The sequence below is a fragment of the Rhinopithecus roxellana genome, chromosome 1 (assembly GCF_007565055.1).
Source record: "Rhinopithecus roxellana isolate Shanxi Qingling chromosome 1, ASM756505v1, whole genome shotgun sequence".
Classification (NCBI taxonomy): Eukaryota; Metazoa; Chordata; class Mammalia; order Primates; family Cercopithecidae; genus Rhinopithecus; species Rhinopithecus roxellana.
The window spans coordinates 25,131,244-25,203,332 of NC_044549.1; the positions used below are offsets into that span (position 1 = coordinate 25,131,244).

Here is a 72,089-nt window from a genome sequence, read left to right on the forward strand (position 1 = left end):
TGCCTGATTGCCCTTGCCAGAACTTCCAATACCATGTTGAATAGGAGTGGTGAGAGAGGGCATCCTTATCTTGTGCCAGTTTTCAAAGGGAATGCTTCCAGTTTTTGTGCATTCAGTATTATATTTTCTATGGGATTGTCATAAATAGCTCTTATTATTTTTAGATATGTTCCATCAATACCTAGTTTATTGAGAGTTTTTAGCATGAAGGGCTGTTGAATTTTGTTGAAGGCCTTTCCTGCCTCTATTGAGATAATCATGTGGTTCTTGTCATTCATTCTGTTTATGTGATGGATTAGGTTTATTGGTTTTTGTAAGTTGAACCAGCCTTGCATCCCAGGGATGAAGCCAACTTGATAGTGGTGGATAAGCTTTTTTGTGTGCTGCTGGATCCAGTTTGCCAGTATTTTACTGAGGATTTTTGCATCGATGTTCATCAGGGATATTGGCCTGAAATTTTTTATACTGTGCCTCTGACAGGCTTTGGTATCAGGATGATGTTGGCCTTATAAAATAGATAGGGAGGATTTCCTCATTTTTTATTGATTGGAATAATTTCAGGAGTAATGGTACCAGCTCCTCTTTGTAGCTCTGGTAGAATTCAGCTGTGAATCTGTCTGGTCTTGGACATTTTTTGGTTGGTAGGCTATTAATTATTGTCTCAATTTCAGAACTGTTATTGGTCTATTCAGAGATTCAACTTCTTCCTGGTTTAGTCTTGGGAGGGTGTATGTGTCCAGGAATTTATCCATTTCTTCTAAATTTTCTAGTTTATTTGCATAGAGGTGTTTATAGTATTCCCTGATGGTAGTTTGTATTTCTATGGGATCAGTGGTGATAGCCCCTTTATCATTTTTAATTGCATCTATTTGATTCTTCTCTCTTATCTTCTTTATTAGTCTTGATATTAGTCTATCTGTTTTGTTGATCATTTCAAAAAACCAGCTCCTGGACTCATTGATTTTTTGAAGTGTTTTTCGTGTCTCAATCTCCTTCAGTTCTGCTCTGATCTTAGTTATTTCTTGCCTTCTGCTAGCTTTTGAATTTGTTTGCTCTTGCTTCTCTAGCTTTTTTAATTGTGATGTTAAATTGTCAATTTTAGATCTTTCCTGCTTTCTCCTGTGGGCATTTAGTGCTATAAATTTCCCTCTACATACTGTTTTACCTGTGTCCCAGATATTTTGGTACATTGTGTCTTTGTTCTCATTGGTTTCGAAGAACATCTTTATTTCTGCCTTCATTTTGTTATTTACCCAGTAGTCATTCAGGAGCAGATTGTTTGGTTTCCATGTAGTTGTGTGGTTTTGAGTGAGTTTCTTAATCCTGAGATCTAAATTGATTGCACTGTGGTCTGAGAGGCAGTTTGTTGTGATTTCTGTTATTTTACATTTGATGAGGAATGTTTTACTTCCAATTATGTGGTCAATTTAGAATAACTGTGATGTGGTGCTGTAAAGAATGTATATTCTCTTGATGTGGAGTGGAGAATTCTGTAGATGTCTATTAGGTTTGCTTTGGGCAGAGCTGAGCTCAAGTCCTGGATATCCTTATTAAACTTCTGTCTCGTTCATTTGTCTAATATTGGCAGTGGGGTGTTAAAATCTCTCATTATTATTGTGTGGGAGACTAAGTCTCTTTGCAAGTCTCTAAGAACTTTCTCTATGAATCTGGGTGCTCCTGTATTGGGTGCATATATATTTAGGACAGTTAGCTCTTCTTGTTGAATTGATCCTTTTACCATTATGTAATGGCCTTCTTTGTCTCTTTTGATCTTTGTTGGTTTAAAGTCTGTTTTATTGGAGACCAGGATTGTAACCTCTGCTAAATTTGCTTTCCATTTGCTTGGTAGATCTACCTCCATCCCTTTATTTAGAGCCTATGTGTGTGGGATGTGTCTCCTGAATACAGCATACCGATGGGTCTTGACTCTTTATCCAATTTGCCAATCTATGTCTTTTAATTGGGGCATTCAGCCCATTTACATTTAAGGTTAATATTATTATGTGTAAATTTTATCCTGTCATGATGCTAGCTGGTTATTTTGCCCGTTAATTGATGCAGTTTCTTTATAGTATCAATGGTCTTTACACTTTGGCATGTTTTTGCAGTGGCTGCTACCGTTTGTTCCTTTCTATGTTTAGTGCTTCCCTTAGGAGCTCTTCTAGGACAGGCCCGGTGGTGACAAAATCTCTCAGCATTTGCTTGTCTGTAAAAGATTTTATTTCTCCTTCACTTATGAAACTTAGTTTGGCTGGATATGAAATTCTGGGTTGAAACTCTTTTCTTTTTCTTTTTCTTTTTTTCTTTTCCTTTTTTTTTTTTTTTGAGATGGAATCTCGCTCTGCTGCCCAGGCTGGAGTGCAGTGGCCGGATCTCAGCTCACTTCAGCTCACTGCAAGCTCCACCTCCCGGGTTCATGCCATTCTCCTGCCTCAGCCTCCCGAGTAGCTGGGACTACAGGCGCCTGCCACCACACCCAGCTAGTTTTTTGTATTTTTTAGTAGAGACGGGGTTTCACCGTGTTAGCCAGGATAGTCTCGATCTCCTGACCTCGTGATCCACCCATCTCGGCCTCCCAAAGTGCTGGGATTACAGGCTTGAGCCACCGCGCCCGGCCGAAAACTCTTTTCTTTAAGAATGTTGAATATTGGTCCCCACTCTCTTCTGGGTTGTAAGGTTTCTGCCAAGAGAGCAGCTGTTAGTCTGATGGGCTTCCCTTTGTGGGTAACCCGACCTTTCTCTCTGACTCTCCTTAAAATCTTTTCCTTCATTTCAACTTTGGTGAATCTGACAATTATGTGTCTTGGGGTTGTTCTTCTCAAGGAGTATCTTTGTGGTGTTCTCTATATTTCCTGAATTTGAATGTTGGCCTGCCTTGCTAGGTTGGGGAAGTTCTCCTGGATAATATCCTGAAGAGTGTTTTCTAACTTGGTTCCATGCTCCCTGTTACTTTCTGGTACACCAGTCAAACATAGATTTGGTCTTTCCACATAGTCCCATATTTATTTGAGGCTTTGTTCATTTCTTCTTACTCTTTTTTCTCTAATCTTGTCTTCTCACTTTATTTTGTCAATTTGATCTTCAATCACTGATATCTTTTCTTCTGCTTGATTGAATCAGGTATTGAAGCTTGTGTATCCTTCAGAAAGTTCTCATACTATGGTTTTCAGCTCCATCAGGTCATTTAATCTCCTCTTTACACCGGTTACTCTAGTTAGCCATTCGTCTAACCTTTCTTCAAGGTTTTCAGCTTCTTGCCATTGGTTAGAGTATGCTTCTTTAGCTAGGAAAGTTTGCTATTACCAACATTCTGAAGCCTACTCCTGTCAACTCATCAAACTCATTCTCTGTCCAGTTTTGTTCCCTTGCTGGTGAGGAGTTGTGTTCCTGTGGAGGAGAAGAGGTGTTCTGATTTTTGGAATTTTCAGGCTTTCTTCTCTGGTTTTTCCCCATCTTTGTGGTTTTATCTACCTTTGGTCTTTGATGTTGGTGACATATGGATGGGGTTTTGGTGTGGATGTCCTTTTTGTTGATGTTGATGCTGTTTCTTTCCTTTTGTTAATTTTCCTCCTGACAGGCCCCTCAGCTACAGGTCTGTTGGAGTTTGCTGGAGGTCCACTCCAGACCCTGTTTGACTAGGTATCACCAGCAGAGGCTGAAGAACAGCAAATATTGCTGCGAAAACCTTCCTCTGGATGATTCATCCCAGTGGAACACCTGCCTGTGTGAGGTGTATGTCAGCCCCTAATGGAAGGTGTCTCCCAGTCAGGCTACACAGGAGTCAGGGACCTACTTGAGGAGGCAGTCTGTCCATTATTGAGCTCAAACCCTGTTCTGGGAAAACCACTGCTCTCTTCAGAGCTGTCAGGCAGGGACGTTTTAGTCAGCACAAGCCATCTGCTGCCTTTGTTCAGAAACTCCCTGCCCCCAGAGGTGGCATCTAGAGAGGCAGTAGACCTTGCTGAGCAGTGATGCACTCTGCCCAGTTTGAGCTTTCCTGCTGTATTGCTTACACTGTGAGCATAGGACTGCCTACTCAAGCCTCAACAATGGCGGACGTCCCTCCCCCCACCAAGCTCCAGCATCCCAGGTCAATCTCAGACTGCTATGCTAGCAGCAAGCAAGGCTCTGTGGGCATGGGACCTGCTGAGCCAGGCACAGGAGGGAATCTCCTGATCTGCCGGTTGTGAAGATCATGGGAAATTCGCAGTATTTGGGCAGGAGTCTACCATTCCTCCAGGTACAGTCACTTATGGCTTCCCTTGGCTAGGAAAGGGAAATCCCCTAACCCCTTGCACTTCACAGATGAGACAAAGCCCCACCCCACCTCAGTTTACCCTCCATGGACTGCACCCACTGTCCAACCAGTCCCAACGAGATGAACCAAGTACCTCAGTTGGAAATGCAGAAATCACCCATTTTCTGCATCAGTCTTGCTGGGAGCTGTAGACTGGAGCTGTTCCTATAGGCCGTCTTGGAAGTGATACTACACAACCTATTCTTATGGAACACTCCCTGCATTCCAGTTATGTTTCTACCCAGTGTGGTTACTCTATGCAAAAAAGCAGACAAAAATCTCACCTTTGAAAAGCAAATATTATTAAAGGATGACAGACACGGAACCATAGTAAGTTGTATAGTCCATTAGTAGACATTAATTGCTACTAAAATAAACAAAGAAAGAGAGAAAACAGCATGTAAGAGGAATTTAGAGTATGGTGTTGGGGAAAAATGTTACTATTATGAATAGTTAACTTTCTTAAAAGGATGCCTCATGAAGAAGTTATCTTTGAACAGGCTTGACATTAGTGAATAAAGGAGCTATCTGGATATATGAAGGAAGAGCATTTCAAAGAGAAGCAGCAGCTAATGGAAAGGCCCTGAGGTTGGTGTATCCCCAGCATTTCTCAACATGACACAAGAAACCAATATACAAAGTGTACCAGAGAAGAATAATAGGTCAGAAAGAAAATGTTTAGGACAGGGACTAGAAATGGGAGTCAAGCAGATCTCTTAATGTCTCAAATCTGTAATACAGACTTCCATTTTTATTCTAATTTGATTCTGGAACTATTGGACGGTTCTGGGTAAAGTTGTGATGTTATCTGACTTGTTTTTTAAAGCCCATTTTGACTGCTGCATTAAGAAACTATTTTAAAAACCTAAGTAAGAGATAATGGTGGTTTTGACCAGGAGGAAAGTGGTTAAAAGTAATGCAATTCTGCATATATTTTGAAAGTAGAGCAAAAAGAATTTACTTTGAAAAATGATATCTGTCGGCAAACAAAAGATATTTTATTTCTAATACTAAAATATATTTCAGGTTATTCTATTCCACATCCATAAGATACCTATCACAGGAGCATCCAGGCACTTTGCAGAGGAACTAAAGATAAAACACAGATAATTCCCATTATATCACCAAGTGACAGAATCTGGGATGATACTACTATCAAAACCAATATTCTTATAAGATAAATATATGTGCATTACCTATCTTGCAAGCGTAGACTAAAAATTTTTAGTTGGGTTAAATTTTATAAGTGATTTGAACATATATAGACAAAAACATCTCACATATTTTATAGATATACATGAATCTATAAATAAAGAAATGAAAGAAATACACAGCACCCAGATCTGTTACAGCAGAAAGGAAAAGAAGGGTCCATTAAATTTTTGCTGTGAGGTATGCAGTGGTAATAACTCATCTGCTCCCTGTGGTAATAACAGCTCTGTTGCCAACATTCAAGATTTTTTAAAAATACTATTTGTTGAAAATGAATTGTCTGAGTGTTAACCACCAGTATTTTTCAAATAGTAGTGTTTTATTTCCAGTTAAATTATCTTATTAGTTTTTCCTATCAGCATAGCAGAGCAGTGGCTACTACTATTCTTTCCCAAATTGGAAAAATGAATAACCAAGATACTCTTTTAAAAATATTCATTTCAATGTGTTTGCAGTATTGAAATAAAATTTAAAAATGCAAGTGACTCCAGATGACTGAAAATTTCTTCAATATATGTAAACAATTCACTTTATTAGGAAAATTATCTTCAGTGTACAGAAACACACTCATGCATATTCATATTCTATGTTTAATTTAACATTTAAATTCTAATGTGTATTATATAGACATCTAACACATTTATTTTGTTTTCCTTTTATTTCACTCTCTCTGTTTCTCTCTCTTACCCATTTTATTTTTGTTTGTTTCTATTATCTGCTCTTCTAAAAATTTTAAGTGAAACAGAATATTATCTCAATATTTAAGTTGAGACCATTGTGCACCTGATATCATGCAGTCATTTTTATTAAGATCACTAATATAGATGGATCTTGGTTGTTCTTTGGGTTATAGTAATAATTCTGTCAGTGAAATCAAAACAACTATGAAGCAGTCTATGCACAATTTAGAATTTACTCTTTCAATATAATTTTAAAATACAGAAAAGTCAACCATACTTGATATAATTTTAAGCATCTAATCCTAGAAAATTAGCAAAATAATATACAAAAATTCAGAAAGAATTGATTTATATTTACCATTGCAAAATATGAAATTAATATATGGCTTTTTCTTTTTTTATTTCTGATTAAATTATAGCTGAATTTTTATATTCCACACAAATGGATAAAAATAATAAGTGAAAAGGGAATTTGCTGATAGTGTAAACACCTTATCTCAAGATTTAACTCTTGCTGCTGGTTCTTCATCTTTTCATGTAGGTACATTATTTACCATGTAACACTGAAGTTCCTTCCACAGTTTCAGAGGACACTGTTCTCTATCTGGTTTTAGGTTTAGCCAAGTGATTTGATTTGCCAAATGGGGTGGGTGTGACATAAGGAGAACCTTAAGATGTGCTTGTGCAATGGGATTTTTCTTTTGTGCTTTTAACATAACCATGAGAAGAGATTTTCTCTGCTATCAGTTGCATCTTCAGCTTGGGCCTAAGAATAATTTCTTAGGCACATAGCCTAAAGAGGCTGAAGAAAAAAAAATAAATAAATAAATAGAAAACCTGAATAGAACTACAAGGAATAAAGATATTGGATACATAATTAAATACCTATCAAAAAATAAAATGCCAAGGCTAGATGGTTTCACTGGAAAATTCCACCAAACATTTAAAGAAAGATTAATACCTATTCATCTCAAATTCTTCCAAGAAATAGAAGAGAAGGGAATACTAGTTAACTTATTCTATGAGGCTAGTATTACAAGGACACCAGGATAAGACACCTGCTTTCACCGCTTTCACTTAACATAATACTAACAGTGCTGCTTAAAATATGACAAGAAAAAAAAAATCCAAAGACAAAAGGAAAAAGGAATGGCATTTTCTAGATAACATGAGTCTATACATAGACCATATTAAAGAATCCAGACATACCCAAAAACTGTTGGAGGTAATAAGTGAAGTATCAAAGTTGAATTCAAGACAAAAAAATTTCTCAAAGCCATAAAATTGATGAAACAATCTGCTCCTAAATAATGTCTTTTGGGTAATAAATAATTTAACGCAGAAATCAAGAATTTCTTTGAAACCAATGAGAATGAAGACACAATATATCAGAGTCTCTGGGACACAGTTTAGGCAATGTTAAGAGGGAAATTTATAGCAGTAAATACCCATATCAAAAACTTAGAAAGATCTCAAATTTACAACTTAAGATCACAACTGAAAGAATGAGAAAAACAAGAGCAAACCAACCCCAAACCTAGCAGAATACAAGAAATAACCAACATCATCATTGACTTTAAGGAGATTGAGAAGCACAAAATCAACCAAAAGATCAATGAACCCAGGAGCAGTTTTTGAAAGAAAAAAAAAAAAAAAAAAAAGTAGTAAGATACATACCAACTAGCTACACTAATAAAAAGAAAGAGAGATGATCCAAACAAACACAATCAGAAACAGTAAAAGGAATATTATCACTGTCCACAGAGAAATACAATTAACTATCAGAGAATATTATGAACACCTCAATGCACACAAACTAGAAAATCTAAAAGAAATGGATAAATTCCTAGACACACACACCTTCCCAAGACAGAATCAGGAAGAAATTGAATCCTTGAACAGACCAACAATGAGTTCTGAAATTAAATCAGTAATGAACAGCCCACCAACCAAACAGCCCTATGTCTGATGGATTCACAACCAAATTCACAATCAAATCAAAGAGTTGATACCATTCCCACTAAAAGTACTCCAAAACATTGAGTAGGAGGAACTCCTCCCCAACATATTTTATGAGGCCAGCATCATCCTGTTACAAAAATCTGGCAGAGAAACAACAAGAAAAAGAAAATGTCAGGCTAATATTCTTGGTAAATATTGATGTGAAAATCCTCAATTAAATACTAGCAAACAGAATCCAGCACCACATGAAAAAAGCTAATTCATCACAATCAAGTAGGCTTTATCCCTGGGATGCAAGATTGGTTCAACATACACAAATCCATAAATATAATTCATCATATAAACAGAACTAGACAAAAACCACGTGATTATCTCAATAGATTCAGGAAAGACTTTCAATAAAATTAAACACCCTTCATGTTAAAAACTCTCAGTAAACTAGGTGTTGAAGGAACATACCTCAATATAATAAGAGTCATCTATGACGAACCCACAGCCAACATCATACTGAATAGGCAAAAGCTGGAAGCATTCCCCTTGAAAACCAGTGCAAGACCAGGATACCCTCTCTCTTCACTTCTATTCAACATAGTATTGGAAGTTCTGTCAAGGGAAATTAGGCAAAAGAAATAAATAAAAGGAATTCAAACAGGAAGAGAGGAAGTCAAACTATCCCTATTTGCAAATGACATGATTCCATAACTAGAAAGCCTTATAGTCTCAGCCAAAAAGCTCCTTCAGCTGATAAACAACTTCAGCAAAGTTTCAAGATACAAAATTAACGTACAAAAATTACTAGCATTCTATATGCCAACAACAGCCAAGACGAGAGCCAAAACAGGAATGCAATCTCATTCACAGTTGCCACAAAAAGAATTAATATGCCTAGGAATACCAGCTAACCAAGGAGGTGAATACTATCTACAATGAGAATTACAAAACAGTGCTCAAAAAAATCAGAGATGATACAATTCAAAAGACATTATTCAGAATATTGAAATGGCCATACTGCCCAAAGCAATTTACAAATCCAATGATATTTCTATCAAACTACCAACAACATTTTCACAAAACTAGAAAAAAAAAATAACTTATCTGAGACTGAAAAAGAGCCCAAATAGCAAAGATAATCCTAAACAAAAAGAACAAAGCTGGAGGTATCATGCTACCAGACTTCAAACTATACTACAGGGATATAGTAACCAAAACAGCTTGGTACCGGTACAAAAACAGACACGTAAACAAAGGGAATAGAATTGAGATCCCGGAAATAAGGCCACAACGTACATCCATCTGATCTTCAACAAAGCTGACAAAAGCTGGCAATGGGGAAAAAAAATCTCTATTCAATAAATAAATGGTGCTGGGATAACTGGCTAGACGTATGCAGAAGATTGAAACTGGACTCCTTTCTTACACCATATACAAAATTCAAGTCAAGATGGATGTATTAGTCAGGATTCTTTAGAGGAACAGAACTAATAAGCATATGAATATATAAAGGGGAGTTTGTTAAGGAGTATTGATTCACATAATCACAAGATGAGGTTCCACAACAGGCTGTCTGCAAGCTGAGGAGCAAGGAGGCCAGTCTGAGTCCCAAAGCTGAAGAACTTGGAGTCCAATGTTTGAGGGCAGAAAGCATCCAGCATGGGAGAAAGATGCAAACTGAGAGACTAATATAATCTAGCCTTTTCACATTCTTCTGTTTGGTTTTATTCTGGCTAAGCTGGCAGCTGATTAATTTGTGCCCACCCAGATTGAAAATGGGTCTGCCCTTCCCAGTCCACTGACTCAAATGTTAATCTCCTTAGGCAACACACTCACAGACATATCCAGGAACAGTACTTTTGCATCTTTAAATCCAATCAAATTTATGTTTAATATTAACCATCACAATGGATTAAAGAATTAAATGTAAAACCCATAACTATAAAAATCATGGAAGAAAACCTAGGCAATACTATTCAGGAAATAGGCAAGGGCAAATGTTTCATGACAAAGATGCCAAAATCAATAGCAACAAAAGCAAAAATTGGCCAATGGAATCTAATTAAATTAAAAAGCTTCTGCACAGCAAAAGAACTATAAACAGAGTAAACAGAAAACATACAGAATGGGAGAAAATATATGCAAACGATGCATCTGACAAAGATCTGACATCTAGCATCTATAAGGAACTTAAACAAATTTACCAGAAAAAAATATTAAAAAGGTGGCAAAGGACATGAAAAGACACTTTTCAAAAAAAGACATATATACTGCCAGCAAGCATATAACAAAAATAAAAGCTGCATATCACTAGTCACTGGAGAATGCAAATCAAAACCACAATAAGATATTATCTCATACAAATCAGAATGGCTATTTGCTGGCAAGAATGCAGAGAAAAGGAGGACATGTTTTTGGTGAGAGTGTAAATTAGTTCAACCATTGTGGAAAACAGTATGGCGATTCCTCAAAGAGCTAAAAACAGAACTACAGTTCAACTCAGCAGTTTCATTATCGAGTATATACCTAAAGGAATATAAAATATTCTATCATGAAGACACATATGTACTCACGCTCATTGTGGCACTACTCACAATTGCAAAGAATGGAATCAACCTAAATGTCCATCAGTGGAAGTCTGGATAAAGAAAATGTAGTACATATACAACATGGAGTACTATGCAGCTGTAAAAAGTATGAGATCATGTCTTGCAGGAATATGAATGGATCAAGAGGCCATTATCCTTTTCAAAGTAAAGCAAGAACACAAAACCAAACACTATATGTTCTCGCTTATAACTGAGAGCTAAATGGTAAGAACATTTGGACACAAAGAAGAGAACTGGAGCCTCCCAGAGGGTGTAGGGTGGGAGAAGGGAGAAGAGCAGAAAAAACAATTGAGTACTAGGTTTAGTACCTGAGTGATGAAATAATATGTACATCAAACCCCCCGGCATGAGTTTACCTACATAACAAACCTTCATATGTACATCTGAACTTAAAATAAAAGTTATAGATAAAAAATAGTAAATTAATTAAAAAAGATCATAAAATATTTTGGCTTAACAGGGCACTTAGTCAGCCAAGAGCTCTGAAGCCCTGATGGAGACGTTCAAGGAGATTAATATTTTCATGCCTTCTAACACAACATTCATCCTGCAGTCATGAATTAAGAAGTAATTTCAACTTTCAAGTCTTATTATATAAGAAATATACTTTGTAAGGCTATAGCTGGCACAGAGAGTGATTTCTTTGATGGTTCTAAGTAAAATAAATGGAAAACCTCTGAAAAGGGTTCACTATTACACATGCCATTAATAACATTTATGATTCATGGGAGGAGGCCAAAATTTCACCATTAACAAGAGTTTGGAAGAAGTTGATTTCAACCCTTGTGAATGACATTGAGGGGTTCAAGACTTAAAGTGGAGGAAGTAAATGCAGATGTGGTGGAACTAGAGGTGGAACCTGAAGTTGTGACTGAATTCCTGCAATCTCATTCTAAACTTAAATGAGTAAGGAGTTGCTTCTTATGCATGCTCAAAGAAAGTGGTTTATTGAGATCAAATCTACTCCTGGTAAAGATGCTGTGAACATTGTTGAAATTACAATAAAAGAGTTTGAAAATTACATAAATTAAATTGGCAAAGCAGTGGCAGGGTTTGAGAGGATTGATACTAATTTTACCAATTTACTATACTTATTAAATATCATCGCATACTGCAGACTAGTATTCCACAGAAGAAAAAATCAATTGATGTGGCAAACTTCTTTTTTGTCTTATTATAAAGAATGGACACAATGATCCCAATCTTCAGCAACCACCACCCTGATTAGTCAACAGCCATCAATATCAAGGCAGATCTTCTACCAGCAAAAGGATTGTATATGACTCACTCATGGCTCAGATAATTGCTAGCATTTTTGGTAACAAAATATCTTAAAGTTATATATTTATTGTTTTTTAGCCATAATACTGTTGCAAACTTATACTACAGAATAGTGTAAATATAACTCTTGTGTGCACTGGTGAACCAAAAAAATTGTATGACTCGCTTTTTTGTTGTGGTCTGGAATCATATCTCTGAGATATGCTTTGTAGACAACCAAGACTTCTACCCCTCATATACACAGAAACTTACAAGTATCTTTCTACCATTTTTCTTATTTCAGTTTTTCTCTAGCATTACTGCACTTTACCCTAGTGTACCTTGTTAAGGGCTCCTGCTGAATCTTGTGCTTTATGAAATGCCTCATTCAAGAAATTTTATTTCTTTTACATCAAGACTCATTTGCCTTATAGTGCCTGATACTTTGGCCCTTTGGAAGGAATTTTATAAGCCAACTAATGGAAATACATGTGATCGAAAAAAATCAAGTGACATAATTCAGTAAACCCTTAACAGGTAGATTGTCTATAGCAAAAGTTCAAGTTTGGTTGGGATTATCAATTAGGTTTATAAGAGATGCTATTTTAAAAAAATAATAACCTGATGAAATAGGAAACACATATTATGCCAGACAGAATTTAATATATCACTCTAAATAATAATAATAGTATAGTACATTTATTAAGTACTCACTTTGTTCCAAACACAGTGCTTAACTTTTTAATTCATTGTTATTGTATCTTCAAAATGATCTAATTAATTAGGTACTAATAGTATCTAATTTATACAGATGGGAAAACTTGAAGTCAGAGACTTTACAGGGTTTTCTCAAAATGATATTTATTAAATGAGAAAGATGAAATTTGAACCCAGATATAGCAGGCATTAAAGAGTGCTCTCCATTGAAACCATTAGATTGTCTTACTCTGCCTATTTCATTATGGGTGCATATAGAAATCACAGATAGTTATTATTTCATTTTCTTCCTTTTTAATTGCAATCCAAATTGTATTTTTAAACCTCAATTTTATTATACTAGTTAGAGGATATAGGCTCAGCCAATTCAAGATGTTCTCTCTCTGTTTCCGAGGGTTGTTTCTGAGTTCAATTCAGTTTCAAGAAGGGTATATGTGTGATGCAAAATATATTAGGTGTTTAATCAGAGTTTTCATCTATTCATTCTACCAGTGACTTTTCTATCATTATTCGATTCTAGTTTAACCTATGGTCCACTACTGGATTCTAGTTTAACCTATAGTCCACACAGCTGCCTGCTGTTTTGTCTGTTTATCTTATCCAGGAGTTTCCTTGGATCCAGCACCTCTCTTTCAGGTCCTTAAGAGTCCGCTCTTCAAGCCGTAGAAATCTTAAATATCTGATTAGCACTATTTTTACTTAATGTTTTAAAAATAATATTCCACCAGATAATAAATGAATATTTCTATATCTTTAGCAACTCTATGCTTTTTGTATGTCTTCAGCAACTCTGTTAAACAAATGAACAAGCAGTTTTATACCCATTCTGCACAAGACAAAATTGAGGCTGTATACATTATCTAACTTTCTGAATGCTTTGTGACTAAAATCTGGTAGAATGAGAAAAATAATCCAAATATTATATATTCCCAATTTAGAGCTTTGAAAGTAAAACAAAAGTGCTGCATAAATCAATTGAAGGAAGTGATTATGTGTGGTCAGAAGGCTGAAGTACATAGGGAATAGAAGTATTGAACAAGATTAGAAGCGGCTTCATGACAAAAAGTGTCATTTTAAGTAGATAAAGAAATAAGCAAATACCACATGCTCTCGCTTATAAGTGGGAGCTAAATATTGGGTACACACAGACATAAATATGGGAACAGAAGGCACTGGGGACTCCAAAAGAGGGGAGGCAGTGAGGGAGGAAGGTTTAAAAAACTGCCTATGGAGTATTTTGTTCACTATTAGGGTGATGGGATCAATAGAAGCCCAAACCTCAGTATCATGCTATATAACCATGTAACAAACTTGTACATGTACCCCTGAATCTAAATGTTTTCTAAAACACAATATATCTTAAAAATCTCTCAAAATTCATTAATAGAAACCAAACTCCTATTTTTATTACATAGAATTATATTATATTGGTGTATAATAATTAATTGTATCAATTCCCTTTGAGGAACATTTGTTTTTCTCCTAATCTTTGGTTACAAACATTGCTACAATAAGTAAAATTATTTTACTTGTAATCAAGTACACATGAGGACCAATTCTGTAAAGAGGAATTGCTGGGTTGACAGAAGTAGGCTTCAGAAGGTGGGTAATAACAAAGTCCTTCGAGCTAAAGGATGTCTGAGCAAGTACATTTGCAATTTTGATAGATACTAACAAATTGGAGGGCTAATTATTTAATATCCATTATGTATTTTAGGATGCTCATTAAGAGTGGTATTGTAAAAATAAGCCACAACAGAAAATTTTAGTTACCTAATAGTGACCATTCCTATTGAATTTGTATCTATAAGGACTGTCAAAACATTGTCTTGGGTTTCTCAGAAGTCATACCTGATGCTTTGAAGTGGTAATATCTTCCACAAAGCAAGTGATCACTTTTTATACTAGTATATCATTTCATGTTCACTCTGTAAAGAATTATAACTTAAGACATATAAATTTACTCCACACACACACAAAAATAACATCAAATGATTTGGAATGGGTAAGTGGGTGGAAGAGAAGAAGGTGGCTGCAAAATAAGAATAAGAGTAATGGGGGTGGCTGGCAAGAGGGTCAAATAGGAACAGCTCCAGTCTGCAGCTCCCAGCGAGATCAACACAGAAGGCAGGTGATTTCTGCATTTTCCAAATGAGGTACCGGGCTCATCTCACTGGGACTGGTTAAATAGTGGTTGTGGCCCACAGAGGGTGAGTAAAAGCAGGGTGGGGCATCATCTCAACAAGGAAGCACAAGGAATCAGAGAACTCCCTCCCCTAGCCAAGGGAAGCCAGGAGGGACTGTGTCATGAGAAACTGTGCATTCTGATTGAGACACTATGCTTTTCCCATGGTCTTGGCAACCCACAGACCAGCAGATTCCCTCAGGTGCCTATAACACCAAGTCCCTGGGTTTCAAGCACAAAACTGGGCAGCCATCTGGGCAGACACCGAGCTAGCTGTAGGATTTTTTTTTTTTTTCCCTACCACAGTGGCACCGGGAATGCCAGTGAGACAGAACAGTTCAATCTCCTGGAAAAGGGGATGAAGCCAGGAGGCAAGTGGTCTAGCTCAGCAGATCCCACCACCATGGAGTCCAGCAAGCTAAAATCCACTGGCTTGAAATTCTCACTGCCAGCACAGCAGTCTAAAGTTGACCTGGGATGCTCAAGCTTGGTGAGGGGAAGAGCGTCCGCCATTACTGAGGCTTGAGTAGGCACTTTTCCCCTCACAGTGTAAACAAAGCCACTAGGAAATTCACACTGGGAGGAGCACACCACAGCTTGGCAAAGCTGCTGTAACCAGACTGCCTCTCTAGCTTCCTCCTCTCTGGGCAGGGCATCACTGAAAGAAACGCAGCAGTCCCAGTCAGGGGCCATAGATAAAACTCCCATGTCCCTGGTACAGAGCACCTGGAGGAAGGGGTGTCTGTGGGCTCAGCTTCAGCAGACTTAAACATTCCTGTCTGCCAGCTCTGAAGAGAGCAGCAGATCTCCCAGCACAGCTCTAATAAGGGACAGACTGTCTCCTCAATTGAGTGCCTGACCCCTTACCTCCTGACAGGGAGACACCTCCCAACAGGGGTCGACAGACACCTCATAAAGGAGAGCTATGGCTGGCATCTGGCGGGTGCCTCTCTGGGGCAAAGTTTCCAGAGGAAGGAACAGGCAGCAATCTTTGCTGTTCTGCAGCCTCTGCTGGGCATACTCAGGCAAACAGGGTCTGGAGTGGACCTCCAGCAAACTCCAACACCTGCAACAGAAAGGCCTGGTCTAGCTCAGCAGATCCCACTGATGTGGATCCCTGGATGTTAGAAGGAAAAATAACAAACAGCAAAGAACAGCATCAACATCAATAAAAAGGATGTCTACACAAAATCCCATCCAAAAGTCACCAACATCAAAGACCAAAGGTAGATAAATCCACAAGATGAGGAAAAAACAGTGAAAAAAGGCTGGAAATTCCAAATACCAGAACGCCTCTTCTCCTCCAAAGGATCACAACTCCTCACCAGCAAGAGAATAAAACTGGATGGAGAATGAGTTTGACAAGTTGACAGAGGTAGGCTTTAGAAGGTAGGTAATAACAAACTTCTTCAAGCTAAAAGAGCGTGTTCTAACCCAAAGCAAGGAAGCTAAGAATCTTGAAAATAGGGTAGAGAAATTGATAACTAGAATAACCAGTTGGCACAGTGCTACTGCCAAATATATATATATTTAAGTATTTTCTTCAATTCTGTGGCTTGTGTTTACATTTTCTGAAGTGTGTTTTGAAGAATAGAAGTTTCTAATTTGGTGACACGTGTAAACTGTAATAGAAAGCTTAATTTAATTTTTATGTTTGTGGACAGCTTTCATGCCCAACACATATCACTTTGCGTTGTGCCTCACTTCTATGAAAGCTGTGAAGAAATTTCAGGTACTCCGCCGGGTGCGGTGGCTCACGCCTGGAATCTCAGCACTTTGGGAGGCCAAAGTGGGCAGATCACGAGGTCAGGAGATTGACACCATCCCAGCTAACACGGTGAAACCCCGTCTCTACTAAAAATACAAAAAAACTAGCCAGGTGAGGTGGCAGGCGCCTGTAATCCCAGGTGCTCAGGAGGCTGAGGCAGGAGAATGGCGTGAACCTGGGAGGCGGAGCTTGCAGTGAGCTGAGATCGCGCCACTGCACTCCAGCCAGGGCGACAGAGCAAGACTTGGTCTCAAAAAAAAAAAAAAAAAAAAAAAAAAAAAAAAAAAAAAAAAAAAAAAAAGAAGAAGAAGAAAGAAAGAAAGAAAAAAGAAAAAAAAGGGGAAAGAAAAAAGAAAATTCAGGTGCTTGACTTCCTTATTTGGTGTTGGCAGGAAGTTCAAATCAAGCAAGCCCCAGCTCATGCAAGAAAACCCTAGCTCCACCTCATAATCAGAATAAAACACCAAAGCCAATCACTTCTTGCTGTCTTAACTTTTGAACCTGCTTAGAAGCTTATGTTGATTTTCCCAGAAAGCCTCAATTATGAGAGCTGAGGCGGGAGGAGCCCAGGAATTTGAGACCAGCCTGGGTAAAATAGCAAGAACCTGTCTCGAAATAATAATAATAATAATAATAATAATAATAATAATAATAATAAAGAAATTAGCCTATTTCTGTCCTCTTGGTGCATGTGTGACATCATCAGTCTTAATATTTGTATCAGTTGTCTATTGATACTGTAACAAATTACCGAACAAGTAAACTGACTTTAAATAGCACAAAGTAATTGTCTTATGTGTTCTATGTTTTAGAAGTTTCACTAGACGAAAATTCATGTAGTGGCAAGATTAATGAACTTTATGGAGTCTCTGGGAAATAATTAATTGTTTTGCTTTTTCCAGCTTTTAGATATCGCTTGCAATCCTTATACGACAGCTTCTTTCTGCATCTTCAAATCCCCAGTATTGCATCTTCAAATGTCTTTCTGACACTCACCCCTCTCCTTCCATATTCTACTTTATTCTTACATCAAGTCCACGCAAATAATCTGGATTATTTTCCCATTTTGAGGTCCGCTGCTTAGCGACCTTAATTCCATTTCCACCTTAATTTTCCTTTATTCCATAAATTAACATATCTGCAGGTTATTAATCCGCAGATTAGATATTCCTTTTTGCCTAGATGTCCGTAGGATTTTTAAACGGCACGATACTTCACACTTCGCTTTTAATTACTCGCTAAAAGTACAGGCTTTTTTTTTTTTTTCTTTTTGCTTTGATGGTTTCTACCTCTTTTTATATTTTCTGCCAAAGTTGAAACATTTGATGTGTCTAAGTCTCTCCTCAGAGGTGTTTGGTACTCTCCGAAATTCAGTCCCTCTGGCCGCCCTGCAAGCTTAGCTCTTAGATAAGCTCAAAAGTATAGTTTTGTAGATTATTCTGCTTTTTCTGGTTTTTATTGTATGGCATTTACTTACAGTGTTTTAAATTTTATGTTCTTTTTTCTTTCTTTTCTCTCTCTCTCTCTTTTTTTTTTTTTTTTTTTTTTTGTATTTTCACTAGAAATGGGGTTTCACCATGCTGGCCAGGCTGGTCTCAAACTCCTGATCTCAGGTGATCCACCCACCTCAACCTCTCAAAATGCTGGGGTTACAGGTGTGAGCCACTGTGCCAGCCTTTTCACATTTTAAGTCAAAATGCAACCTATTTACTCCTTAAAATTCCTTTCAATGTTAACATTTGGATCCACATGCAGAATGATCATGTAAATCAAAGTATTTACAGAGTATGACCTCATTCTATGACTAAAACTATGTTTTCTTCTCAAGTAATAATAACACACATTTATTGAAAAATTAGAAGAGCCGTGAACAGTGCTGTTTTATATGCATTATTCTCATGTAATCAGCAAATCAACCCTTTGAGGAAGTTGCCTTATGATCCCCATTTATATAAGAATATCTTGAAGTGCCCATAGGCACACAGCTAGATAGAATGTGGCACAAAAAAAAAAAAAAAAAATCCAGGTTTTTAAATTTCATACCTATACCCTTAATTATTAAGTAATAAAGTCCCCATTTAATAACATATTCTTATGGACAAGTCACAAATGTCTGCCTCATTTTATAAGTCATGACAAAGCCTAAAGTCAGATATCTGAAATATGTAATCACACAAGATCTTTCAACAAAGGCTCCATAAATGTGTGAAATATAGTCCCAATCTTCAGTTATGAAAATCAGCCTTGCTTATGTTTTTGTATTCCTCTTTTTAATGGGACCCCTGTCACAAGTTTCAGGTTTATGCCAGATGGTTGTAAATGGAAAAACAAATAAAAGGGGAAATAAAATATCCTTTTGCTTCTGCTCCCTGGCCACATATATCCAATAAAAACAGTAGAGAGCAGATTAGTTTTGATAATTAATTGACTTTTAGCAAAGAGTATGTTACCTTAAGAAAAAATCTGACAAAAAAGTTTTATGGGACACTAGGGAATGAGTGTCCTTTTAACAAAGTCAGAGAAAAGGAACTCTAAACAAAGGTAAAGCTTATAATATATATGTCTAGAAATAAAGAGCTCAAATCAGTGAAGTTCTAAGTCTCTCATGGTACTGGAAGTTGGCTGGAAGTGGTGATAGTGGAAGAGAAATTTTACTGAACCATAAAAATATGTCAAATGATTGAGCTCTCTTTTTGAACTATTCTTCAGTCTTGTCAGACTACTTTCTTTTATTATATTTAAGAATTCAACAGCCAAAAAGAAGAATCTATTTCCAAAAAAGCCAGAGGAAAATGGGAGTGTCTTCATTCCTTTTGCAAATATTCTCCCTTTTTATGAGAAAAGAAAGCCATTCTGACAGAAAAAGTGAAGAATGTGCTCGCTGAATCTCTTTTATTGTACAATCCCATCTCTCTTCCTTTGTCTACCTTGTCATGTTTCATAGTCGTTTCTTCACTTTTTATCATCAAGCTTTTTTTACCTTTTTCTGATCTTTCCCATTCTTCTTAACAGTACCTTTTCTTCATCTCCCTTCACAAAATACACCATATTTCATCTTCACGCAATATATACTTTCTTTTTTCTTCACTGTTACATTAATTCCTTACTTCTAAATGGGGTAATAGGAAATTGAATCACTACCAATTTCCTTCTGGTCTAAGTGGAATAGCAAAAAATCAATAACTGGGAATAGGTCAACCAAAGGTCTTATAGAACCCCATTAATCAATGAAATAACATCTAGTTGTGTGTGTGTGTGTGTGTGTGTGTGTGTGTGTGTGAGTGTATGTGTGTGTGTGTAGATGTGGTACTTTTTCTCTGTGTGTTTTCATGTATGTATGCCTATGTGTGGTATAGATATGCTTGTGTATATGTGCATATATGGTGTTTATGTGTACATGTTTCTGTGTGTGCTGTGGGTGTATGCTGGCAAAAATATCCAATATGTAGGTAACTCATGTCAGATCTTGCAAAAAATGTTAAGTCTTAAATATATTTTAAATAGGTTTATGGTGAGTTCAGAAACTCTATTTGTCTTCATTTAAAGTCTGATGTGGAAAAAAGTCAAGAAAAATATACTTGCAAAAGTAATTCCCTAAGAAAGGAAGTGGAAGGAAGTTTATGCTGCTTGCATTTTATAATTTAAAAAGTAGTTGTACTAGTTATATAAATTAAATATCCAAATATCTAGTGTTTTTCATTGTATACAGAAAAAGGTAACATCTGCTCACAAAGGTAAATAATTTGTTACAGAATCATTTTCTTCCACAGTTTGCTCATTTTGATACCAATGAGGCTTCTACAAATCCAATCCAATTAATTCATTAATATAGTTACAGGGAAAATTTTCCAGTGATAATAATGTCCTTATTGTATTGACTTAAGTGAAGTTCCACTGATATTTTCTGAAGGGTTATTATAATCAGGAGTCAAATACTTGCCTAGTAGATTCATCTGGTATACACAAGTAGCCATGGCTTCAGTGTAGGTCTTAAAAATATGTTTTAAATTTCATTTCTGTAGTATATTAATATGTAAGCAACAATACACTGAAAGTGCCATTTTCTGGACTAATGCTGAAAAGATGAAAATACCTATTCCAATAAATTTTGCAATACAAATGAGTAAATAGTATTTCACTTGAAAACTGAAAGTAAATATCAAGCAAAATGTTGTTCTTAATACAAAATCCCTCATTAATGTTTCTAGTCTCCAATCTTATTTTCAACACCCTTAGTGAACCATATGTTCCTTCTAAGAGATAGTTTGATAAATTTGTCTTTCTCGGGAAAAGCAAGCATGCGAGGAGTAAGATGAACCATGATGGTGTTTTCTGTTGTTATTAGTCTTGGTAGAAATCATGAAGAGCCTAATGTAGTTGAACTAAGTAAGCCATATGGAAACAAAAAGAAGTCATATTCCTTATTGGATGCCACATAAATAAATTCTACATGTAAAAAGAACTACAATAGAATCGTAAATGATTCCCTCTGTTAAAGAAATACTGATGGAAACATTTCAGAATAATACAAATAAGATAAATAAGAACATATAAAACTGAAACTTAATGGTATAATAAGTTTTATCCTATTGCAGTGATTTTTAGGTAAAACTAAATGCTAGAATGTGTTTTTGTGTTTTAAGATTTTCATCAAGCATCACAAATGAGTGAAACCAACATACGCAATCAGAAAATAAATTACACTGTTCTAACAACTATTTTTCCTAGATAACTTTGTATTAAATATAAAACTGAAACAAATGTTGACATCAAATAATCCAGAAAGGTTTAAGAAAATTACTACTTTTAAAAAATAACGCCAGGCGTGGTGGCTCAAGCCTGTAATCCTAGCACTTTGGGATCACGAGGTCAGGAGATCGAGACCATCCTGGCTAACCCGGTGAAACCCCCTCTCTACTAAAAATACAAATCTAGCCGGGCGAGGTGGCGGGCGCCTGTAGCCCCAGCTACTCCGGAGGCTGAGGCAGGAGAATGGCGTAAACCCGGGAGCCGGAGCTTGCAGTGAGCTGAGATCCGGCCACTGCACTCCAGCCCGGGCGACAGAGCAAGACTCCAACACTTGTGTTAGAAAGTTAGCAGTATTACAGATTGCAGAATAGATAGGAAAGTGAAAAAAAAAAAAAAAATACATAGATTCCCTGTGTCTATAATTGCTGAGAAATTATCTGAATGCAACAAATTCCATAATTTTTAAATGTCAACCTTAAAGTATTGGAAAAATCTTCTATTTGTGCTGGTTATGAAAAACAGCTAAATGAAACAAAAATCTTAGAATGAATATTGTTATATTCCTGTAAAATGATCTCCATATAGAAAAACACTATCGATCTCCAGGCACAGTGGCTCATGCCTGTAATCCCAGCACTTTGGGAGGCCGAGATGGGTGGATCATGAGGTCAGGAGATTGAGACCATCCTGGCTAACACGGTGAAATCCCGTCTCTACTAAAAATACAAAAAATTAGCTGGGCGTGGTGGCGGGCACCTGTAATCCCAGCTACTCAGAGGCTGAGGCAGGAGAATGGCGTGAACTCAAGACGCGGAGCTTACAGTGAGCAGAGATCACGCCACTGCACTCCAGCCTGGGCAACAGAGCGAGACTCCCTCTCAAAAAAAGAAGAAGAAAAAAGAGAGAAAAAGAAAAACACTATCGATCAATGCATGATCTAGGAAATTATTTGAGTCCTATCTTCAAAATATGGAAGTCCATCTTCTCCTATTTTTTCTTCTTTATCATGTATCTTAGTGAATTTCAGCAAAATTGCACTTTATAAATAGTTGTGTTGACATCCTTGAGGGCAATGAATCTGGAAAGAAATCATTAGGAGTCTTTTGAAATATTTACTGGAGAGGAATAGTAATTCTAGAAATATTTTGAAGGTAGAATCAATATGGTTTGGTCAACAATGGAATGTGTAAAGGTAATTAGAAGGGGCTTATTTCTCATTTCACTTATTTTTCATTTCATGTATGATAAAGGTATCATACATTTATTTTAAAACAAAAATAATTTTAAAAATTAGATAAGCCGGCCGGACGCGGTGGCTCAAGCCTGTAATCCCAGCACTTTGGGAGGCCGAGACGGGTGGATCACGAGGTCAGGAGATCGAGACCATCCTGGCTAACCCGGTGAAACCCCGTCTCTACTAAAAATACAAAAAAACTAGCCCGGCGAGGTGGCGGGCCCCTGTAGTCCCAGCTACTCGGGAGGCTGAGGCGGGAGAATGGCGGGAACCCGGGAGGCGGAGCTTGCAGTGAGCTGAGATCAGGCCACTGCACTCCAGCCTGGGCGACAGAGCGAGACTCCGTCTCAAAAAAAAAAAAAAAAAAAAAATCAGATAAGCCACTCATCTGTGTGTGAGTATGTGTGTGTGTGTGTGTATGTGTCATGAGATGTGACTCATGTTATGGGTGACATTATAATACTCAGTCAATAAATTAATGTATAAGCTAATTTTTATAGTAATTAATTATACTATCCAAACAAGTTTTATATCCTTGAAATTTTATTACAATGTATATATACCCTGTACATGCTTCTTTACCATTAATTATTCTCCTATAACATTATTTAAATAGGTATATATGTTGGTAAAATATAACATAAATTATTTAACCAATCCACTATTTTTAGAAGTGTAAATGGTTTGCAGCATTTTACTATTAGAAGCATTGCTGCAGTATACAATAATTTATGATACATTTTCAGAAATGAAATTAAAGGGTATGTTTTGTAAAACTTGATAAATATTCCTAAATGTTATAACCTTCTAAATAAATAAAATTCATATTAAAATTGTTAATTTTTTTCTTAGATGGCAACTCTGAAATCTGCATGTGGCAAAGTGTTCTCTGTCTGGATTCAACTCTAATTATTAATAATGTGATGTAGAGTTGTATTTAAGGATTTTTAAAATAATTACCTGACAAGGCAAAATTATTATCCATTGTTCTAATACTTGAATCCCTGTTTAAATTTCTCTAATCTTGTACTTAGTCACTTTTTACATGAGCCAATATATTGGTACAAATTATATTACCTCCCAGGTACGCCACTTGAGAATGGAAAATTCTCTCACCAAATTCTTCTTTGCATTGATATTATTCTTTGTCTAGTCCTTGTGTATTGCTCTGGGGGCAAGCAAAAAAAGTTTAGTTTATCTTCTTTTTAACATATACATATATTTAATAGGGTTTTGTTTCCACCTACTTACCACCTTCTTCTTCTTCTTCTTCTTCCTCTTCTGGGTTTTTTTTTTTTTTTTTTTTTTTGTCAACTTCATATGACATGATTTGAACTTCTGCCAGAGACTAGCCACTTTTTGCTTTACCCCCTGCTTACTTTTTTATTGTGGTACCTAGACCTAAAAGGAATCTCCCAGTTATCTTTTGAATAATAAAGAATAAAATTAAGCTTATCATTGCTAATTGATTATCATGCAACATGTATTTACATTCCATTTATTGGCATGAACACCTGTTAGATCAAATTAAGATTTATTTCAACTAAAATTCTTCCCTTTATTTACCGTGATATTTAAAAGTCTATATATTTCTATTTTTATTCTGTGCCTATGTAGCTTCTCTCTATCTATATCCCGCATGCACCATGTTTCTTTGAGGCATGAATTAAAACATCCGGCGAATAGGGATACAAAAGCAATCGTTCAATGCAGGATAGTCTAGCTTTTAAAATGTTATTTTTTGGCCACTTTATGGGATATGAAACCATCATTTTTTGTGCTATTTCCCATAATTTGGAGAAAATGCTACATATCCAAATATTATGAATAAATATTAAATTATTTAATAGCCTAACTAATCATATGACTTTTAATATAGCAACAAATAATACATGTAAAATGAAAAATTTTATCTGTAAATACACCTGGACATTTTTACTCTTGTAGAAAATTGTTGCTGGACTATGTTTCATACTGCCTCATTTTCATTTTCAGATTTGAAATTTTTTCAGCTCATTTATTTATTCAATAAATGTTTACCTCAGTAAAACAACTTTGTGACAGCAGTTTTCCAGGTACTGAGAATAAATCTGTAAATAAAACAACTCAATATTCCTATGCACATGGAGCGTACAAACTAGTAAGGAGAAACAGGCAATAAACAAACAATTTAAATCTATAGCCTGTCATATGATGATAAAGATTATGGAAAAATTCTAGCAGGGAAGAACAGTAAAGAGGGCAAAGGCCAGGGTACTATTGTTAATAGGATGCTCAAACAAGATCTCACTAACAAAGTGCCATTTGTGTGAAAATCTGAAGGAGAAATAAAATAAATGAATCATGCAGAGATTTGGCTAAAGAGCATTTGAGATTTAGAAAATGAGCCAGACAGAATCCATGAGACAGGCACATGCCTGGCAAGGAAGCCAGTATGATTTGGGAGGGAATAGGATGTGAGGTTAGAGGAAAAAGAGAGGGCCAAAGAATGAAAATTCTTGTAGGTGACTTCTTGTAAATTCCTTGGCTTTTATTCTCGCAAAGATGAGAAACTGTGAGGAGTTTGAGAAGAATGAGATTATTTGTCTTATATTTTTAACGGATCACTCTGACAGTGTTCGTTTGAGAATAGACTCTAGTGGGCTAAGAGTAGAAGCTGACACAGTGATAAAGTCTGGTGCTTTATTTTTGCAGCTTATATATGCTGGAATTTTATCTTGCCAAGTATTGCCTTATGTTGCTACTTATTTACAGCTGCATAAAATCCTTTTCCACAATGGCATCACCTGATGTTCTGTGGTTTTCTTCTATATTACAACGGATAAAAGATATGGCTCCCTTGAGGAAAGATAAATGACAAAGGTGAGTGGCAAGGTAATTACAGAAAGGTTCTCTCTATGTTTTATAAGCTTTAATTAAGTCCTACAATATCCTTCTCTAATGCACAAATACTGTGAAACCAATTTTGTAGAGGGTGAAATTGAGGCAAGCTGAAAAGTAACCAATCAAAAAAGTTCCAAGATCGGAATAGTTTTTCTCTATGGAAAATATGTGCATCCTTTTTTTAAGGATGAAAACCTTGTTTCTATCTCCATCAGTTTTTCTTACTATTTTCTTGATGCTTTGTTTTTGGCTGACAGACTTTCTTTTCCAGGAGATAATTAGGAAGTAGAGTCATGTGAGAAGCTGAACTGAGCTCTAGTGGTCATAACATGGTAGGTAAACTGTTGGAGATTAATTGCTTGCTGACACTGTCACTGCTGAGCACTCAGAATGTCTTAGCTTTACTGGTTTCATTAAATGTGCAGTAAGAAAATTGTTTGGGCTATTGAAAAATTATTCATGTAGCTGAAGGAAAAGTAAGGATGTGAAGAAGCAAAGTTAGTGGCAAATCCCAGATATTTTAAGGTGTTTCATCGTGAGAGGCAGTTTAAATAATATAAAAGACATGTAAAGAATACTGACTATTGATTTTTTCCAGATTTTGATTCATTTTATAAAAATATTTTGAGGAACATGTCTTTTTTGTTGAGATCTGTGTTGTGCACATGGGAGATAAGAACGTAAACTAAGGTCATAGTTCAGAGCAGAAGCAAACAAGTCAACTACCTTGTATTTAAATGTAGCTTCTACCACTCAATGTTTGTAATACCTTGTAAACACTACTAGACCTCTTTGTGTCTCATCTGTTCATCTATGAAATAATAATAATTATTAACATCTTACTGAGTTTTGTAAGACAGAAATAGATAATATATATTCTTAGAACAAATATAATAAGAGCTCAATAAGTGTTATACGATTGGTATTATTGTCATATTCATATAAGGCATGTCCCTGCCTCAAGAAGTTTGTATTCTATCCTGAACTATAAAAATAAGGCCTTTCAAAGAAAATGTGACGTATGTGATAAAGCAGGTGGTTCTACAGAAGTTCAAATAGGAAAGGATGAGTAATCTGGTACAATGGCCAGAGAATGATGTAGAAGGCTTTAGTTGTGAGCCAAGCCTTGAAAAAAATGTATTAGAACTGTGGTTCCAACAGATACAGTTCAAGGAGAATGGCAGCTCAGAGGACAGAAGGAACCTGTGTAAAACTGAAAAAGCTGCAGTGAGTTTTCACATTTTATAAGAGAGAGGTAAAATAAGATCCTATGTTAAGGTATGACTCGACTATGGAGAACACAAAAGGCCACATAGGTGACTTAGAACATTGGAAGCTTTTGAGGAGATCTCACTTTATTTAAGAAGTGCTTACAAAATAAAATGGCAGCAGAGGCCAGGAGAGATGCCTAGTTGCAGTCTGAGTGAGCCAGTATGGGGTTGATTCAATAAAAACCTTCCAATTGTGAGCAGCCAAAGCTACAATGAAGGCAGTGGGACAAAAACAATTGTTTAAGTTTTCCTAAAAATTACTAAAGACTATAATAACAGATTAGATATAGGGGAAGACACCGAGGAAGCCTGGGATGAGTGACAGTGGCTCCAAAATTTTAGATAAACTGGAAAATGTTGACAGAGACTGGGAAAATATCAGGAGTCACGGGAAGAAGGGGGTGAGCTGGACAGGTTGGTCAGTTAAAATTTGGAAATGTTAAGATTACTATGACGTTGGAGATTCAAGTGGAAATTGACATCCATTGGACTGGAGTTCAGGAAAAGTAAGATAGATATACAAAATAATATGAAAAAGATATAGAGTTTCTATCATGTATTCAAAGTAAAATAGTTTCAACATGTTTCCAGATAGATTTGTTTTATTATAACATTCAGAAAAGGATGGAAAAACCAGTTAAGTCTAATTATAACCTATGAACATGGGAAAAATTCATTGTTACATTAAGCAAGAAGTCAAAAAATAACAAATACTTAACCAAAAGTTCTCTACTGTAAACCCACTTTTCTTCTTTCTTAACCTAACATCTATGTATAAACTAAATCAAGCAGCTGAATGGGAGGATCTCTTGAGCCCAGGAGTTCCAGGCTGCAGTGAGCTATAATCGTTATAATCATGTCACTGCACTCCAGCCTGGACAACAGACAAAGACCCATCTCTTAAAAAAAAAAAAAAAAAAAAAAAAAGGATAGAACTTTTATTTTTAATTCAGAACCAACCATTCTTTCATCTCTTAAGAACTTAAATTCTATTAAGTAGCTGGGACTGGAAGAATAAATTGCATAAATCTATTTGGAGAAGTAACATGGAAAATTACAGTGTCACAGCCATTATTTCCTTACATTTTATTGGTTGCGATCTCCACAGAGGATTTAAATAATTGAATTCTTTACTTTTTTAAAATTTGTATTTATTTATTTTGGGATGGAGCTTTGCCTTGTTGCCTAGGCTTGAATGCAATGGCGCGATCTTGGCTCACTGCAACCTCCACCTCCTGGGTTCAAGCGATTCTCCTGCCTCAGTCTCCAGGTGCTGGCCACCATGACCAGCTAATTTTTGTCTTTTTTGTAGCAGCGGGGTTTCACCCTGTTGACCATGCTGGTCTCAAACTCCTGACCTCAGATGACCCACCTGCCTCGGCTTCCCAAAGTGCTGGGATTACAGGCATGAGTCACCATGCCCAGCTGAATTTGTTACATTTTAAGAAAGTAGTTCTGCCCTATGAGACTTTGAAGCAGAGGTGCAGGTGAATGGAGGAGATACAGTGCTTTACACTAAATGGATCCAGCCAGCTATGGTTTCCAAGCTCTTGAGCCTGCTCTTTACGGTTTCCTTTAAAATGGTTATGTCTGCTCTGGGAAGGTAATGCCAATAATCAAGTTTATTAGATGTGTACATAATTAAAGTTAATAGTCCTTGAGAAGTGTCTTGAGGGCCCTTCAATGAGGAAAGGACATGAGATTTCAAGGCATGGGCTTCATAAAATCTCCTTTGGTTACTCAGATACATCCTGTAGTTTCTTTTTGTTTCAGGGTGAATTTGAGGGTACTTAGACAATTAGAACGTTACTGTGAATACATCCCTAAATTTATTGTTTATTATCATGTAATATACCTTATTAAAATCTCCTTGCAAATTTTCAAATTATTTCTAATGCACATAGAAAATATGGCGGATTTTTAAATATTTGGGATACCAAATTGATTAAGAATGTTAAATTCAATATTGACAAATAATATGAATTAAAATATGTAAAATTTAAAGACTGTTTCAAACATGCCCTAAGCATTAAAATTTTCCTAAACTTTTTGTGAATCCCATTTTAAAAGTTGAGAATGAAGGAATTCTATTTTATGCTGATAAAAATCGATTGGAGTTCTCATACAAAGGTGGTCCCTCCCTTCACAAATTTAGTTGGGAAATTTCAAACACCATTCTGTGAGGATGCCAGGAATTATTAACTTCAAACTTTTCAGTCCCATCTCACACACATATCTTCACACAAAAAACTAAAGCACACAGTTACAGCAGATGTCACATAGCTAACAGCTGTGATCCTGGGATGTAAAATGTGACTTATATTAAAGGCTCTTTAAATATGCCCTTTGGTTTTGTCATCATTTGAAATTTTTTACTGGTTAACTTTTTCCAAAGTGGCAGGTTCTTTCTATGGGTTTACTGTGAACTCTCTCATGATTCTCTATCCACCTCTTTAACTCTCTTCTCTTCTCACTACTGTACATTTTTATTGATTACTTACATGGAGTATTTAGCTGTCTTTTTGTGTTTTGATCATCCTCTGTATATCAGAGATTAAGCTCACACTCAATAGTACTTACAAATTTATTTCCGATTATAAAATGATTTCCTGCCAATGATGAATTCTGGCATTATGTATTAAAATAGCAATTCGTATTTTTCTTTTCCCTACAAAATGTTTAAGTATAACGTCATTCACATTACTTTATTAGGAATCTGGCTAAATATATTGCTTTACATTAGTGCAGTACAGCTCTGGACAAACTGTTTTTTCTCTTTTTAACTTCCTGGAATTTGGGGAAATATGGTTGCTCACACAATGAGTCTGGTCTTTTGTTTTCTAAATGTCCAATATGCTCAAAAATGCACTGAAATCATTTAATGTAATATTTAAGCCCATTTATACTGACATTGCCTGAATGAATATGAAAATTATTTGCATTTCAGCTGAATATCCTCACAGTTTTAGTCTACAAATTCTAAGACCCGTATAGTATTAAAATTTTCCCATGTGATAAAGCAAGAAAAAATAGCTGTAAGTGAGAATTATAAAATGCAAGTATGTGGTACTGTCTTGGTCCATTTGTGTTGTTGTAAAAGAACACTTGAGGATAGGTAATTTATAAAGAAAATATATTTATTTGACTCACAGTCCTGCAGGCTGTAAAAGAAAAATGGCACTAACATCTGCTTCCAGTGAGGGCTTCAGACTGCTCTCACTCATGCTGGAAAGCCAAGAGGAACCAGCATGTGCAGAGATCACATGAGAAAAGCAGAGAGATGGGGAGAAAAGTGCTAGACTCTTTTAAACAACCAGCTCTCACAGGAACTAGCTGAGCTAAAATTCACTCAACACTCCACCTCCCAGAAAATTTTTCAATGGATACTAGTAATTGAGTTTCTACACTGAGATAAAAAAAAGGAACAGTTTGTTATACCAGAGTATTTCAAAGTAAATAGCACAGAAATATATGTGATTGTTTCTAGATGCTAAGTAGTAAGTACTTTTGATCACGAAATGAAAAACCAGGTGGCAAAAAACACCCTACAAGGGATTATGAGAAACCAGACCAATACAAGAAATTGAGAAAAATCTGGATCTATGCTTAATATTTCATATATATGTTTTTAAATTAATGAATAATATTTCCACATTTTATGGGGTACATGAAATATTTTGTTAATTGCATAGAATGTGTAATAATCGTCAGGATATTTAGGTTATCTATCACCTCAAGTGTTTATCATTTCTGTGTTGAGAACATTTCAAGTTCTCTCTCCTAGCTCTTTTGAAAAAAAGCATTATTATTAACTATAGCCACCATACTCTGATATCAAACATTAGAACTTATTTCTTCTATTTAACTATATATTTGTACCCATTAACTAAGGAAGAGCTGGAGAGACAAGTGGTGGATCAGGTAAAGAGCCAGGAGCAGCTGGCTGCGGAGCTTGCAGAGTACACCACGAAGATCGCACTCCTGGAAGAGGCACAGAGGCGCAAGGAGCACGGGGGCGCATGGAGGATGAAGTTGAAGAGTGGCAGCACAGAGCCAGAGTAGCCCAGGATAACCTGGTGAAGACCAAGGAGGAGCTGCACCTGGTGATGACGGCACCCCCGCCCCCGCCGCCCCTCGTATAGAAGACAGTGAGCTACCATGTCCAAGACCTCTTGCAGGACGAGAGCTCGGAGCCCACTGACTACACAGAGCGGAGCTGTCTAGCGAGGGCATCCGGGATAACCGAAACGAGGAGAAACACATCACCAAAGCGGAGAACGAGCGCGTGCAGCGGCCTCTGCTGATGCTGAGCGGCGAGCTGTCCCAGGCCCAAAGTGAGAATAAGAGGACTCATAATTACATCATCCACAATGAGAACATGAGGCAAGGTCGGGACAAGTACAAGACGTTGCTGCAGATCCGGCAGGGCAACACCAAGCAGTGCATCGACCAGTTCGAGGCCATGTAATGGCCAGGCCAGGACCGAGGGCAGAGAGACGCTCTGCTGCGGGCGCTGCCGCCCTCACCGCCAGCCTCCTCACGCTTGTGTCTTTAGTGCTCCAAGTCTAGGAACCTCCTCATCAGATCTCAGTTCCTTTTAAAAGCAGTTACCCAAGAGAAACGTCCTGGTCTGAGAAGCAGTGGAGGCGTCCTGGTTTGTTTTCCCCGATTGTATCACGGTTCCAAGCAGGCCAGATTCTGGCTATTATTCTCCAATCACCTCCTGTGTTGTGCTGGGAGCCGGACTGATTGAATTAAGGAAAATGCCTGTAAAGTCTGAGTAACAAACTTCATGCTGGCCAGTATGATACAAGATTCAATATCATTAAAGGAAACCATGTCGTGGCTTACACCTGTGCCATACTTTTTCTGTATTTGAAATAAGCGCAAATTGATGGATTTTTTGTTTTTAATTTATATGAAGGATCCATCTTTGTATATTTACGTGCTTTTAGGGGTAAAATTTTTGGAAATTGAGTCTGAGGCACTCTTGAACACACACAATGATTCTTTCCTCCCGTCACTCCACGCAGCTGGCAGAGATCGCAGTGGTCACCAGCGTAAGCGGCCTAGGACACTCGGATAAATTTGAAAATATATATATATATATATTTTGTTGTTGCTGAACAGTTAGAAGAATACATTGTTGGACTTATACACCTAATTAATGATCAGCTATATAGTATTTATATGCAAGTGATAATACAGATTTGTAAAACATTAATTTTAAACAGGGAAAGTTTTGTTCTGTATATTTTGTTACCTTCACAAAATAAAAGAATTACATGTTAAAAACCAAAAAAAAAAAAAGGAAAAGATGTCAAAATGACAGAAGTTTTTACCTATCTATAACAAACTTGAACGTAAACAATTTAAATTTCACAATTAAAAATTGACTGGCTGAATGGATTAAGGAAAAAAAAAAAAAAAAAACAAGACCCAATTACATGCTGCCCACAGAGCTTCTTTCCACCTGTGAAGACACACATCGACTAAAAGTGGAGAAATGAAAAAAAAAAAAAAAAAAAAATCCACAAAAACGGAAATGAAAAGCATCTGAGAATAGCTATACTTAATATAACAAAATTTAAACCTAAAGGTACAAAAAGAGACAAAGAATGTCATTATACAGATTTAAAAAGTCAATTCAGCAAATAATATAATAATGGTAAATATATATGCACTTAAAACTAGAGCACCCAGGTATATAAGCACGTATTATTAAAGCTAAAGAAAGAAATCGTCTCTAACACAATAATAGTTGTGGACTACAACATCCTGTTTTTAGCATTGGACAGACAATGTAAACAGAAAATCAACAAAGAATTATTGGACCTAATCTGCATTTTAGGCCAAATGGACCTAAAATATATTAACACAACATTTCATCCAACAGCTCCAAAATATGCCTTCTTCTCGAAAGCACATAGAACATTCTCCAGGATAGATCATATATTAGGCCATGAAAAAAGTCTCAACAATTTTTTAAAATAGAAATTACATCAAATATATTGTCAGACCACATAGACTAGAACTAGAAATAATAACTAGACAATTTTAGGAACTGTACAAATACCTGGAAATTAAACAATATGCTCCTGAATGACCAATGGGTCAAGGAAGAAATTAAGAAATAAATTTTATCGGACATGGTGGTGTGCAACTGTAACCCCAGCTACTCCAGAGATTGAGGCAGGAGAATCACTTCAACCTGGGTGGCAGAGGTTGCAGTGAGCTGAGATCGCGCGCCACTGCACACTCCAGCTTGGGCTAAGGAGCAAGACTCCATCTCAAAAAAAAAAAAAAAAAAAAAAAAAGAAAAGAAATTTTAAAAATTCTTGAAAATAATGAAATATACCCAAACCTATAAGATATAGGAAATGTAGTGCTGAGGGAGTTTTATAGCAATATTGGCCTATGTTAACAGTTAGAAAGATTTCAATTAAATTATCTAACAATGCACTTCAAGATACAATAAAAGAAAGAATAATCCAATCCCAAGTTTACGAGACAAAAAGAAATATAAAGACTTAGAGTGGAACTAAGTGAAGTGGAGACTATAAAATAGTACAAATAATCAATAAAATAATTTTTGAAAAGATGAACAAAATTGACAAATTAGTATTAAAATCACAACAAAAAAGAGAGAAGACTCAAATAAATAAAATTAGAAATTAAAAAAAGAGACATCATTACTGATCATACAGAAATAAAAAGGATTATTAGAAACTATTATGAATAATCATATGTTAACAAATTCAGAAACCTAGAGGAAATGGAAAAACTCCTAGACACATATAACCTACCAGGACTGAACTAGGAAGAAACATAAAATAAAAAGACTAATAATAAGTAACAAGATTGAATCAGTAATAAAAGATTAACAGAGAAAAGCCCAGGACTGAATAGCTTTAATGCTGAATCCTACCAAAAATTTAAAGAACTAACACCAATATTTCTTAAACTCTTCCAGAAAATTGAGTAGGAGGGAATTCTGCATAACTTATTTACCTTGCCAGTATTATCCTGATACCAAAACCAGGTAAGGACACAACAAAAATGGCAAACTACAGGCCAATATTTCTGACAAACATAGATGCAAAAATCCTCAATGAAATAATAGAAAACTAAGTCTAGCAACATACCAAAAATTTAATACATCATGGTGAACTGCTGTTTATCCCAGGGCTGCAAAAATAGTTTTAACATATGAAAATCAAGAAATGTGGACATCATATGAACAGAATGAAGGACAAAAGCCATAGGTTTATCTCAATAGATGTAAAAAGCAAACAAACAAACAAACAAACAAACAAACAAAAACAGCACTTGAGAAAATTCAACGCACCTTTATGATAAAAACTCTCAACAAATTAGTCCTATTTTTAGTTTTTTGACAGATCTCCATGTTGTTTTTCAAAATAGCTGTACTAATTTATATTCCCACTAACAGGGTATAAGAGTTCTCTTTTCTTTTTTTTTTTTTCTTTTTTTTTTTTTTTTATTATACTTTAAGTTCTAGGGTACATGTGCATAACGTGCAGGTTTGTTACATATGTATACTTATGCCATGTTGGTGTGCTGCACCCATCAACTCGTCAGCACCCATCAATTCATCATTTATATCATGTATAACTCCCCAATGCAATCCCTCCCTCCTCCCCCCTCCCCCCTCCCCATGATAGACCCCAGTGTGTGATGTTCCCCTTCCCGAGTCCAAGTGATCTCATTGTTCAGTTCCCACCTATGAGTGAGAACATGCGGTGTTTGGTTTTCTCTTCTTGTGATAGTTTGCTAAGAATGATGGTTTCCAGCTGCATCCATGTCCCTACAAAGGACACAAACTCATCCTTTTTTATGGCTGCATAGTATTTTTTCTTCACATCCTTGCCAGCATTTGTAACTTTTTGTCTTTTTGATAATAGCCATTTTAATGGGTGAGATGATATCTCATTGTGGTTTTGATTTCCATTTCCCTAATGATTGATGATGTCGAGCATTTTTTTATATACCTATTGGCCACTTGTTTTTATTTTTTTGAGAAAATTATTTCTCATTTTTTTAATGTGCACCTGTTGGTATTAACCACATAATTACTGCATGAGATTATGACTAATTTGACAGTTTCCCCATTCACCTGCACAATCCCATTCTCAATTCTTTCAGATAACATAGGTTAATAAATTAGTGGGTATCCTTCCTTAATCTACCCCCATGTTCATACTATATGGATAAGATGTAGATATAGACTTATTATACACATGTATACTGTAATAGGTTGTGTCATAATTGTTCTTTTCAAACCAGAGTTATACTTTACACACAGTTTTGCATTTTGCTTTTCTTTTTAAGATTTTGCAAAATCTGACCTACCCCCATGCCCAGTCTGTTGACTTGTTGAGTCCTAATTCATTCTTGTTAATAGTTATATATTATTCCATGGTAGATATGTAATATACAATGTATTTAATTACTTCTCATCACTAATCATCCAGTTTATTTCAGTTATTTTGCCATAATAGGCAAAAATCCTTGAATATATAACCGTTTCAACTGGGGCATTTATTTCTAAAGCATAGGTTTCCCTGAGTGAGATTTTTGTGTTAAAGAAATAAGTATTGTTTTTTTCTTAAAAAAGTTTTGCAAGAATGCTTTCATAAAGAAGTATAAAATTGTAGCTTCTATTAAGGGTATATGATAGTGCATTTTCCCCTACATTATTAACTACATTCATTTTAAACTTTTTTCTAAGATAGAAGATACAAGGAAATATCTCATTATTAATTTCAATTCCATCTTTTAAAATTCTAATGATTTTATGCATCTATTTATGTTTCTTAACCAGTTGCTTCTCTGTGATTTGCCCATCTTTGCACTGGTTTATATATCTGTGTATAGATTATAGATTATCACTTTTATTATAAATATAGCACACTTATTAGATATTGTCATTGCACGTGTTTAAATATCTAGTCTTTTTACTCACTACGTATGGTGTGTTTTGCCACACAAAGGCTTTTCATGTCTACATGGTGAAATGTTCATTATTCTTTTATGAATTTTGTGCAATTAGCATTCCCTACTGTGGAGTATGCCTCACTGATTTTTATTTCCTGTTTTGATGTTTCTGGAACTGATTTTGTAACTGGTTTAAATGCTGCTCCAATTTTATGGTATTTCAGATGGATAACCTATATTATTTTATTTCTAAATAAACTATTTTTTTTGCCATATATTAGAAACTACATTTCCTATATATTAGAATCTTATTTTAGGGGATCTATTTCTGGATTGCATAGTCAGTTCCCCAGGCCACTAGCTTTTCAGATCTGTGTTCTGATAGCTGAAAAGGACACTAACCATTCATCATTTTATTTCTTCACATATTCCTTTCTATTTGCCAGCATTTATCCTTCCATATAACTTTAAAGACAAATGAATGTTGTTTTTAAAAGACTGAACTTTGATTAGAATTGTTTTAAATTTATACAGTATATTCAAATTTAGTTGAATCACTATAGCAATACTATTTTCTCATACAAGAAAATGGCAAACCACGAATGTGCTTTTCACTTGTTACGATTAGTTTTCCATCAGTTAGTAGAAATTCTAGCTATATTTGTATTGATCCTTGGTCAATATTAAATTTAATCTTTAAAGATTACAAATTTTTCACCATCTTAAAAATAATATCTCCCATTTTAATTTTTTGGTATTCAATTTAGTTTAAAGTTATTATTTTTCTGTGTTTAGCTTGTATGAATCTGCTTTACTAAATTTTTTGATTAATTCAGTCTAGTTGGGCTTCTTTTTCTAACTAGAACCTCCTCTTTGTTTTTCTACATTACATGGCTTCAGAGTTGATTCCATGTAGCCATTTTAAAATGGCTATCCAGTTAAATAACTCATGTTTATTAAAAAGTCTAACTTTTCTACTTACTTATGATGCCTGCCTTGATTTTATATATTACATTTCTAAAATGACTTGGATTTATTTGTAGGCATCCTATCGTGTTCCATTGGTTTATCTCTTCTTCCAGTTAAACTACACTATTTTAACTTTTTAAAATGTAATATATAATTCTGTTAGGACTAACTCTCCCACATTATACTTTTTTCAGTAATTTTTATCAAGATCATGTTAAATTTGTAAATTAACTTAGAGGAAATTGACACATTAACAGTGTTGAATATTTCTATCCATGAATATTTGTTCAAATCTATTTCAATGTCTTTCTAAAGTGTTTTACATATTGCTTAGATAGGTCATACACATTCTTAGGTTTATGACTCTCTCTCTCATATATATATATATATATATATATATATATATGGTTCTATAGGCTATAAAAATGAAGTCTTATTTATTTTGTCATTTGTTAGAAATATTTATATATAGTTATAATATATAGTTACATATAGTTTTATACATTTAGTTAGCATTATATGATATACAAAATTCATTATTATACTTTGTATATTAATTTTATATCCTGCTATTTGCTTAAGCTATTTTACTTTTAAGTAGTTTTTTAAAAATTATTTGTTACATGTTTATATAATTATGTTAAACTGAACAAATAATGCTTATACTTCCTTTCTAATCCTTGTTCTTGAAATACATTTCTCATGCTTATTTTGGTTGCCTTTTATCCCTAACATATATTATTATATAGTTGTGGCAGTAGTAGATATCTTTAACTTGTTTCTTACTACAGCAGGAAATAAACCTGTCTTTACTCCAAGTACATTGATGACTTTCATTATATATTTTTGATATTTAAGAAATATAGTTCTAGGTATGGTAGCGCACCTTTAATCCCAACACTGGGAGGCTGAGACGGGAGGATCGCTTGAGCACAGAAGGCTAAGGCTGCAGCAGTGAATCATGTTAGTGCCACTGCTATACAGCCTAGGTGACAGAGTGAGACAGACCCTTTCTCAAAATAATTGATGTTGAATTCTCTTCAGTGCTTTTTCAACATCTCTAAACATACTTACATTTTTCTCCTTAGATAAATTAACACAACTCACATTGACAAATTTCTCTATGTCAAGTCAGAATTGTTTTTCTGGATGAATTTCGCAGGCTCATGACGAATTGTTTTAAAAAGTATATATTTAATTATTTATTAATAGTTTGAAATTGTTCAATGTTATTCACATAAGATAATTTGTTAAAAAACATTTATTACATTTTTGCCTTAACTTTGATTCACAAAAAATAATTCAATATATTCTCTACTGTTTATGCTCTGAATTTTTTAAGAACATTTAGTCTAGTCGAGCTTCTTTAAAATTTTGGTCAAATTTAACTCTACCAAGGCCTAATGCTTTGTTTTATAGAAACTTATGTAAAACTCTGCTTTTATGACAATTTTCTGTTCTGAGTTTCTAACCTTAGTGGGTCACCTTGGCGAAATTATATTTTCCTAGAAAACCTTACATGTCATCTAAGTTTTCAACTATGTTTGCTTAGCAATGTGCAATGAATACTCTTACTAGTTTTTCAAAATTTAATCCACTTGAAGGGTTATTTCTTCCTTTCCATTTTTATTTCCAGATATCTGTTCTTTCTCTTCTTTCTCTTTAATTAAGTTGAAATAGTTTGTCTTTTTGGTTGATATCTGTGAACCGTATTTAACTTACATATTAGTTTTACATGTTTATTTGTTTTCTAACACAATAATCTTTTTTTTTTTTTTTTTTTTTTTTTTTTTACTTTATGAATTCCTTACTTTGACTATCCTACTTCCAAGAGAAGAACCTCTTTTCTTTCTTTTTTACAATATTTTATTAATTTCTCATTTTGTTGCTGTCATGGGGCAGATAATCATAGATAAATATTGCTAGTAACTCACAATGCACATATAAGGTAGGGTTTACTGGGGGGAAGCATACCAGCAGAGAAGTAGCAGACCACACACAGTTCTGTGAACCTGACATTTCACAGTATAGGCTGAGCATAACTGTGCTGAATGCACTTGGAACAAGGTTCCAACTGCCTGGACATCTAATTGAGAGGCCTCCAAGGTCAACTATGAGCTCCACTCCAAAAAAATGTTTGTGGAGTTTCCTAAAAGGCATTGGGGAATACTTAGCTTCTCTAAGTAACAAAGGACAGATAAAGGAATCTCCAGGCCCAGAAGTGATATAAGGGATTCTGCAAGTCAAGAGCCAAAGTCTTCACACTAAGACCCCGGGGCAGGGGGAACAGCCTTGCATGCCAGCCAGACTGACATTAGCCAAAGATATTGCCTCTGCATAAATATCCTCAGGGCAACTGAAACTGAGCCAACTCTCTTCTGAGCCTCTAAAAGGAGAGAGGAAATGAGCCTCTGATGCTATTCAGATATATATCACAGCGGTTGCACCATGGTCAGAGAACACTGTTTCTAATATTCATAATATTGCCATTGATTCAAGTTTTCTTTGTCTTCTACTATGTGGTCAGATTTCATGCCCTTGTAAAGAAGGTTCTCATATTGGAGTATGGAGTTTGGTATACCCTAATTGTTTATGTCTAGTGTGAGAAAAGTACATTAAAATCTGTTTTTATTCTCTTTGTTTTTCTTTTTGTCCATGTCTATTTTACCTTTCATTACTTAGTGGGTTTTTAAATAACAGATGTTACTAGTTTATTTAGTGCACTGATATTAATAATTGTCACATTCCATTAAGAATTATAACTTTTAGTATTAAAACAAATTTTTGTCTTACGTAATGCATTTGTCCTATTTCAGATTTTTTTACAATTTTGTTTGAAGTGTTTTACTCAATCACTAAGAGAGGGTTCCCTACAAGCAGTGGTGATGGACTAGAGTATCTTTTTTTAAGTTTCTGGGTTTTGCATTTTGTATGACATTGTTGCAGTGAAGAACTCAAACCATGATATCTTTTTGTGACCTCTTCTTTGTCTCCCAGAGATTCAGGAATGCGTTTTCTAACCTCCCGCTCCATGTTTCCTCAAGTCATGTAGCCCTTGTTTTTGAAAACAATTTTCCTACTTTTAGATGTTTATTTTGCTGTACAGTAATATCTGGATTTTCACTCTCCTGGGTATTTTGTATCTTGAAATCTGAACCTATTCTCTTTCTTATCCATAGTGTTTTTGCTTTGCTCAACTTGATACCTTTTCCTATGTCTCCTCTAAATTAAACTCACTCCTTATGGGAGGGAAATTTTTTGGATATTTCTGAAAACCACAGCAGTATTTGATCTTCTATTGTTAAATATTTATGGCTATTTTGTTTCTTTGTCTCTGCCTTTACTTACAACATGGGGCTCATGAAGAAGTATCCCAGATATTTCTGATGTCCAGGGACTCACTCAATCAAGTTTCTTCTTAAAGTTTTGTTGTTGTTGTTTTCCATTTGGGGTTTTAATTTATTTTAATTAATTAATTATTTTGCAATATTAAGGTTCCAGAACTCACAGGGGCAGTTTCCCTTTTATTCCTACTACACATGCCAACAAACTGCTAATTTTTCACTGCTCCTGCTGTTGGTGGTTTGGTCATACAACCCCCATCTGCATATCTTGTGCCTCATAGTGATGCCACATTTCTTAGTTTCTACTTTCTGGAAGATATTTTTTGTGGAATATTTCTTTTGCTGGCCAAGTAGACTTTTGGTTTTTAGGAGGAGTTTGGGGCAAATTCAAAATTATGTAATCAACAGCCACAATAAAAATATTATGTTTTAGTGCGTATAACCATCACAGCCTTACAGTTGCAAAAATACAAGAAATTGTTTTTCTCCACACAAATAGAGAATATTGCTTGATTTTGTGTCATGCAGTAATTTGTGAGCTATACCTCCCTTTAAATTGCTCAGCATCACTAAAAGGAGCTTCAGTACTCATTTTTTATGCCTTTCATATTGTCATATGTTCACAATGTTTCATCAGTGAGGTTTCTTTATTTGAAAGCAAATAAAAGCAACGCAGTTATAAGCAAGATTCAGTTTATTAAAGTGATTGTGAGAAAGCCACTTAATTCTTACAGGCTAGAAAATCAGGATTGGAAGCTATGTGGCCAGGAGCTATGCCCCAAATGATCCAGATTTGTTCAGTAAAGATCTTTCTGCCAAAGCACCTGAGAAGAGTTATTTTAGCTTGCCCTGCTAACATTGCTCACATTGGCACTAGAAGCCACCCCGAGGAACAATGTCTTTGGTACCTCTGAAACTAATTGCATGTGGAAGCACTGCTGTCACTTATTGTCTAAAGAGATCCTCATTCTCTTCTATTCAATTTACAGGATAGGTCATCTCATTGAGGAACCTAAGATATATACATATTTTCTACTTACATTTTTAGTTTCTTTAGTGGGAGATAATTATTACTGCATAAGTTGAGAATATTCTCAATGATAGAAGTGTATACTTATTGAGCAGCAGAGAAGATGGAGTATGTCACTACAATAATAATTTGCCTCGCCATATTATGATTTTTTAAGAGGACATGAACTTTTTATGGTCATTATATGTGGATTGGCTTTGAAAGAAAACTATGCATGTGTGTGTATAAATATATCCATGTATGTGTGTGTACATATATATACTGTCAGAAAGTGAAAATTTTCTCTCTAAAGTCTAAGAGTCTAAGTCAGCTGAAATGAATTGACAATAAATTAATAGAAGAAAATATGAACATATATAAATTTATGAATGGCCACATGGATAGAGGAATTCCACAAATGTTGTTACAGGATTCCTTTGGTGCCACTTCTCCAGCAGGAAATCTCTGCAGCTACCATGACCCTTTTCTGGGGCCTCACTCGGGCTTGCTGGTCTTACTCCAACCACTCAGCCTGGTAGACTGTGCTTGGCTCACAGCTTGCCCTGGATCCCACACTGGAACAGAGACCCCATGCTCAGTCCATGGCTGGACTAGGGGTACCACGAGTGGCTTCCACACTGGGCACCTGTATTTAGACAAGGGGAATGTGGTGGCACTCAAAAACTCGGAGATGCCAGCAACCATGGAGCCCCAGGGGGTGTTATAGCTTTCTCCTGGGGAGTCCTGAAGTCTGAACCTCCAAGAAATGTTTTGGCTTTTGTACTACAGCGAGCCAGCCAGGAGGGAATAGTACTCAGTGGCTTCGCTTCTTCAAGCCCACAGCTAGGCAAATGGGGGCATATTACAGCTCTCTCATTCCCATTGCCCACAGCTCTGTGAACAGGAGGGTTGACACTCATTTGTTCCTGCTGCCTGAAGCTCAGCGAGTTCTGGGTTCTTGTCACAAAACCAAGAGGAATAAGGTGCATGGGCAGCAGAGAATGAGTAAGGCAGATAAGAATTTTAAGTGACAGAAATAAAGTTCTCAAATGTGAGAGGGCACCCTGAAGTCAGGTTGCCCTCAGCTGCAAGAGGGAGCCCAAAAGTGGGTAGCCCTTTTTGTAGCTGAGTCTGGGGTTTTTATGGGCTCATAAAATAGGGGAGTGTGTGCTGATTGGTTCATGAGTGGTCTTAGAAAAAGGACCATTCAATTGGTTAAAAGGCATTGAGGAAGTTCTCACTCCAGTCATGGGCTCTATCTGGAACCAGCAGTGTGGGTTTCAGGTTTCAGGCTGTCTTTGGCTTGAAGACTGGGTTTCACTGGGGACATGTCCCTGTCTGCCTAGGAATTTGTCTGTTTCCTGTCACTATCCATATGAGACTCAAACAAGAGCCAGATAATTGAATTGTTTATATTGTACATAAAGGAATAGAGGCTTGAAATATGGTGGCAGGTCAAGAGTTGGAGAGGGAGGGAAGATGTTATTAGCAAAATGTGTCTTGCTATGCACATGAAGCCTGACAAGTAGCAGCCCTCAGAAAGAACAAATGGTAATCTCCATTAGATCTTTAAAAGTGTCAAACTTTCATTCTCCTTCTCCTGTGAGTTAATCTTTCCTAGATTTGGATAAGGGAAACTCAGAGAAAGCTTCTGCATCTGCTATTGACTAATGTAGATTTTCTCTACAGATGCAAATCTCCCCCACAAGGACAGCTTTTCAGAATTATTTCTGTGTCTGCAGCCCCTCTAAATAGACATTTTAAAATATGCCAAATATATTTTGGGGTGTCATATTTTGGTTTCCTTGAGTCCCCCATTTGAAACTTTATTTTCAGAAAGTTTCACATGTTAAAGTAAAATTGGTAGCTATGGTGATTTCTTTGAATTAGAAAATTTAAGAAAAGAGATTGGCAGAGGGGAAGAAAACATAGATTGGAACAAGCAGAACAGAAAAAAATTGAGTGCACTGTACCACATCTTCTTGAATCAGTATGTTAGTCCTTAGAGTAAGTCAGTTAAGTTAAATAGTTATGTCTTTTTTTCAGGTGGTAACACTGCAGATATACTTTTTCAAGGTGAAGGCTGTATATCAGAGATCCCCAACCCCTGGGCCACAGACCAGTACCCATCCGTGGCCTGTTAGGAACTGGGTCACACAGCAAGAGGTGAGTCACGGGTGAGTGAGCATTACTGTTTGAGCTCAACCACCTGTCAAATCAGTGGCAGCAATAAATTCTTATAGGAGCCTGAACCTTATTGTGAACTGTGCAAGTGAGGGAGCTAGGTTGCATGCTCCTTATGAGAATCTAATACTTGATAACCTGAGGTGGAACATTTTCATCGCAAAACCACACTCCCCCACCATCTATGGAAAAATTATCTCCACAAAAATTGGTCCCTGGTACCAGAAAGGTTGGAGACTACTGCTCTATATGGTGCAAGCATACACATATTTAACAAGAGATTTTTATTTGGAAACAAAAATAAAAACAAAGGTTAATAATGTCTGGAATAATCTTTAAGTTAGTCTCTGAGTCTTGATGGTAGCCAGTGGAGAAGACTTTTGAATCTGGGCTGAAGCAACTTCAGCTGGACCAGGGTAATCAATGGCAATCTGACAGAGTTACCTACTTTGTGGTTTAAATGTCATAAAGGTTGTCTAAACACAGGCCAGTATGGTAGTTTCTCTGGAGTCTGTTTCTCAACTATACCCACTTTAGCTCATAGAACCTCAGGAAAAACAGTTTTAATTATTAGTGAATCCAAGTCAAAAGGGTGAAAAAAATTGTAAATGATGTTTTGGAGATTTATAGCCAGATGCAGGAGGAAATTAAAAGTATTTGGTATTCAGTCCAGATAACAAACAAAAAATAAAGTCTCAAAAGTAATGATCTAAAATCTAATAACAGGTGTACTATAATTTAATTCTAAAACATGATTTTTTTCTCTACATACACTTCCATTTCTACCAAAGATGTCTATGTCAAGACTAATTTGCAAAATAAGGTTAGTCTTTGGTATGATTATCTACATAGATTATTTACATGGTTTAGCAAGAATAGTGATTGGTATTACAGGCTCTTTTTAAAGTCTGCTTTGCTGAAACTTTTTGTAAGAAATCTCAAATTTGACTTCTTTTTAAGGCATCTCAAGGCTAGGAAACCAAGTAAAAGATTTGACCTCAAATTCTCCCTGCAATATCTGTAGTATCTGGACGAATTCCTCTCTGCTCGAGATTCTCAAAACATCCTGACTTTTCAGAAGCTGCTAAGACGTGGCGATCTTCACCTACCTGTAAGACAACCATGTGAATTGTGTATTTAAGGTACCAGACCAGTTTTTCCAAGAGCTTTTTTATTGGTTCCATAAAGTCAATCTTAATGTCTTAAAGCACACTGGACAATTTCAAAGATATGACATTATGCTCAAAACCTTGGTAAAATGACCAGTGTTTCTAATTGTGTTCTGTTATAGAAGAGGACAGATTCTTACTGAACTTATACTAATTACCATACTGCCATAAAATAAGAATACTCACAAATAGTTTCTGAAATCTGGACGGATCAGGCAAAGAGAAAGATAAATGTTTAAATGTTGCTCACAAAAGTATACATTACCAAATTGCTATAAAGCTATAGATAGTTTAAGAAAAAAAAAAAGTTTTCTTAACATTAGAAGACAAAACATAAAAAGAATCAGCAATGCTTCAAACGACAAGAAAAGGCATAAAAATTATTTCAGTACAATGTAACTAATTCTTGTTTTGCTTGGTGTTAGGTTGGGAGTTTTATGAACCCATCAGTTTCTTCGTAAGAGTTCTGGAAATTCTTACACAGTCCAATGACACGATTCTAAAATTACCAGAAATCTATATTCAAGGGCATTTGTTAGGGTCTTTCCCATAATTCTCCTTGAAGAATAAGCAAATTTTAGACTGTAGCTGATTGCAAAGCACTTTTAAAAATAGTATCAGAATAAAACAATTAACTGTGAGCAATGAGACTTAAAGTAGCCATGGCTAAAGGTCTTATGGTAGCTTATTGTCACCCATAGAAGACAAAAAATGTGGTTAGTTCTGTAGAATGTAAAATGTAACATAATATCCAAAAATCGTAACTGATGGCATACTAGATTTTTAGTAATCTCATACAATTTTGGAACACGAACATTTGCAGAACATTTAGCATCACTTACCTGACAATGCTTTCCATATAATTTGAAACATTGAATCTGGTTGATTAGTTTAATATCTGTTCTTTAGGTGTTCAGGAGCCCTCTGGAACTCCAAAAGTTATTTTGGCATCAAAAAGATCAAAGAAGATCCCCAAAATTTGATTTTTGAGAAGTTTATTAAATATCAAATGATTAAAACACTTGATAAAAATAGAATCACAAGGAAATATGAAATGCTAGTAATTCAGGGTAATAAGTAAAATATTTTAGAAGCAAATACAGGAAGTTACTTTTTTTGTAGAAAAACTTATCTTTAATTCAGTTTCCCTAAATAATCAAAAGGCCTAGTAAAGATAACTGAGTCACACATAACATGTTTCTCTCTCCCTACGTTTTTTTTTTTTTTTTTTTTTTTTTTTTTTTTTTTTTTTTTTTTTTTTTTGCCATTTACTCCAAAGGTGAACAAAAATCTTTTATTATCTCTTATTAATACTACATGAATATCTTTGAAAAGCAGTTTCTAGTTTTGTATCAGTGTACTATTAATGTTAGGTCTCAATTTTAAAACCCTTATAATACATTCAGTAAATTTTTATCATTTTAACCACACAATATTTTTTTCATTATCTTTCTTTTCCCAACCTTCTGTATTTATTCAGGTTTAGCTCAGTCATTCTTATCTCCATTTATTTATTTTGAGTCAACCTTTAAATAACCTCTACCTAGACAAAATGATGTCTTTCCTCAACAAAAACACGTTTATACCTTATAATATCTTAATTTGCCTGTACACTTTGTATACAGAATTGTTTCCTTTATTATTACTAGCTTTAATTATATATATTAATATCCAGTGACATAATCCTAATAATCTTAATTTCTAGTGAAAATCTAGGAAGTAAGCAACTTTGAAGTCACATACCAACCCATTTTATGACTATATACTTAATGGCTTCTAGAAGCATAGATTTCCTGATAGAATATATTTTCCAATGTGGAAAAGGACATATTTGCTAACAAACTCAAATATATTTTCTCTTTTTATAAAATATAAGATGCCAAATATAAATAAACTGAAACCTATGTTGAGCAATGAATGTTTCAATCTTTTATCTTCTTTAGAAATGAACTAGATATTCAATGAATAGCCATCATTTAATTTAACTTAGCAAACTTCTAATGACGTAGTTACCAAAGAGATACACCTTTATTTCACTCACATCTATTTGATTTACAGTTTTTTGAACCAACAATATTAAGCTAGTTTTATTTACAAAAAAAATGTATTCAAGTCATATGAATTTGAAAATAATTTGAGTTAGTTTCTATAATTTTAGGAGCCTAAAGTATTTAAGGTATGTATGTTCATTTGTCTTTTAAATCAATTTGAAATTCAATGAAGGGATTTTGTATCATGTGGACACAACAGATATCATAGATGCATATGTGTATAAACATAAACAATCATACAGATGGATACAAAGATCTTATGGATTTTTTTCAAAGGAATGCTATGAAGTCCTAGAGAAGACAGGGTGAGAGATTTATATCTCAAAGGCATAGAGAAAGAATATAAGTTTTCTCAAAGAGTTTTGAGTGCTTTAGGTGAGATAAAGAGGAAGATTTTAAATGAATGCTAAGGTAATAAAAAATTATAAGAATTAGAGGATTTTATAATAAAGTATACATGAAACTGTTTTTGCAAAAATTATGACTGAGACAATTATTATAATGAAAGAGGTTTGACCTAACAAAATCCATCTAGCTTCTAACCTCCAAGCTATCTTTGTTCATTCCTGGGCAGAGGCCAAACTAATTTTGGGAGAAACTTAGTTTATAGTTTAACTTTGAAACAGAGGTGATAACAGCCCTTTCCCCAAACAAGCCCCCTTACTGCCTGGGGGACCAGACTGTCTTTGCAGGACTATCAAATTCTCTAAAAGATTAGGAATTATGGTTTAGGAACCATGCAGCTGGAGGCTGCAAGATTCTAAACATCCCAAATTGTTTCTCGGGATAACATTACTATTGTAAAACCTAAGATCAATGTTTGAGATATTTTGCAGACCCTGCACTTGATGGATCAGCTAGCACTACCCAGATCCAAAAACTGACTCATCTGGTCTTGTGGCCCCCACACAGGAACAGATTCAGCACAAGAGAACAGCTTCAACTCCCTAGGATTTCACCTCTGACCCAACCAATCAGCACTCCCCACTTTCTGACCCTCTACCCACCAAACTGTCTATGAAAACTCTGATCCTCGTGTTTTTGGAAAGATTGATTTGAGTAATAATAAAACTCTGGTCTTCTGTACAGCCAGCTCTGCATAAATGAAACGCTTTCTCTGTTGCAATTTCCCTGTCTTGACAAATCGGTTCTGTTTAGGCAAGGTGAACCTATTGGGCGGTTACATACAGATGAGCCTAAAAGACAATTCAGAAGCCTGTTTAAAATAACTGTCTGATTGTCAGTTGGGTCTGACTTAGTCACGTATCTGAGTCTTTTCTTACCTAAGCATGCAAAGAAATGAAGAAGCTAAAAAGTAAGAATTTGCCTTCTGTAGTAATAACTGGTTGCTGTAACATTGTTAGTTACCTTTAAAATTGTAGCACTTACCAGTGACTTGTCAGTTATAAAGCAAGCCTTAGTACCCCAGCTCCTAACAGCCAGGAGATTAGGGAGCTTCAAATGAAAGACAGTAGAGCCTTGGACCTGAGAGGAACTGACTTCTCACTCTTAAGGCTTTGTGAGGATGACAAAAAGAGGGTCAGTGGCACCTTTTCTTTGTTCCTCAAGGAGTATCAAGATGACAAAAGAAAATGGGGGCAGAGGTAAATAGAAGAACAAATTCTAAAGCACCCAATTGGGGAGTTTTCAGAAAATGTCAATAAAGTTGTATATTATTCTCAGCAAAAATCAAGCCAACAAAAAAGGAAGCAGACAGAGGAATTGAACATATAATTAAAAGGAGCTTCTGTGGACTAAAAGAAATTCCATATTAGAAACAGGCTTAAAACAGAAAAAGCAGGGAGGCTTTAAAAAAATTGTAGCCTGAATATCAGATTTTAATTAAGTCCATTTTTGACCATAAAGCTCTTAAAAAAGAAATCTTTAAATATCTCATCAGAGGTTTTAGCCAAGCAAACAGCAAATATTTGGTTTCCTGGCTTTTCTTTCCCTGAAATTTGCATTTTAAAAGGAGTTATTTCTCAGGTAAGACTGGAGAGAGAATTTACATCTCAAAAGGCACAAAGAAATAATGAAAGTTTTTAGAAGTTCAGGGTAATTACTAATCAAATTTCTTCTTTTGAATATAAAATTTCCTGTTAGCTCAAGTGAGAATGCAGGAAGCAAACAAATGAAAAGTTTTAAAAAAATTATTCTCTGAATATAAACCAAAATCTTAACTAAAGATATATCTAACAAGTGACTCAAGACTAAACGAATTAGCCTCTCTATGGTTGTAACCAAGGACTCCAAAGAGGAAAGAGAAAGACTAGTCCTTCTAAGATTCAGACCACTTTCACAGAACAGCCAAAAAAATCAAAACTTCACTAGCTGCAAATGAGGTATAACTCACATTTCTGTTTGGCCATATTCTTGGGGATCCTAAACTTTTCATTGTCCACCTGTGCATGAAGGCCAGATCATTTCATATGACCTGGATAGATAAAACATCAAAATGAGAGATCAATCAATAAGAAAACAACAACAACAACAACAAAAGCTAGAAAAACAAGTTATCCATATTAGGGTGTTAGCAGCAGAACATATCCAAGTCACACAGCACCAATGCATGTTCCCGGCAGTAAATCCATACTGGTCTGCCACAGCCTCATTTCTTGCCTCCTCAGAAGAAATAATATAACCCAGGAGGCATAAGGCGGAAAGAGACCAAGGCAAAATTTAAAGCAAGAGTGAAAGATTATTAAAAAGCTTGAGAGGCCAGGCAAAGTGGCTCATGCCTGTAATCCCAGCACTTTGGAAGGCTGAAGTGGGCTGATCATTTGAGGATCAGAAGTTCAAAACCAGCCTGGCCAACATGGTGAAACCCTGTCTCTACTAAAAATAAAAAAAAATTAGCTGGGCGTGGTGGTGCATACTTGTAATTCCAGCTACTCGGGAGGCTGAGGCAGGAGAACGGCGTGAACCCAGGAGGCGGAGGTTGCAAGTGAGCTGAGATCGCGCCACTGCACTCCAGCCTGGGTGACAGAGAGACACTCGATCTCAAAAAAAAAAAAAAAAAAAAAAAAAAAGTAAAGAAAAGAAAAGGCTTAAAGCAGTAATAAAAAGAAGTACACTTGGAAGAGGGCCAACTGGGCAACTTGAGAGATCAAGTGTGCAGTTTGACCTTTTGACTTTGGGTTTTGAGATGCTTCCAGGATCTTGCATTCCTTCTCCCCTGATTCTTCCCCTGAGGTGGGCTGTCTATATGTGCAGTGGCCTGTCAGCACTTGTGAAGGGAGCATGCACAGCGTATTTACTAGTTATGTGCATGCATACACTTAAGGCATTCTTCCCTTATCAGTCAAATGTCCCTAGAAAGTCATACACTAGTTAAACTCTGCCATTTTGCTTCTTAATGTGCATGATTGAACCAACTCCTCCAATTCCTGAAATCTTGTCAGGAAGCTATTGATCAGCAGTTTCAGGTGTTTCTATTTATTGGGAGACTGCTTTTCCCTGGCACTGACTGTGAACAATTATTATTTTAGAGAGACAGTTAACAACTACCTGACCATCACCTGATGGTCACCTGACATTCATAGTGTGTGTGTCAGGGAATCGGGGAAGCCCTTTCCTGTTCTCCTCATGTCTGGATTAGCTACCTACTGTAACAAGAGGTGGGGAGGTAGGGATCATTAATGAATGTCAAGAATCATACAGATAGGGCCGGGCGCGGTGGCTCACGCCTGTAATCCCAGCACTTAGGGAGGCTGAGACGGGCGGATCACGAGGTCAGGAGATCGAGATCATCCTGGCTAACACGGTGAAACCCCGTCTCTACTAAAAATGCAAAAAATTAGCCGGGCGTGGCGGCGGGCGCCTGTAGTCCCAGCTACTTGGGAGGCTGAGGCAGGAGAATGGCGGGAACCCGGGAGGCGGAGCTTGCAGTGAGCCGAGATGGCGCCACTGCACTCCAGACTGGGTGACTGAGCAAGATTCTGTCTCAAAAAAAAAAAAAAAAAAAAAGAATCATACAGATAGTTTCCAAATCTCCAAATGTGTACTTACTTCAGTTGTGACTCAAAACTATTATAGTAAGCCCTTTTATGGCTTAAAATCAATAAACACAAGAATTTCATTTCAAAAAGGGTACATGCAACTCCTCCCAATATTTAAAGCTCCTCCTAAAGATAGCTTAAGAAAGCAAAGATGGGCCGGGCGCAGTGGCTCACACCTGTAATCCCAGCATTTTGGGAGGCCAAGGTGGGTGAATCACAAGGTCAGGAGATCGAGACCATCCTGGCCAACATGGTGAAAACCCGTCTCTACTAAAATACAAAAAACTAGCTGGGCATGGTGACACACACCTGTAGTCCCAGCTACTGCTACTTGGGAGGCTGAGGCAGGGGAATCGCTTGAACCAGGGAGGCAGAGGTTGCAACGAGCTGAGATCATGCCACTATACACAGAGCAGGACTCTATCTAAAGAAGAAAAGAAGAAGAAGAAGAAGAAGAAGAAGAAGAAGAAGAAGAAGAAGAAGAAAGAAGAAGAAGAAAGAAGAAGAAGAAAGAAGAAGAAGAAAGAAGAAGAAAGAAGAAGAAAGAAGAAGAAAGAAGAAGAAAGAAGAAAGAAGAAGAAGAAGAAGGAGAAGGAGAAGGAGAAGGAGAAGGAGAGGAGGAGGAGGAAGGAGGAGGAGGAGGAGGAAGCAAAGACATAAATTTTTAGGCAATGAAGACTGAGATAATAAAGGCATTTTTTTTTGTGAGAACCTACACATTTGGAAAAACAGACATTTCAGATTCCCAGCCTAGCATATATCTAGCAAATATGCCCTCCAGAGTAGTGGAGACCAGAAAATAAATTTGGGGATTACAAAGCCAAGTTTCTCAAGACACAAGAACAAGATGATAGGAGAAGCTTATTATGGTTTTTCTCCTTATACCAAACCACACAATGGACAGAGACAAGAAAAACAAGGATTATCTTTGGATGTTTAAAGATTTATTACCAATAGTACACAGGGGGCACAAATTTAAATAACTAATTTTTGAAAATATTTTCTCTCCTTAAATTTGGAAAGAAGAAAGCACGAAAATAGACTTTTACCACTCACCTGACTAGTCCTAAGGCAGAAACCCAAGGAGGCTTACTGATAAAAAATTTCTTAACTTTTTATATCTTTTTGCTATTGTCTGTCAGTTTCCATGGTTTCTTGCTGCAGCCTTGGGTATGGGCAGAGTGATTTGCTATAATCCTGACAAATATACCAAAACTGTAGAGAAGTTCAAATTTTCCCCCTGAATGTTCAAGTCTGAGTCTGCTGAAATGAACTGACAATAGACAGATTAACAGGAGAAAAGGTATGCAGATTTATTAATAAGAATATGGATGCTGGAGTCCTATGAATATAAGACTGAAAGCATAGCAGGACGAGCCACAGACAAAACTCCTCAGACACCGAGTTAAAAAAGGAAGGGATTTATTCGGCCAGGGGCATTGGCAAGACTCCTGTCTCAAAATCTGAGCTCCCTGAGTGAGCAATTTCTGTCCCTTTTGAGGGCTCAAAACTCTAAGGGGGTACACGTGAGAGGGTCATGATCGATTGACCAGGCAGGGGGTACATGACTGGGGGTTGCATGCACTGGTAGTTAGATCAGAACAAAACAGGATAGGGATTTTCACAGTGATTTTTCTATACAATGTCTATAATCTATAGATAACATAACCTATTAGGTCAGGGGTCGATCTTTAACTACCAGGCCCAGGGTGTGGTGCTGGGCTGTCTGCTTGTGGATTTCACTTCTGCCTTTTAGTTTTTACTTTTTCTGTCTTTGCAGGCAGAAATTGGGCATAAGACAATATGAGGGGTGGTCTCCTCCCTTATCCCCCCCCCCCTTTAAGACTATCACTCAATAGTGCGAGTTCTCACTTTCATTTTTATTACCCATGTCATCTTGCAAGACAGATTGATAGGGATTCACATAGTACACTTGTGCTGAAGCATTTTGGTAAACTAAGGTAGTGTTGAAGCTTTTTATCATTTGAAGAAGTATAGGTAGCAAACAAGGGAGCAGTAAGCAGGTTCCTATTACTATTGTAACTTTTATTATAAGAGTTTTAAATTTTTTTAGCGCTGGGAACCATTTTCTAAACATGGCCCCAGGATCAAATCCATGCCACACTTGCATGGGCACATGTGCCAGTTTTGTCATATCTCTAACTATGTCTTCAACTACTTGCCCTTGATTATCTATGTGTAGGCAGCAATTAGTAAGTTTAAGTTTACTACAGACCTCTCCTTCAGCTGCTGGCAAGTAGTCGAGAGCCAATCTATTTTGATAGACAGCATTTCTCATCTGAGTTTCTGGCCGGGCCAGAATAGTCAAGGCTCTGCCGGTTTTATTAGCGCTTATTTTTAAGACAGCTTGTAACCATATGATTCGGTTGATCATGTAAATGGGGGTCTGGTATCCTCACAAGCCGTCTTGTGCCTTAGCAGCAGGCCTATAATATTGTATGATTCTCTCAGGGGGGCATTTATCATTTTTTCAACTTTCTATAGCTATGCTTCTCTTTTCGTGGGAAGCATAGACAGGGAAGCCTAGGGGTTCACCAGTTTTTATGGGCAGTGGGAAGAAAGATGGTTTAATAGTGCTAATAACACAACTACCTGCCTACTGGTCAGGTAATCTGGCATAAGCTCTATGCCCACATATCCAGTATAATCCAGTGAGAGCTGTCCAGTCCCATGGGACTCTGGGTGGGTTCACACAGTTTGCAACTTTGGAAATTTACTAAATGGATTTCTCTCTCTGTGATTTGAACTCCACCAAGTGACTGTTTTTGTGGTACCATTAATAGTTTCTGTTTCAAACAACAAAGTCATTCTACGGGGTGAGTGAATTATTTTCCTTCTCTAGCTATGCAACATTGTCCAATGATTGAGGCTTTGAGAACCTAGAAATTATCAGGGTGATTCTTTTGAGCTGGGCATTCATCAGGAACTGGGTCTGTAAGTACTACTTCTTGGGTTTCCTGTGGCCATTGATGTCTTATTACAGTTCCTCCACATACATAACATGAAGTGACATTGAGACACTGGGTTACATGCTCGGTTAATTGCCAAAACAAATTGTTTGTTTTTCCTGGAATTTCTGGTACTGGCACATTTAGTTCATCATTGAAAGTTTGAAACACTGGCTCAGGAGAGTGTTTGTAAACTTCTCCTCAAAGCAAGCTATTTACTTGAGCATCCAGTCCGGCCCTGTCGATTCCTAAGGTCACATACTCCTCTTTTTCCTAGCAAGGATCAAGGAGATCGGTTACTACTAGCTCTAAGGGGTTACATCGTCCCTTAGTACAGGAAGGGCCATTTTTTCTTTTCTGAAGGTGGACTGGACCCTTTTTATTTTTTAACTAAGTGGCCTAAATGACACAAGACCAGTATTTACATTTATTTCCACACAGTCCTAATTTATGACAGATGTACTTATTTTTTGCCATATAGCCTCTTTTCTAATTAAGAGAACCACACTTTATTCCTAATTTATTACTATTAAGGACAGCACAGGTATCAAATTTTAAGATGACTTGTTTGGGCACCCCTTTTTCTTCTGTTTTGGCTAACACTTTACTCGTATTGTTTATGAGCCCTTACCAATCCTCAGTCCTTAATCTTACTTTAAAAACTGTTGTGATGGGAGGCTCAGATGGGGCATAACACACATCCAGTTGGTCATTTCCTGGGCTACATACCTTGTATAAAATAACATTATACAACCAAATTCTTTTTAGAGTTCCAGTACACTTATAATAACTATAAAATAATAGGACCGTAGCAACGTTTTGTCCTACCTCAGTGACTTGATGTATACACTGGGAACAGTCCTCAGTCTGAGAAAAATCAGTAGAAGTCTTTACTGTAAAAGACCAAATTTTAAGGAAAGTGAATCCCGCAATGAGTTTCCTCATGCTTCAGTTGTGCGTGGACCAGTCAGCTTCCAGGTGTGACTGGGGCAGGGCTTATAGTCTTCTTCAGAGTCACTTTTCAGGGGTTGGCGAAGCTGCTCCCATCCACGTACCGCTTACAGTCTACTGATGTTTAAGGATGGTCTCGGAGGTTGGGCCTGCTAGAATAAACTGAGTCCAACAACTCTACACAGTTGTGTTCACCTGGGCTCTCTGATACCAGAAGCGAGGTGGTGGTGGGGTTTAGGGTGTTGCATACTTCGATGGTCACATGGGGATTTGCACATAGCAAGCTTTGATACTTGGTTTATCTAGCATTTGTTAACCAATGATGTCCTGTGGTAGTCATTAAAGTTACCACAGCATGGGGGGGGGGGCCTTTATATTCAGGTTTTACCTGAGGGTTAGTTTACCTGTTTCTTGTGCTAACAGGGCCTTTGCTGCTAGGGCCCTTAGACCTGGGGGCTAGCCTTTGGAAACTCTGTCTAGTTATTTTGAGAGATAGGACACTGGCCTTGGCCAGGGCCCCACAGTCTGGGTTAACAGTTCAACTGCCATTTTTTTCACTTTCTCACACATAGAGTGTAAAGAGTTTTGTCAGGTCAGGTAGCCTCAGGGCTGCAGCTGATATGAGTTTTTCTTTTAACTCATGAAAAGCTTGTTGCTGTTGGTTGTAATAGATGTAGTTTATCTAATCTACATTTTTCTTAACTGTCACCCACCAAAATATGGACTCAAATCCTGCAGGTATTTGATTTCAAGCTTTAAATTGATCTGGTATTCCTCGTGGGACTCCAATTGCATCTAAATAGACATGAGAGTCAAAAGAACCCTAAGGGGCTTCTCTTTCTTAACGATGCCTTAATTTTCTTTTTCCTTCTGGTTGATGAAATGCCAGGGTGAAAGGGATAGCCAATTGGACTAAAGTACAAGTGCCACTCCAGTTATTCGGCAGAGTGCCCAGTAAAGGTCCACCACAATACCACCATGCATCCACTCGGGGTTGAACAAGGGCTGACTGATTGATAAGCTCTTGAAAATTCTTAAGCTCACTGCATCCTTTCAGGTCTCTAAGGAATGCTAAGTTTCCTCCCTGTCGTGAGAGACACGAAGTGAACTTAGTGTCGGGAGATGGAAGCTGAATGGCCTTCGGGGGCTGACCCACAGGATGCCAGACTTTGGCACATAGCAGAGAGAGCTTGGCACAACTTATTACTCCAGGCTGTAGAATCCTGGAAAAGAGCTACCATGCAGCCTACACCTGGTCGACTGGAGGACCACCTTAGTGGAAAGGGGACAATCTGGGCCTCTGGGCTGCCATATGCACAAGCATAACAATTGCTTTTGTTTAACATGCAGATGGAATATTTGATCCATTTTAACCAGGCATTTGCATCTTGGTATCCTGTCTTAATTGCTAAAGTTTGTTTTAAGTCTTTAACTTTTATGATCCTCTAGTAAAATGAATGTATGGTTTTAGGAAATTACAAAAACCGATTGGGATAGTCCATCCTTGCTCTTTAGTGGTCCACAGAATGCTGGACCAAGTATGGCATCTACATCGGGGGGCAAGACTCCTGGTTGGCACTGGGGTCTTTATCGAAATCTCCCTGGATTAAATGGTCCTAGCTTACTAATGCCCAGTCTGAGGAGAGTCAGGAGGGACAGAAGTACTCTTCTGAAGTAGAAAGTTGTCTTTGACTTGGCAAGTCCTCACAGGGTATAACAAGGCAAGCATTAAATGCAATAGTTTGAGGCAAAATTGATTTGGTTATGTTAATAACTAGATGGTCAGCAATAGAACGAGGAAAGAAGAAAGAGTAATAGAACAAATGAGAAGAGTTAAATTTTTCTTAGCTTTAGTTTGGTAAGGTTTTCCCCTGGGACTATGGTCCATGACTCTGGAGGGGGTGGAGCTTTTTTGACTCAGGTGTGATGAGTCCTCTTTTTTTTTTTTTTTTTTTTTTTCTTTTTTTTCCTGTATCAACAGCAGTCTTGGTGGTTAGCAGCACAAGGTAGGGTCCTTCCCAGGCTGGTTCCAGTTTTTCTTCTTTCCACCCTTTGATGAGAGCGTGTTCTTCAGGCTGGTGCTGGTTTACTGGAAATTCTAGAGGTGGTACATGTGCTAAAAGACTTTTAGTTTTTGAGAGAAAGGAAAGTGGAAGATAAGCCAAGTATATAATTTTTAAGAAATTGACCTTTTGTTTTAAATGTGGGGACCTTGGCAGTGGACTTTATAGTCCTTAGTGCCTTTTTAGTGAGAAATTTTCTTTAGCACCTATTTTTATTAGTTTTTAAACCAAAGAAAGCCAAATACCATTTTACATTTAACAATGCTTCTCATATGATTTTTATACCAGATAAGCTAAATTTTATCTTTACATTAGTCTGTTATTAATGTTAAAACTAATTTTAATAAAACCTCATAGACGTATTTATCTAATTTTTAATGTTTGACCATAAGGTAAGATTTTATAGACTCTTTTTAACCTTTTATAATTTTTGCTAAAGAGCAGGTTGGTTCTTTAAGAAAAACCTGTTATGTTTTTACTTTAATGTTCAGTTCACAGAAAAACTGGATGATACTTCTTTAACTTTAGTTAATATGTTTACACATAGAATTTTCTTTATAATTAACATTTTAAAACTTGCTTAAACCTTCAAAACAATAATTTTTAAAAAACTTTTTAATGTAGGTAAAAATGTACATTCTTATGCCTCCTTATAATCTTTTACTAAAGGTATATTTTACTTTTCTTATACACTTTGCACATAAACTGTTCTTTTTCCAATAGTTTTACATTCGGGAGGCCTGGTTACTTTTAAATTATACAACATTTTTTGTATAATTTCTTTTTTATAACATTTTTCTCTTTCATGACTTTTGCAGAATTCTTCGACATGCCTCAACTTTCTGACTTATGACAATTTTTTTTTTCTTTAAACAACCAGTTAATTTATTTCAGGACAAGAATTTACCATATAATACTCTTTGTATATAAATTCTGCCCCCCCCCCCCCCCCCCCCCCCCCCGCCAAGATACTTCTGAACTGGTGAGGTGTGCTCACAATGAGGTTTCCTCTAAAAGTTTTTTTTTTTTTTTACTTTTTTTTTTTTTTTTGTTTTTTTGTTACCAGACCAGTTGCCACTACAGATTGAATGCATTTGGGCCATCCGTGGGTTACTGGGTTAAGGATTTTTGATAGTAAGGCCTCTCTGTGCTTTCGGGATACCCCCTTGTTTACAATGAAAACAAAATGGTATTGCAGTGTTGTAGGGTTACAGAGAATACCTTTAATTATCAATTATAGGTTTTAAATTTATCTTGACTTTTAAAGGAATAGAGTACATTTTTTTTCTTAACTACTTGTATATCTCTCTCTTTCTGTCTTTCTCTCTTTGACTTTGTCTCTCTCTCTTTGACTTCCTTTTGCCTCTGTCTCTTCTTCTCTCTGTGTGTCTCTCTCTTTCCCTCTCTCTCTCTCTCTCTCTCTCTCTCTCTCCCTTGACTCCCTCTGTCTCTTCCTCTCTGTCTCTTCGTCTCCCTCTTTGCCTCTTTTCCTCTCTGTCTCTTTCCTTTCTCTCTCTCTGATGGTCTTTCCTTGCCTCTGCCAGCCACTTATGCTGCTGTTCTCTCGATCCACTGTGCGTTGGGGGCAGGGGGTCTAAAACCAGCTGTAACCAATTATCTAGGTATGGGAACTGGTCTGGGTTCCCTGGCTTACAGGTTACCTTGTGCCATACCTTTGAAACAAGGGACCTGTCCAGGCTTCCTTCTAATGGCCAACCTACTTCTAATGCTGGCCAGTCTATTTTTTACAAAGTTTTAAGTTTTCCTAGTGTAATAGTACTCCATAGTCTCCTTTAAATTCTTTTTTGAAAATTTTCAACATAGTTCCTAGTAGGGTGGGCTTATTTGTGCCTGACTTATGCTTCTTTGAGACAAAACACCATGCTCACATCACACACATACTACAAAACAAAGAACGGGTAAAAAGGGCACACACACACTTTTGCAGTTTGCACCAAACCAAAATCAGAGTATCAAGAAATCCAAGCCAGGTCAAAACCAAAACCAAAGTCTCAAGCAATCCAAGTCAAATTAAAAACAAAAACCAAAGTGCTGGTACAGGTACACCACGGGAGACCAGGCCACGCTTCCACTCAAATGGAGTAGGCAAGTTCCCAAGACCAATCCTGTCAAGCAATTCAAAGCAAGTCAAAACCAAAACCAAAGTGCCAATAAAGGCATGCTGTGGGTGATCAGGTCATGCTTCCACTCAAACGGAGTAGGCAAGTTTCAAAGACTAGTCTTACCAAGTTTTAGATGTCCAGACTCCAAGTGCCCGTTCCTTCCCAGTGTTCAGCCACTGCGTTGATCCTCCACGGGGCCTGCCACACACTGCTCTGGCGAGGTGTCCCATCAGGGCAAATGCCTACCCGGGAGCGCTCTCAGGATCCGTGTTTCTGGGGCTGATCAGGGTCCCCCGCAAGGATGTTCCACAGGGAAGGTTTAAGCCACCAAGGAGCTGCCTCAACCATCCGCCAATCACCTCGCTTCTCAGTCAGGGAACCAAGAAATGTAGCAGGGGAAACCTCAGACAAAACTCCTCAGACACTGAGTTAAAGAAGGAAGGGGTTTATTCGGCCAGGGGCATCGGCAAGACTCCTGTCTCAAAAATCTGAGCTCCCCAAGTGAGCAATTCCTGTCCCTTTTAAGGGCTCACAACTCTAAGGGGGTGCATGTGAAAGGGTCATGATCGATTGAGCAAGCAGGGGTTACGTGACTGGGGGCTGCATGCACCAGTAATTAGATCAAAGCAAAACAGGATAGGGATTTTCACAGTGCTTTTCTATACAATGTCTGTAATCTATAGATAACATAACCGATTAGGTCAGGGGTTGATCTTTAACTACCAGGCCCAGGGTGTGGTGCCAGGCTGTCTGCTTGTGGATTTCACTTCTGCCTTTTAGTTTTTACTTTTTCTTTCTTTGGAGGGAGAAATTGGGCATAAGACAATATGAAGTGTGGTCTCCTCCCTTAAAAGAAGAGCCAAATGCCAAAGTTTTTATATTTTACAGAAAGAAATTGAGGCTTGGAGCATGGTGACAGGTTATGGGCGAGAGATGGGGATAAAAGACTTGGTGCACAAAGTCTGTCTTTTTATGCACATGAAGCCTCACAGGTAGCAGCTCTCAGAGTAGACAGTAGTCTTTGGTAAAAGTTTTACTCTCAGGATTTTATAAGTGTCAACGTTTTCATCTCCTTTTCTTGTGAATTAAGTTTTCCAAGATCCAGATAAGAGCACCTTAATAAAAAGTCTCTGCATTTGCTATTTACTTTACTAATGTAAGTTTTCTCTACAGATGCAAATCTCCCCCACAAAGGATAGCTTCCAGAGCCATCCTTGTGTCTGCAATCCTTCTGAATAGCCATTTCAAAATATACGAAAGAATTATATTTTGAGATGGCATATTTTAATTTTATTCTCTCTATATAATTATTAATCACTTTTTATGTTTAAAAAATGAAAAGCAACATAATAAGATTATAAGTAAATACATTTTCAAGCCTTTTGGAATACAAAAACTTATAACTCAACTTTAAAAAAATTAATTTAAATGCATAAAATTTAATCATAACTTAAAAGATACTATATTTGGCCAGGCATGGTGGCTCACACATATAATCCCAGGACTTTGGGAGACCAAGGCAGGCAGATCACCTGAGGTCAGGAATTTGAGACCAGCCTGGTCAACATGACGAAACCCTGTCTCTACTAAAAGTACAAAATTTAGCTGCGTGTGGTGGTGGGCATCTGTAATTCCAGCTACTCAGGAGGCTGAGGCGGGAGAATCGCTTCAATACAGGAGGCAGAGGTTGCAGTAAGCAGAGATTGCATCACTGCACTCCAGCTTGGGCAACAAGAGTGAGACTCCATCTCAAAAAAAAAAAAAAAAAAAAAATTCATATTTTTATTTTGTATATAATTAGCACTACAAAATAATTTTTAAAACATAAAAGTGTTATGTCCATGATAGGCAAGAGTGTGAGCGAATGAGACAGCTAGGAAATTTAATACTAATATGCACTAAATATACTCATTTTAAAGAATAAAATAGATGTTTTCCACAGTCTATTCATTCCTATATTTTTTAAAAATAGGATAATTTTTTTCTACCTTGAAAGGGCATCATATTTTTTACAAGTGAAAAATAATTGTATTTCAAGACATCTCATAAATGTATTAAGTTTAGGCTCAAATAATGGGATAGCATTTGCTTTTGTATGTTTGTGGTTCTTTAGTCAATAGATGATTTTAGCAGCACAATTCTTCCATAGTCACTCTTCGTTGACATTATGGTTAATTATGATTTCCAGGACACAAGATGTTTACTTGCCAAAATGAGTTGAAGTTGACTCCTTTTGCCATTGTCCGGTGCTTCATCTTTACTCCCCTGTCCACTCAGCAGGAGATGGGGGAAAGGGTTTACCAGGGTGTTGTTTGAAACACAGTGTCACAAACTGATTATTATGAATACTATTTCCTTTCACTTGTTTTACCTTGTTTCTTTAGTAGTAGGGATTATAAAATAAATTATCCTCAGATCAGAACCAGATGAAGAGAAATAGAATAGGTCAGTGACTTAAGAAAACTGCATTACAAAAATATGATTGCTTTTATTACACATGAAGAGATTGTCTACCTTCAGTAAGTGAAATGAGAGAGCAAAAGACAACTGAAATTTTCAAGGTTTGGTTAGCCATGTGAGTGTGTGTGTGTCTCCACACACAGCTAGGCACCACATGTATTTCTACCACTACAAAGGAAAACCTTGTCATAGCATAATTTACCTTTAGTAATGTCAGATCACTAAAGGCAATACACACTAGACTTAAGTGTGTGTATGTGTTTGTGTGTAAGTTAGATGCCCGATTTCAAATCACATTATTAGATAATGGTATATTTTTATCCACATTTTATCTCCTAGGCATAAATTGTGTATTTATGTTGTTCAACTCTCAATAGATCTTGGGATGATAGATCACAATAAATCTCAAAGTTTTCAATATGGAGGGGATTTATCTGCAAAACCTGTTGCATTTTATTAGTGCTTTGCAGTACATTTCTGTCACTGGAGTAAAAATATTTTCAGTTCAGCAATTAAATAAGATATACTGCCTTAAGTTATGATAATAATGTATATTAATATTATTGTTTGTATACATAATCCTGCTTATAGATGCATGTGCTTAAATTCATATACATATAAATTTATGAATGAGAACTAGTTTATTACTTCACAAATAACTAGATTTTAAACACAGTTTATATAAAATGATTTCTTTGATGAGCACTTCTTTAAATTCAGAAAATAATTAGTAACTAAATATCAGCTTCTTTTTACTTACTGGCATTTAGAAACTTTTCGTCGTGTAGCCGGGCGCGGTGGCTCAAGCCTGTAATCCCAGCACTTTGGGAGGCCGAGACGGGCGGATCACAAGGTCAGGAGATCGAGACCATCCTGGCTAAAACGGTGAAACCCCGTCCCCACTAAAAATACAAAAAAAACCAGCCGGGTGAGGTGGCGGGCGCCTGTAGTCCCAGCTACTCGGGAGGCTGAGGCAGGAGAATGGCGTAAACCCGGGAGGCGGAGCTTGCAGTGAGCTGAGATCCGGCCACTGCACTCCAGTCCGGGCGACAGAGTGAGACTCCGCCTCAACAAAAAAAAAAAAAAAAAAAAAAAGAAACTTTTCGTCGTGTAATGCATATGATCCAGTACCGATGGCAAACAACATCTCAATTATCTGTTTATTATTAGTTTCACTTTTTATGAAGTTTATACTCATTCCTAAGTCATAAAATCAACATGTCCTAAAAGCATGCATTTAGTATCCACTACAAATGTCGTATCTAGTACAACCCCAAGTGTATATATATGTGGACATATAAATATGTAATCACAAATCACCACATCAAGAAATAACCTCTTCTTACTGTCCTTAATATCTTTAGGGAAATCTTGGATACAGACAATTGTAAATGCAGTGTTTCACTGTTATGATAATCAGATGACTAGATTAAATGATGATAAAATGCAGTCATATATAATGTTTTTTAAGTGTACGAAAATTCAAAAGCATTCTTTTTTCCCAATATTATTTTACCTATTAGTGTCACTACTGACAAGACAGCAAGTTAGCTGTGGGAAGGCTATCTGAAATCCCTTCTGGTATCCTAACTTTCTTCCGTATATTTGGATTAACATACTATTCTTTACTCCTTATAAAAAGGCATAATGGCCAGGCCCGATGGCTCACGCCTGTAATCCCAGTACTTTGGAAGGCCGAGGTGGGTGAATCACGAGGTCAGGAGATCCAGACCATCCTGGCTAACATGGTGAAACCCCATGTCTATTAAAAATGCAAAAAATTAGCCAGGCGTGGCAGCGGGCGCCTGTAGTCCCAGCTACTTGAGAGGCTGAGGCAGGAGAACAGCGTGAACCCGGGAGGCGGAGCTTGTAGTGAGCCTAGATCGTGCCACTGCACTCCAGCCTGGGCAACGAGCGAGACTCCCTCTCAAAAAATAAAATAAAATAAAAAATAAAAAGGCATAATGACAAAGTAACAATAACCTCAGTTCTACTTACATATCTCTTCCAGTGAAGCCCTGCAAGAAAGTAAAATAGAGTCTTTATTTCATAGATTTTTAAAGATAATGCCACATACAACTAACAAGTTGCCAGAAAACCATGATGTCATGATCTATGCTCTTTGAACTGCAGAGACACAGAACCATTTTTATCAATTTAATGCATCAGGCAACACAAGCATTCTAAGATAAACTAAAGTATTAGCAAGGAAGAAAAACATCTAACCTCAGGGCAGGCTTCAGGGGCAGATGATATGGGCAGTCACACAGGGCCCAATGCTTGGAAAGGCCCTTGCTTGCTAAACGCTCTGCTGTTACAATCTGAAATGCTTAAAAATTATTGAACGAGTGCACTGCATTTTTATATTTCATTGGCCTGTGCAGATTAGGTACCCAGTTCTGTCTGATCTCTAAAGAAAATCAGCAACCTTTCAGAGAGCCCTTAGTTAGCAGATTATTCTAATGAAATTGCCTTGCCAAAAATTGTAAGAGTGAGAAAATTATGACAGTAAAAGAGATGTGACTTTTTTGACTCATCTTGCATCTAACCTCTATGCTGCCCCTGTTCATTCCTGGGCATATGCTGAACTAACTTTGGGAGAAATTTAGTTTATAGTTTAACGTTAAAACAAAGATAATTGCAACCCTTTTCCAAAAGAAACTGCCTTCTTGCATGGGAACCAGACTGCCTTTGTAAAATTAACAAATTAGCCACAAGGTTAGAAGTTATGGTTCAGGAGTTATGCAGCCAGAAGCCACAAGATCACTCGCTTCCCCAAAAGCCCCTATAGATAATATTACTATGATAAAACCTAAGATTAGTGTTTGAGGTATTTTTCAAACCCTGCACTTGATGGATCAGCTGGCGCCACCGAGGTGGATAAACTAGCTCACTCATCTGGTCTTGTGGCCCCTATCCAGGAACCAACTCAGTGCAAGAGGATAGCTTCAACTTTGTTTGATCTTCTCTCTGACACGACTGATCACCACTCCCTACTCACTACCCTCATACCCGCCAAGTTATCCTTAAAGAACCCCGACTTCCACATTTTTGGAGAGACTGATTTGAGTAACAAAACTCCAGTCTCCTGTTCAGCTGGCTCTGCGTGAACTAGACTCTTTCTCTATTGCAATTCCTCTGTCTTGATAAATCAGCTCTAACTGGGCAGCAAGCAAGGAGAGCCCATTGGGAACTTACACTAAGGGCCACTTGATAGATGTATCAGTTGTTTCATTCTTGTTCTACATTTTCACCTTGAATCTTCCTTCATCCAAAATATTTCAAACCTCTCCTTTAAGCTGGAGCATAGTGAGAAAAATATATCTTAGTTATCATTATCAACTCAATGTCCAGCACATTAATAATACCCATTAATTAAATGCTTGCTTGATTGAATTGATTGTTATAGTGTTTACAGAGTATTTATTAGAAGTGATAATTGTACTTTTTATAAATTTATGTTTGGTACCTTGAAATTATGGTAATAAAGTTCATATAAAATATGAATGTTTAATGAATAGATAGCAGTTCTACTAACATTTTCTAGGAATTCTACATAATGAAATGAAAAACATCATTTTTGTTTTTTGAGTGTTTAAACTGAGGCAAAAATAAAATTTAAAATTGAATAATCATTGCTTCTCTCATATGAGAACTAATAATATACATGTAGATAAAATCCAAATATTTTACCCCAAAATATATTTTTTGGCATACTTTGAAATGGCTACTGTAGGGCCAGGAAACAGAAGTGGCCTTGCAAAGTTGGCTTTTGTGGAGAAAAATTTGCATTTGTGGAGAATGTTCATTAATGTTGCTAGGCCTTTTCTATGCCTTTCCTAGACTGAGGAGAGATTAAGTCTGACACCTTCAAAAGTCTAGAAATAAATATTTACTATCCATTCTCTCTGAGAAAGGCATCATCTACATAACAAGGTTACCTTTGCTAGTCAAGCCTCTTCCTTTCTCTCTCTCATAACCTGTCTTACCATTAAGTCTGATTTACCAACAATACCTGTTTTTGGCCATGCTGCAATTCTTTCTGTAACCTATGGAAGGGTGTATAAGCTTCTGTAACTTGCTGGGTCTTCATTCCGAAGACTCCCATGCATACATACACATTAAGTAGATTTGTAGGTCCTTTATCCTATGAATCAATCTGCCTAATGTCAGTGATTTTTTTTTTGAAACAGAGTCTCACTCTGTTGTCCATGCTGGAGTGTAGCGGCATGATCTTAGCTCATTGTAACCTCTGCTTCCTGGGTTCAAATGATTCTCCTGCCTCAGTCTCCCAAGTAGCTAGGATTACAGACACCCACCACCATGCCTGGCTAATTTTTGTAGTTTTAGTAGAGACAAGGTTTCACCATGTTGGCTAGGCTGGTCTCAAACTCCTGATCTCAGGTGATCCACTTCCTCGGTCTCCCAAAGTGCTGGGATTACAGGTGTGAGCCACTGTGCCTGGCCTAATTTCAGTAATTTTCACTGCGCCTCCAGGGAGCCAACAGTAATAGCCCCCACAAAAACATATCTGCAAAAAATATCGTAGAACTCAGGTTTTGAGAAAAAGTATCTCAAGTTAACATCATTGAATTGTTTCTTGTGAGTTTAAACAAGCAGAGAAAATGTGTGCATTCCTGACAAGAGTCTCATTATTATGCCTGTTTTTCATATTCCTTGAATCCCAAAATGTATGTGCTTCTTTCAACACATTCCTTCGTTTAAAAACTAGCTTAATAGATGATTTTTGTGGCAAGTTCATATTTAATTTTGCTTGTTCCTTAAGTTTTTATGTATATTAAAAAGTTAACTCAATTTAAGATTCGCTCATCCAACGAGTAGAAAAATATATTTATATTGACTGATCAATAGTATTTTTTTTGAATGCCTAAGAATCAAAAGTGGAAAGTGAGGTGGAACTAGACCCAGCCAGGTGGAACAGCTCCCGCTGAGTGAACAAGATGATTGTCATGCTCCTAACAGATTTTCAAAGAGAAGACACTGAGAGTGGACGAAAGGAAGACATAGAAGCTGGTGAAGAAGCTGGGGACTCTACACAGGGCTATCACACACCTGGACTCTTTCCTGGCTCCCAACAGCTTCAGGGGAATGGGTGATTTGAACTGGCAAGGGGTTCCCTACTCTTGCCATGGGCATCTGGAACTCCAGCAGGAAGAGATCTCTCGACCACCATGGACACTGGAGTTGGCAGGGAGAGCTGCTTAGAGAAATGGTAGGGGCAGCAAGCCAGCTGATTGGAGCCCAGAGGGTGGGATGTGGCAGTGTCTCCAATAGAGCATGGCCAGGGACAGCCATACTCCTGGGCTCAACTTGTACCCATAAGAGATTTTAGCCCTGGGGGAGCTGTCGATCCCAAACTTTGAGGGAAGTCTTGCCCATCAGACAGGGTCAGTCCGACCCAACATTCCTTGGTCTGCTGGCCCCTTCCAGGGCCCCAGCCTGGCTCTGCCTACTTTCAGGGCAGCCTTGTGTGCCCTAGGGGCCCACATCATAGCTTTTGTGCTGGTGGACCATGCCTGACTGGCAGAGAGCCCCAGTGGGGCAGCCTCCATGGCCATGCACCAGCCTGCATGCTCTCTCTCCATACTGCAGCATCCCCCAGGCTCAAGGCAACTCCCCACATCTCATTGTTGATGTGTATCTCCACAGTTTGGCTTTGCTTTCCTTGCCCTGTCAGCACACAGAAGTGTAGTCCACCCTGTTCCATGCTTAACGCCATTGCAGACAGAGCCTTGGTAGCCACAGAGGTAGCTAGCTCCACCCCTGGCAGTGCCCTGCCCTGGAGCTAACACTGTACAGAGAACAGCAATTGCTCCTCTGCCCTGAGCGACCACTCCTGCTTGCAGGACACAGAGACGGCACCCAGACCTGTGCCCACCAGCACAATACCACCTCTAGTATGACCACATACACAGTTCCCAGAAGCGGTCCCTTGGTCTGCCCTCTCCCCCTGCCATTGTGGTGAATGCCTGCAGGGACGGAGGCACCCATTAGCATGCTACTGCAGCTCCTGCTACCCCTGCTGACACATGACAATAAAAACAGACCCTGCTGCCACCACAATACAAAACATTTTGGCTGACATATCCCATCAGAGTGTACTGACCAGCGGACCAGGAGCACCTTCAATCCCCGGCACAGTGAATTCCTAACCATCAGGGGACAGATAACAAAGTCAGGGCCAAATACAAGTCCTGGAGAATTGCAGCAGGCAGTCCAGGAGGTGAGAACTGAGCATTGGCCCCCTAAAATCTTCCAGAAATGAAACCAGTCAGCTACATTCATGTTACACCAAAATGAAACCCTCAATGTCAACAAATAGTATAAAAGAAAAAGAAAAAAAAAAAGCCCATCCAAAGGTCTACAACCTCAAAGATTGAAGGAAGATAAGCCCACAGGAAAGAGAAAGGATCGGTTCAAGAACCCTGACAACACAAAAAGCTGCAGCACCTCCTTTCCTCCAAATAACTACATCACCTCTCTAGCAAGGGTTCTGAACCAGGCTGCGATGGCTGAAATGACAGAAACAGAATTCATGATATGGATAGGAACAATGATTACTGAGCTACAGGAGTACATTAAAACCCAATCCAAGGAAGCTAAAACTCATGAGAAAACAATGCAGGAGCTGACAAAGTAGCCACTATAGAAAAGAATTGAACCAACCTGATAAAGCTGAAAATCAACTCCAAAATTTCATAATGCAATCACAATATTAACAACAAATTATAATAAATGGGAAAAAATTCTCAGAGTTCTAAGACCGGCTTTCTGAAATAAGACAGTGAAACAAGAATAGAGGGAAAAAAATGGAAAGGAAAGAACAAAACATTTGAGAAATATGGTATTATGAAAAGAGAACAAATCTATGACTGATTGGTCTACCTGAAAGAGATAGGGAAAGTGTAACTAACTTGAAAAACATATTTCAGGATGTCATCCATGAGAACATCCCTACTCTACCTAGAGAGACCAACATTAAAACTCAGCAAATGCAGTGAACACCAGAACGATATTTTACAAGAAGATCATCTCCAAGACATACGATCCTGAGATGTTCCACAGTCAAAATGAAAGAAAAAAATGTTAAATGCAGCTAAAGAGAAAAGTCATGTCACCTACAAAGGGAGGCTCATCAAACTAACAGCAGATCTCTCAGCAGAAACCCTACAAGCCACAGGAGATTGGTGATCAATATACAATATTCTTAAATCAAACAAATTCCAACCTAGAATTTTATATCCAGTCAAACCAAGCTTCCTAAGTGAAGGAAACATTAGATCATTTTCAGACAAGCAAATTCTGAGGGAATTTATTACCCCCAGACCTGAAGGAAGTTCTCAAAGGGAGTTTCAAGAGCACCTTAAGGAAGCACTAAATATGGAAAGGAAAGACCATTACTAGTCATTACAAAAACACACTGAATACACAGACCAGTGACACCATGAAACAACCACATAAACAAGTCTGCAAAATAATCAGCTAACATGATGACCGGATCAAATCCACACATATTAATACTAGCCTTGAACGTAACTGCCCTAAATGCCCCAATTAAAAGGCACAGAGTGGCAAGCTGGATGAGGATCCAAGACCTGTTAGCATGCAATCTTTAAGAGACCCTTCTCACATGCAATGATATACATAGCCTTAAAATAAAGAGATGGAGAAAAATCTACCAAGCAAGTGGAAAACAGAAAAAAGAAGGGGTTGCAATTCTAGTTTCTGACAAAACAGACTTTAAACCAACAACATCAACAAAGACAAAGAAGAACATTACACAATGGTAAAGGGTTCAATTCAACAAGAAGATATAACTATCCTCCATATATATGCATCCAACACAGGAGCTCCCAGATCCATAAAGCAAGTTCTTAAACACCTTCAAAGAGACTTAGACTCTCATACAATAAATAGTGGGAGGCTTTAACATCCCACTGACAATATTAGATAGATTATTAATACAGAAAATTAACACAGATATTCAGGACATAAACCCAGCATTGAATCAAATGGAACTTATAGACTCCACCCCCAAACAACAGAATATACATTCTTCTCATCACCACATGGCACATACTCTAAAAGCAATCATGTAATTGGATGTAAAACACTCCTCAGAAAGTGCAAGAGAACTGAAATCACAATAAACAAACTCTTGGACCACAGTGCAATTAAATAAGAAATTAAGACCTGAAAATGTACTCAAACTCATACAATTATATAAAAATTGAATAATCTGCTCCTGAGTTTACTTTGGGGTAAATAATAAAGCAGAATTCAAGAAGTTCTTTGAAACTAATGAGAAGAGAGCTACAACATACCAGAATCTCTGGGACACAGCTAGGGCAGGATTAAGAGGGAAATGTATAGCACTAAATGCTCACATCAAAAAGTTAGGAAGATCTCAGTTAGATTAGCAACCTAATATCACAACTAAAAGAATCAAAGTACCACCACCAAATCGATCCCAAAGCTGGTGAAAGACAAGAAATAACCAAAATCAGAGCTGAACTGAAGGAGATAAACACAAAAGTTTCAAAAGATCAATGAATCTAGGAGCTGTTTTTCATTTAATTAATAAAATAGACCATTAGTTACAGTAATAAGAAAAGAGAGAAGATTCAAATAAACACAATCAGAAATGAGAAGGGGGATAATACCACTGACATCAAAGAAATACAAGTAGTCATCAGAAAATATTATGAGCACCTCTATGGACATAAACTCAAAATTCCAGAAGAAGTTGATAAATTGCTGGACACATACACCATCCCAAGACTGAACCAGGAAGAAATTGAATGTCCCAACAGACCAAGAACAAGCTCTGAAATTTAGTCAGTAATAAATATTCTACTAACCAAAATTAGCCAGAGACCAGATAAGTTCACAGCTGAATTCTACTAGATGTACAAAGAAGAGCTAGTGCCATTTGTACTGAAAATATTCCAAAATATTGAGGAGGAGGGACTCCTTCCTAACTCATTCTATGAAGCCAGCATCATCCTGATACCAAAATCAGGCAGAGACACAACAAGAAAATAAAACTTCAGGCCAGTATCCTCGCTGAACATTGATGCAAAAATCCTCAACAAAATGCTGCCAAACCAAATCCGGCAGCACATCAAAAAGATGATTCACCACAATCAAGTAGGCATTATCCATGAGATGCAAGGTTGGTTCAAAATACACAAATCAATGAATGTGATTCATCACATTAACAGAACGAAAGACAAAAACCACATGATTATCTCAATAGATGCAGAAAAGCTTTTTGATAAAATTCACCACACATTCATGTTAAGAGCTCTCAGTAAACTAGGTGTTGAAGGAACATAACTCAAAATAATAAAAGCCATCCATGACAAACCCACAGTCAACATCATAGTGAATGAGCAAAACCTGGACACATCCAACTGGCAAAGACAAGGATGTCCTCTGTCACCACTCCTACTCAACATAATATTGGAAGTCCTGGCCAGGACAGTCAGGCAAGAGAAAAAAATAAAGGGCATCCAAACAGGAAGAAAGAAAGTTAAACTATTTCTGTTTTCAGATGACAAGATCCTATATCTAGAAAACCCCATAGTCTCAGCCCCAAATCTCCTTAAACTGATAAACAACTTCAGCAAAGTTTCAAGATACAAAGTCAACGCACAGAAATCACTAACAGTCCTATACACCAACAATACTATAAGATCCAAATTAGGAATGCAATCCAATTCACAATTGCCACACAAAAAAACAAAATACCTAGGAATACAGATAATCAGGGAAGTGAAAGATTTCTATAAGGATAATTATAAAATACTCCTCAGAGAAATCAGAGATGACACAAACGAATGGAAAAACATTCCATACTCATAGATAGGAAGAACCTATATCATTAAAATAGCCAAAGTGCCCAAAGTAACTTAAAGATATAGATTCAATGCTATTTCTATTAAACTGCCAATGCCATTCTTCACAGAACTAGAAAAAGTTATTTTACAATCCATATGAACCAAAAAAAGAGTACAAATAGCCAAGGCAACCCTAAGCCAAAAGAACAAGGCTGGCAGCACCATGCTACCCAACTTCAAAGTACACTACAAGGCTACAGTAACCAAAACAGTATGTTATTGGTACATAAATAGACACAGAGACCAATGGAACAGAATTGAGAACCCAGAAATAAGGCTACACACCTACAACTCTCTGATCTTTAAACAAGCTGACAAAAACAGCACTGGAGAAAGGACTCCCTATTCAATAAATGGTGCCGGGATAACTGGCTAGCTATATGCAGAAAAATGAAACTTGACCCCTTCCTTACACCATATACAAAAATTAACTCAAGGTGAATTAAAGACTTAAATATAAAACCCAAAACTATAAAAACCCTGGAAGACAACCTAGGCAATACCATTCAGGACATGAGAAAACACAAAGATGTCATGACGAAGACACCAAAAGCAATTGCAACAAAGCAAAAACTGACAAATGGGATGTAATCCAACTAAAGTGCTTCTGTACATCAGAGGAAACTATCAACCAGAGTGAACAAACGACCTGCAGAATTGGAGAGACTATTTGCAAAAAAGTAAGTCCGATGTAAAAATGTACCCTTACTCCAGAACCATGCAAAAAGATATAAGAATGCAATTACAAGTATGAGTTCTGCATGTTTCTGTGAAAAGGCTTCAAGTATCAGTAATAAAATGATGACATAATAACACCTCTTGACGTTATCAACTAGTTATCCAAATACAAGTAAGTTGGGATAACTGGCTAGCCACATGCAGAAAATTGAAACTGGACCTCTTCTTTACACCATATACAAAAATCAACTCAAGATAGATTAATAACTTAAATGTAAAACCTAAAACTATAAAGCCCTGGAAGATAACCTAGGAAATACCATTCTAGACATAGGCCCTGGCAGAAAACGTCAAAAGCAATCTCAACAAAAACAAAAATTGACAAATGGGACCAAATTAAACTAAAAAGCTTCTGCACAGCA

General features: G+C 37.0%; 1 pseudogene; it reads left to right on the forward strand.

Moving 5' to 3' along the window:
• The first annotated feature begins 26,612 nt into the window (after positions 1-26,612).
• Positions 26,613-31,286, forward strand: LOC104660693 (annotated as a pseudogene).
• Positions 31,287-72,089: the final 40,803 nt, after the last annotated feature.